This window comes from Anguilla rostrata, chromosome 7 (genome assembly GCF_018555375.3).
Source record: "Anguilla rostrata isolate EN2019 chromosome 7, ASM1855537v3, whole genome shotgun sequence".
NCBI classification, from domain to species: domain Eukaryota; kingdom Metazoa; phylum Chordata; class Actinopteri; order Anguilliformes; family Anguillidae; genus Anguilla; species Anguilla rostrata.
In genome coordinates, this window is record NC_057939.1 from 49,464,590 (window position 1) to 49,536,678 (window position 72,089).

The 72,089-nt window shown below is 44.4% G+C and overlaps 1 protein-coding gene across 7 annotated transcripts; it reads right to left on the reverse strand.

Moving 5' to 3' along the window:
• Positions 1 to 1,345: 1,345 nt before the first annotated feature.
• LOC135259936 (ELAV-like protein 2) lies at positions 1,346 to 51,053 on the reverse strand. Of its 7 annotated transcripts, none has more exons than XM_064344894.1 (8): positions 50,703 to 51,053; positions 23,439 to 23,529; positions 20,869 to 21,112; positions 15,950 to 16,053; positions 12,447 to 12,600; positions 11,617 to 11,842; positions 10,575 to 10,613; positions 1,346 to 4,188 (listed from the first exon to the last, which is right to left on the reverse strand). In XM_064344894.1, exons 2-8 carry the CDS (start codon positions 23,508 to 23,510, stop codon positions 3,858 to 3,860), a joined length of 1,170 nt encoding a protein of 389 aa, XP_064200964.1. In that variant the 5' UTR covers positions 23,511 to 23,529; positions 50,703 to 51,053; the 3' UTR covers positions 1,346 to 3,857. The 7 variants fall into 7 exon arrangements, with proteins under 7 accessions (XP_064200964.1, XP_064200965.1, XP_064200967.1 ...); XM_064344895.1 differs by lacking the exon at positions 50,703 to 51,053 and adding an exon at positions 49,300 to 49,322; XM_064344897.1 differs by lacking the exon at positions 50,703 to 51,053 and adding an exon at positions 49,300 to 49,319 and having other exon boundaries at positions 20,869 to 21,109.
• Between the last annotated feature and the right edge of the window lie 21,036 nt (positions 51,054 to 72,089).

Genomic DNA, 72,089 nt, shown 5'->3' on the forward strand with positions numbered 1-72,089 from the left:
GGGGGATTCCAGCCAGCTGTTCTCATCTACAAACGCTCTCAAACCAGGTCAGCGCCCCGCGGCTTTTTGGATTTACGCCGTGTCATGCGTTGTGAGGTGAAGCTGTGACCAAAACAAAACTGGTGAGGGCAATAATATAAGGGAAAAAAACACTGCTCCCTTCACCAAATTACCACTGAGAACACCTAGGATACGCACTCTACCAGGGCTGGGATCAGCTCCACTTCAGTTCAGCCAATTACATTTATCAACTGATAAATCCCCACAGAACATTAGGGACATTTGTCAAATCAATGAATTTCCTCTTTAATTCCTGAACTGAAATAGTTGACTCCAACCTGTTCGTCTACTCATTATTTAATGGTTTAAAGCTGGAGACTCACCAAGAAGAAAAAAAAAAAAAGAGAAACCGACTTTTAGTCATTCAAGTGTGCAACACTCGACACTTACTGAGGTACTGACCCATTTTTCAGGTTTGGCCGGACCTAACCTAGACGTAGACAAGGCCCATCAGGTTGAAGTTCAGACGGAACAGAAGACCAAGTTATCCGAAGACAAACTGGATATTGAACAGGACATCCAACGGTTTTGGACGTCAGATGCAGCAACACATGTGCAAATGTACTAATGTAATAGCAGAACGTACGCCAGTGCTCTTTAGCTTCTCCTGACTGCAGCGGGAAGCTGAGATCGCTGTGTAGACTCTGCAGCTCGTCTCAGTGCTCAAGTATCGCAGTATGCTACCCGCTGCACAAATATATACTTAAAACTACACCAACACGCTCATCAGCACATTAAGAGCATTACCTGATTGAATATAATGATCCGTTTGTGCAGGAGAAAATGGATATGGGTAACATTTAGAAGGAGAGTGGTTCTTTTTCCAACAGTCACTTTAATTCAATGCTTGCATCGAATGTTAAGTTAAAGGAAGCAAATGCAATGGGCCTTTTATTTTCGATCTTTCTTCTTAAAACAGAGCCATAGATGGTAGTGAACTAAAGCTCCTGAATTCAGATCAAATTTCAAGGAATATGCATGAAAAGCAGTATACATTAATCAAATCTGCATTGTAAAATGTGCATGGTATTGCCGGTCTGACAAACCAAGACAAACAAGACTCAAAATGGTCAGAACTGTTGTAGGTATAACTCCAGCAGGGCCTGTGTAACGTCCCAGAGTTTCTCAGATCTGGAACGTGACAGGCTAAAACATGCATGCAGATAAACTCACGTCTGACTAGTAAAATCGTAAAGGTCACGCCCGACCTGCGCTTTCATATCCGGGTGTTCGTGTTTGTGTGAAAAGATGCGGAAAACCAAAAAGACTCCCGAAAATCTGCCGCTTCCCTTCAAGTGGTTTATTGATGTACTGAACATGAAAAAATACAAAGTATCCAAACACAAAGAAAAGAACATGTACATCCTTTTAAATACTCAACAAAAAGATATATTCTATCCCAACAGCTGTGAACTGAGTCATACTGTACATACATAACTTCAAATAAATATTTCAACCGTACATTTAGAAATTCTGAGAAGATGCACGGCGGGGCGGAGCCTCGTTCTCGTGCCGTGACATCAACGCTTCTAGAACATTCCGGGCCTGCGCCCTTTGCACCAACCCTCCCCCCTCCCTGTTCTTTCGTTCCAAACACACATTTACCTCAGCGTTCAACTGCGCAGCCGTTGGAAACATTGAGGCACGCACCGAAAACTCCCCTGCTACTCCAGAGCAGCCCACGCACCGCGACTTACCTAAATACTCAAATTTTTAACTTCTACAGTTAAAAAAAAAATTTTTTAAAAGAAAAGAAAAAAAGAAAAAGCAGTTGCAAAGATAAATATATAATGCATAGCACACTGCTCGTTATTAGGGGAAGCATGAGTATTTGTTTTGTTTATACAAAGCAGGATGTAGGTACAGTATTCAGTGCATCTAGGCTAGCCCAGCCTCCGTTTGTTCGATAAGATACGCGAGATGGTTTCAGGAGTCGCTCGAAACGCCATTTCTGATAAGCTCGCAATAAACTGCTTCATTTCTCCCCCACCCACCGTGAATTAAGCAATATACACCTTTTACATTTTTAAGACAGGTTATATGCATTACGTTTCCGTATGAAAAATGTAAGCAAATTGTTCAAAAGTGTGGTTTATATCCATTCTTTACCACATAAGTATATATTTCGTATAATATTTATATAAAACAAAACAAAACCAAAAAGTCTAGTTTCCTCAATAGCAGAAGCAAGACTATCTACATACCAAACAATCAACAAATCCAATACACTAATGCCAGTCCATGGGACAACAAATCAAGTATTTCAACTGAATGTAAACAACTTTCAGAATAAAACAGAAAACAATATAAGGCAATATATATAGATATATATAGATCTCCAAAAAAAATTATATTTTACATTAAAAAAGGAAAAAAGAAAAAACAAAACCACTTTGCAATCAAGTCCAAAAAGAGCCAAAATATAAGCTTATACTCAACATAAAAAAACAAGGACTTATTTACATAGCTCCAAGCTCAGGAGGAAATCCCCCTCCCACACTTTTACTCCACCTACCACGTTTTACTCTTTTCCACCCTCCGCTGCTGCTTTGGTAGGCTTCTAGTTCTTTTCTTTATACAAAGCAGGTAAAACCCCCTTTTATTTTCGTTTGTTTTTAATATAAGGACAAAACAATTTTAATATAGCAAGTACATCACAAAACACCATGAGCTTTGTCTGAAGGGAATCCTTAAGGAAGAACTGATTTTATTCCCCCCCATTAACCTTTTTTCTTTTTGTTTTTCTTTTTTTAATCCTCCCCCCCCAAAACTTTATAATTTGCATGCACTTTTTGCAGAATTGACCTTTGTATATACTTTTTTTGTTCTTATTTCAAAAATCATAGCCGGGTGTGAGCCGTGTGTCACATATTAAGCGGGGCGATTGGACGACCCCCCTGATAATTACAGAAACGTTATCCCCACGCTGCCGTTGATTCTAGAATCTTAAAGTAATACAAAGATCTCAAAAGGTTACCTCTTCTACGTCATAAATCGCTCCGGAAATTTCAACCGCTGCAAACCTCCTGGTAAAGTTCAAAAGCTCACAAGGTGTCATATGAAGATATTTCTCAAAGTATCCAAGTCAAAATATTTTGTTCCAGGTCCAGTAAAAAGTTTCTCCAAATTTTTTTTTGTTTTTATAAAAATAGACGCTTTTTAAACCCACATCAAAGAGGTTCTTAGCTCTTTGGCAAGGTACTGCTTTAAGAAAAGTTAGTTTTTCCCAGTAATTGTACAATAAGCAACATTATGCAGCCAACCAATAACCCAACTGATAATACAACACCAAAATATTACAAAATCAACCAAAATGTAAACAAGAGCGTCAATACAAAATAAATACTGTTAATCACTTAAGAAGCAAATGCACTCGAGGCAAATCAAGACACTGAGAAAAATACAAAAGAAATCACCACACAAAGGCTTACGAGACTTACGCTTTCAAAAGCAGATAAGCAACAAAACAACATAAAACCTTATCTTCAACATTTTTAAAAGGTCCTCCAGTAAAGATGGCAATAGAACGCAACATTGCAGGTACAAAAGAAACCTGCAGTATTTCCTCCTATTCAAACGTAAAATATATTAAGAAGTTTCAAAGACTAGCAATAAAAAAAAAAAACGAGAAAGGAAAACAAAATCACATTGTTGGACGCTAAATATTAATTCTCATTTCCCTTCGTAACACTGATTTACAAAGACTTTTTTTTATTAATGTATAAAGTTAACGTCAAGTTTTGATTTTTTTTTCTGCGTTTCAGTAGAACTCTGTAGAAAGGATCTGAGAGGAGACTTTAGGCTTTGTGCGTTTTGTTGGTTTTGAAGGAGACCTGCAAAACTCTGTCCCCGAGGCGGTATCCGTTGAGGCTGGCGATGGCCATGGCCGCCTCGTCATAGTTTGTCATGGTGACGAAGCCGAAGCCCTTGCACTTGTTGGTGTTGAAGTCGCGGATCACCTTGACGTTGGTGACGGCTCCGAAGGGCCCGAACATCTGCCACAGGATGCTCTCGTCGGCGTCCGGCGCCAGGTTGTACACGAAGATGCACCAGCCCGTGCCCGCGTGGCCCGGGATGTTGATGCCCGCCAGGCTGGTCACCCCGTCGATGGCCATCGGAGAAAACCTGCTGGAGAACGCACGGGAGACCCGGGTCAGCGCGCCACGTTCGCTCACACACGCTCACTCACACACACACACATACGCACGCACGCACGCCGCACACGCCGCACACACGCACACACATGCACACGGGACAAACACGTATGCAGCATGCTTAAATTTATTTAAACAGGCCCCGAATCTTGCCTGAGGAGGACCAGTGTGGGTGGCCTGATGCTAAAACACCTCATTCAAATATGTTTAGACACTCACATATTTCTGCAGATTGCTAGCCATTTTAAGGGAAAGGTCCACCTTCGGCATTATCACTAGCAATCTGCAGAAATATGCAAGTTTCTAAACATAATTATTTACTCAAGGTCTAATGCACACAGACACACAAGTACACATGCACGTACACACTAAAAATGTGCAAAAAGAAACCCATTTCATTGAAGAGATGAAATAAAAAAAAATCCTGAAAGAACAATGAATGGACAACAATGAATTCCCTGAAGATTGACTTGGAAGACAAAAAATTGGATTGTTCAAACGCAAAAAATAGAATATTTTTTAATAAAAAGGAGGTTGATATTCATGTCAAAGCAGGTACAGTGAGGTTATGAAAGCTCTCAGCACTGCAGTCTGTCGACCTAGAGCTGACTGCAGCTCCACCCTGCACTGCCGTAGCCAACGCTAGCCAGCCAGAGCTAGCCAGCCAGCTCACGCCAACAAATCACTGCAGCTCAACAGGAAAATAAATGAGCAACTAAAAAATAAATAAATAAATGCAAGCTTGAAATGCTGATCAATAACATTCTCTTACTCTAATAATGTTCTCTTACTGCCAGCAAATACTCAGCGTCAGAGCAGTAAGTCTGCATGCAATGATGCCAAACCTCCAATGGCCATTCATTTCTAATCATGTTTTTTATTTTTATTTTTTTAAGGCCTGCTTACTTACTTTTACCCCCAAACTAAACTAAACTGTGCAGCTGAAAGTAATAAGAGTGAACCTAACAGAGAAATAAAATGGTTATATTTCTCACAGACAGAACTCCGCTGCAGAAGCTTCGCTACGGTAGTAATGTGATCAGCCCCAGTACCCAACAGCTAGTGTCAAATCTCAGTGGTGCAAGACCAGCAGGAGGGGCAAGGAGACCGGACCCAGCCCAAACCGAAAAACAGGGGCTTTGAATAAATTTAATTCTCATATAGTAAAAGTACACCCACATTTATAATAATTTGACTTCATAATTCCAGAAAGGAATCAGAGAAAAATCATCCCAACCTCATCTTGAAAGAGATGTGTGAGCGGGTTACAGACAATGAGAATCGAGCGCTGTGAAGTCTCATTTCCCTGTCCAGTATACACGGGGAGAACACTCTACTCTGCTACATGTACCGATGCTGTTATCAGAGTGTCCCGCTGACTGCAACTGGACATGGGGACGGGTGCTGAGCTTGCGGCTGCCTCCGCAGATTCGCCTCCCGTCCGTCTGCAGCGGCGTCTCGGGACGGCTGTAACGGGACGCGTCTGCCCAGGACGGGACAGGGCTCACTTCCACCCGTCTCACCGCCACTTAAAAACTCTGCCCAATCAGCCCAGCAAGCTGTGACGTTCAGTCCCGGTGTCCAAACTCGCAGGCAAAGCCAGACCCAAAAGCCCCCACCGACCCGGCCATCTCACGTGTGGAGAGAGAAAGGGATCGAGCGGCCTGGAAAAAGCTGAGAATGTCAGTGGTGCCTGTCCTTAAACCCAAGCCTGCAGGTACGCAAGGATAAGAGTGCACTAAAGCACTGAACTGATGCAGCCTCCTCACAGCAAACAAAGGCAGGTGAGCCAAGGACTCACTCTGTACCCATCACACCCCCCTCCCCCCATCCTCACTCTCAATTCTCACCTTAACAGGATATTTTGGGCTGGGAGGCAATAATGAGTCACCTCCAAAGCTCGCACCTGAATTACCTGGCTCCACACCTGAGTTTGAGTCACCTCCTTTAACGCAGCTCTGGTCTTTATCAGTCAGGCATTCATTATGACCCGATACCAGGCTGCAGCACAGCCGCGAATGGCAATTATACGCTGGAAGCAACAACAACTGAATGACAAGGTTAGATTAACCGACGACTGATGCAGCAAAATGGCCGTGGGCAGGGGATACAAATAAAAGGTCAGCAGATCGGCTGAGCCATTTGAAATATGTTGCGTATTGTGTATTGCGAACAGACAGATGCCTTTCATGGTAGAATACAGTAGCGGCTTAAAAACAGCTAAATATATACTGCTGGAGCTCGCGCTGTAGGCTGACCTGGCGACCTGGACCAGAGCACGCGGCAGCGCTTACAGAAATAACAGTGCTGACGGCTTGCAGGTAAGCAGCAGGTAAACAGAGCACTCTGGCACCGCAGACTCGCTCTGCCTGCTGGCTGCCCACCAAGCACAGGCCCGCGTCGTCTTCGTCCTACGCCTTCCTCCGCACGCACGGCCCCCAGTAACGCAGGAGAGGTGTGACAATCCTCCAGAAACCCTGACCATGAACGGCTGCCAGTTTCATGCAAACATGAACTTTTCCCCCCCATCAAAAAATGGCCCTGACCCCCGCCAGGGAGTCTCGAATTTCAGCACTCCAGGTGGATCTGGGAGCTTATTTTAGCTGAAAAGGCCTGGTGTGAAACAGCCAGGCAAGGCATATGAAGTTAGCCTGGCTGCTTGCAGGAGGCTGCAGCCTTGCAAGGTAAGGGTCAGCACAGTATTATCAAAACAGCAAATGTGTTCAGGGACCCTGATCACAATGGAGTAGCACTCCTCTGTGCTTTTAAACCCTGTAGAGTCACACATGTTTGATTAGAATGTTCTTATCTGAACATTCCAATGCTGATGTCACAATCACTGCTGGTGACCTAAAGCCATGGAGTTCTAGAACACTGAATTTTTTTTTGGGGGGGATGACTATTCAAATAAAAAATAAAAAATCTACTCCTCAAAGGATTAATAAGGTCAAGTTCTGGGCCATTAACCACAGTCAGCGCAGCCAGAAAGTAGCAAGTACAGTTCACATGCCAAACATGAACTTATGAAGGACACCAGGCAGTGTAGCTGACAACCATCTTGCTGGCTAAAAAGCAACCAAAGGAGTTTTCAGTCAGGAAGCTAAGCTTGGGCAAAGGAAGTGTAACTAGAAATGGTTAAAACTAGACCGAACTGACAGTTTTGAAACATCAGTGTCAAGCGCATTCAGCACTGAAGTATCAGTGCGGGCACAGGAATGATGGATGACAGAAATGGCAGGTGCGTCTGAAGCCAGAAACCCGAACGGTGGACAGGCTGGACAGCCGCCAGGCCGAAGAGGCGGCCTCTGCTACCTGCACAGGAGACGGGGTGCATACGTGCGCCCCAACACTCGCGACAGATGGCCTTGAAAGTGACACCCTGTTTCCTTCCGGAGAACTGGCGCCACAAAAATATTCATAAATAAATGATTCACGAGAACCAGTTTAAAGAGCTAAACTTTGCAGCCATACATGCACCTTCATGCTAAACTTGTACAAAAGCCCAGGTTTTACATCCCTGCAAAGCCTGCACATCAAACATACAGTAGTTGAATGTCAATGGGCTGAAGGGCCCACTCAGTGTAGTACCTACTTCAGACAAGTGCAGCACATGCATGATTACATACTTGATTTCCACAGATTAACAGGTATAGAAAGTACACTTAGGAAAACGTGAAACACTGCTGAAAAAGTATCTCGTTGAGAACACATTATGACACGTACCGCAATATCTGCAAGCGTTAAATCAATTACCACCTGCACATATTACGATTACGACATACACTGAGATACACGTTTAGCTATGTTTGCCCAGAAAAGTCCACTGCAGTACATTTAATTTCCAAAAGGGCAGGGTAGTGCATTTTAATGGGCAACTTAAATCTTAAAATATGAGGGGGGAGAACAAAGGGCATGTTTAGCTGTGTGCCGAGCGGTTGCATCGTCTGCGCTGTTGCCTGTCCTCATTCTCCAGTGTTACTGAAGAGTCGGCAAGTTTTCCTTCAAGGTGTGAGGTCACAAGCACATGATCAGAATGTTCTTAACTGAACATTCTAATGCTGATGTCACAATGGGCTATTGCGAAGAATTCTCTCCAATGGGTTAATGCTGTCATTCTGCTGCACGAACAGCAGCACCAAACACAGAATTTACACCGAGCCGCACGACAAGGTACAAAATCCCATGGCTTTCGCTTAGAAAAATAAAAAGCCAACTATTTACGAGGAAGGAATGAAATTAGCAGACTGCCTCTTGACACAGACCGCGCTAGCGCTAGCAGGAGACGCACACATCAAAGTGGCGTCCTCTTTCCGCTGCTTGCGTCGCCACCTTTGAAATCCCAAAATACCATCTGCTGCCCCAATTAAGTGCATCTGCTTTACACGGGCACGCTTAAAAATATTATTATATAATCCCGTAACTCTTTCAAGTGTCACACTTCTAACAATACCAAATAGTTATAATGCCAACCAATGGATTTCACAGAAATGTTGTGCCTCAGACTCAGACACGGAGGTATAGTGGTTAGCACTGTCGCCTCAGCAAGAAGGTTGTGGGTTCGAATCTCGGCTTGTGGCCTTTCTGTGTAGAGTTTGCATGTTCTCCCCGTGTTCGCGTGGGTTTACTCCTAGGTACTCCGGTTTTCTCCCACACTGAAAGACATGCATGTTAGGTGGGCTCCTTGAACAAGGCACTGGCCTCAGAACTGGAGTTGGTCCCCGGGCGCTGCACAAGAGAGGCAGCTGCCCACTGCTCCTAGGTAACTAAGGATGGGTCAAATGCAGAGGACAAATTACCCCACGGGGTTCAATAAAGTATCTCTTCTTCTTAACTGAAGAGCAGCAATGGTCTCCTGCACATTCAAGAAGACTGCAAACACAGATCATAGTGCCTGTGTTGGCTGGTGGACACGCTGAATGGGGTGAAAGTGAATGAAAATAGCGCTTCGCTAGGCTAGCGTTTACGAGCCGGCGAGGCAGTCGCAGCTCTCAGCCTGACTCACTGCTGGAACGCTACCTTCTCTACACTTCCGCAGGGTTTGGCATTTAAAGCTGGGGAAAAAAAATATTGTGGGCTGCGATAGGTGTGCTGTCAGAAGCTAATAATAGGTGCGATCCATCCTTGATCTTAACAGCCCAAAAACCGGCAAAAAGTTATCCAAGTAAAAAAGTTATCCGGAGAAAGTTTTGGTAAAATATATAGCCGAACGTACAGGATGGATTCCGGTAATGTAAGTTGGAATGGAGTAAGCGCATATGCAGACCAAGGAATTTACGAGTTTCCTTGTGTTTACCCCTTTCCTTCCCCCCTCCCTAAGAATTTTATGGCTGCATTATTCAAACAGCTAATTATACAAGCGTCCCAAGGTCCAGTAACAGGTAGCTTTCCATATGCAGCACTTTACCACAACTCAATCATTCAAGCTAATGATTGCATTAAATATTGATGAGGTATCCGTACTCACTTAAGAGGCCTTGTCAAAATTGTAAGCCCCATCTTCACTCGTTTATTTGCCGATGGCATACCCTTATTAAAACCAGATACGGGTAGACCATCCGAGTTTCACCTCCAAATGCCAACATACAGTGAGCCCCAGTAGGGCAACATTTAGGTGACACGGGTGAGGAAGTGTTTGAAAGGTCAGTTATTTCAGAGAGACATCAACGGTAATGACCCCGTGTGGTCAAACACTAAGCTTTGTGTTGAGCTAGCACACACCTACAGTGTACAATAGTCGCATCTGATAGTGGGGCCTAATCGGACCAGCACTGACAATAGCAAGCAGGGTCAAAAAAAGAACGTAAATTTAAAACAGGGATTTTCCCATTTAAAGTCATGAATGTAAGCTTTAAAATGACGGCTTGCATGAGGAAAAGGCCTCTCTGGAAGTTCTTTGGGCGTTGAAAGGTGCAGGGTTAAGAGGAACTGTTCCCAAAACTTTTTTTTCCCCCCCAAAAGTTGCATTTTCAAACGACTTCACATACATTATGGAAAATCACTTTATAACTGCTGAAGTCAACATGGAATCCATCTAGCCCCACTGAATTCTTACTGGTGACATTTATGGGTAAAATACATATTTAATACTTTGCGACCTAAAATAGGAAATGATTAGAAATACATTTTTTACCTCAGTTGGGTTGCTCCTAAAAGCTGCAGCTTAAATTATGCACATTTGTACGAGACTGCACTTCACAAAACTCTCAAAATGAAACGGGTTTCGGTCTCGCAAAAACGACAGAAGAATGCGTTGGCGGTAAAAAGGTGGAATGAGACCGCTTCGCATGCACACACAGAACAATCCAGACTGCGCCAAAAACTCCACACACACTCACAGTAACATCCGTAATGTATAGTTACCTCTTTACTCCATAAGCCATGTTTAAGAGATTATCCAACCTGAAAAGGACATAAAACACATGCAGGGCATTAGCTGAAAGTAGTTTCAGACACATGAACACTGGACATGAAGACATCACAAATGACTTAAATGTTCCACTCGGGATTAAAGTGAACTGCTGGACTTCCAAAAGAAAATGCTGTTCTTTCATAGTCTGCTGTAAAATGGCACAGATTCAAAGCATCTGACCAGAAGCTAATAATTTGAGACAAATAAAAACCCTTTCAATTAGCATAATGAAATGCATTGGAATTAGCTTTGATCAAATTTAGCAAAAAAACAGCCTGCAGAAATTTAAAGTTAGTTTAATTATTCAATATTTTGTGTATTGGAGTGTTCTTTCATCACAAGGGACAAAAAGAATCTTTTAAAAAGCCAAAATCGTGCAGATAAAAGGTTTTCGTGCCATGGTGATTGCAATGTGTGCTTGGCAACGTGTGCCCTGTTTCACAAAACAGTTACTCCCTTACATTTTATTTTGCTACAATTTTCCAAACAAGCCTGAGGAACCAAATCCAAACACAAGGCGCAGGTAAAAAGGGGTGTATAAACACACACACACACAATGCATGCGTGCACACACACACACACATCCTGATCTACTGTGGCAGAGAATACAATCGCCTGCCAGGGCCCGTGTGCGAAGCGGGCGCTAACAGCTGCCGCTGTATGGGAGCTGTCCGCACACTTCCTGCCGTGTTCCCGCCTAAACGGCTCCCGCTCAGTCTGCTTACTCCGCACTTTCTGGGCTGACAGCGCGCTGTCAACAAAGTCACCCGAACGGCACCGTCTCCGCCACACCGGCGCTTCAAACTGCAACCTGACGACGGGCTGAGCTTATACCTGTCAGTACGGCTTCACCATAACCTCTCTGCTACGGGAGGGGGGGGGGGGGTGGGGGCGGGAGGAAAGGGGGGTTGGGGGGGAGCTCAGCCTGGTCTCCCGCTCGGCTCGAGGAGACGGGGGGAGGTTTCACGACGGGTTTTTGTTTGTTTTTTTTACCTGAAACGCTGAGCCTGCTGAGCGAGAGGTCCAGGATACCTTCTATTGGGCGACTGGTAGAGCTGCGACAGCAGCGCCTGGCTGGTCTTCTGGCTCGGGTTGTTGGCGAACTTGACGGTGATGGGCTCCGTGGCGCCCGGCGGCTTCTGCCCGTTCAGGCCCTTGATGGCTTCTTCCGCTTCGATTCGCCGGTCGAACCGGATGAACCCCACCCCCCTGGAGACACCTGAGAAGATCAGACATTCCTAATTCATTTAAAGGCGTTAAAAGTCCCCAGTCGAGCCAGTCAAAACGTTGGGGGCATTAAGACGGGAGAGTGAAGCTTCATTAACCCCGTAATGGGTGGGGCTACAGTAAACTGGCAGCAAATTATCTGTTTGAACCAATCGTAATGCTTTGCTTTCCACAACAACTCGCTACGACTGGTTCAAATCACCGAGTGATCGATGTCAAGCGGTAGCTCCACCCCTTTTGAAATCCCTTTCTTCCACCACTGGCATCAAGGGAATCTCTGTCCACACGTACACCATTCTACTGCACCTTTCTTTCCCCAGTCACTACCTGCTGTTTTTCAGTTCTCTGCAATGGACCAAATGTACCAACACAAATGAAATAAATAACTGCACTGCTATTACTCAATTATGAAAGTACTTATTTTTATCAAGCTAGCTGGAAAGTAATGGTCAGGCAATTCATTAGATGAGATTTAAATATAAAATAACCAGGACTTCTGCAATTGTTTTTATTATAATGAACAGCAATATATATATATATGGGGGTGGTTGTGCAACACACTGGCGTCGGGTCGGGGTCTGGCTCCGCCCACTCACCGGTCACCTGGTCCACCAGGATGCGAGAGGTAATGATGCGCCCGTACTGGGAGAAGAGCTGCTCCAGCTCCTTCTGAGTCATGGTCTTGGGCAGGCCGCTGACGTACAGGTTAGCGTCTCGGATGGAAGCCGAGCTCGGGCGGGCGTAGGAGACCTGGGGGGGGGGGGGGGGTAAAGGTCAACCGCCACGCGTGCACTCTGAATAGATAAATGCCCCACGTGACCCCTGCAGGGACGGAGCAGAGAGAAGTTTAGCATTTAAAAGGCCGGTGCTAACAGGCGGAGAGGCGCGGGGCGGGCCGGTTCAAAAAGGCCCGTTTGTTTCGTCTGAGGAGGAACGCCGTCCAAATTAAAAAGCGGCGAGGGCGGACGAGGCCCCTCCCCTGGGCCTGCGGGCCCTGGAAAAGGGGAAAGCCAATTTGGACAGGAGCCGCGGTGCTGATTACCAAACGCTGCTGCCAACAGCGCACAGGGGCGTGTGCACCAGCCGCCTTCTGCTGTCAATCACATGCAAATGAGGAAAACAGGACGGGAGGAAAAAAAGGGGAAGTGTGATAAATGTGTGTGCTGACTGGGGGGGGGGGGGGGTGGAGCCAGGGAAATATAATACCCCCATAACCTTTGCATGTTTACCTTGGACTGTGAGGTCAGGTCATTTTAGCTGTACTAAAAGCTACTGCGGTCAAATAAGGTTCAACCATGTTTTAAAATGTTTTCAGTTAACATAAAACAGCAGTAGACATTGGAAATGGCACTCAGGATAGACATGATAGACTGGGGGAGATCTGAAACGGGCCAATCGCATCCATGGAAATTTCTATTTCCATTCTGGGCAATCAGGCATTGGTTTAAGTGAGATAATCAGGCTTCCTTCTCTCAATCACCACAGGCTTGAAAGTGCATTAGATCGGTTAAAATCTCCCTAAAATTAGAACTGCCGGTTTTAGAGAACAAACAGTTGGCTCTCTCAAAATAAATACATTAATCAGCTCTAGTAAACTTGAAAAAGCTTAATGGCCGACTGACACACAATTCAGGAGTCCGTGGACTCCAATTGTAACCAAGACAACTCCACCCCAAGGGCTGTTTTATTCCGCACAGAGCAGCGGGTCGATCTCCACGCTCCGTGCTCTTAAAGTCCCATCTCTGGCTGCGCTGAAGGTCACGCGGCGCAGTATAAAAAGGGGCTCAGCGTTCTCCCCGCCCCAAATCGCTGCGCCGGCGCATTCTGATCCCCCCCGTTTACGGAAACAGACTGAGGGAAGGCAGCCATCCTCCCCCCACCCCGCGTGGCGCGAAATGCGCGCGGCTGCTCTCCTTACGGTCGCTGTTTTTTCCCCCAGAAGGACCCTGCACACGCACAGGGACAGCGCTCAGGAGGAGAAGGGCATCCATCGCTGGGGTTTCCCCAAAACATGGGTCCCCGAAGGAGCGGTGGATTCAAGCCTGGAGAGGAGCGCAGCCGTGGGGGGGGGAGACGTGCTGGGGAGCGCTACGCGGCCTTGGGAGCGGAGACGCAGACGCCAGCCCTCCTCCTCCTCCTCCTCCTCCTCCTCCTCCTCCTCCTCCTCCCCCCCCCCCCTCCGCCGCCGTGTCTCTGCAGGCCCCTGACAGGGCCCTATATTTCCAGGCAGAGGCGATGCAGAGGCATTTAATTACGGTGTCAGGCCTGCTAAATGGCTCTCCTCCACGGTCTCCTCCGCCACCTCGCCCCGTGGATAGCATCAATAAAATTCACTTGCTTTAATTAAATCTCCAAATAGGTTCCCTTTTGGTGCTCCCAGATCAATAGACCGCCCCCCCCACCCCCCCCACCCCACCCCACCTCCCCCAACCATCCTCTAGTCCACCTTCCACCCCACCCCCAGACCTCACCCTACACCCCCCCTCCCCAGCTGAGTCCTAGACGGAAGACAGCCAAGGTGAAACACTTATTCCCTCAAACCGCCCCCTCCCCCCCCCCTCCCTCACCTTCACACTCCATTTGATGCTAATACTTGCAAAGTGTATTCCACCATCTCAGCGCAGTTATTTACGCCTGTGACAGTGTGGCTGGGGAATATCTCAGCACTGGCATGTAAAATTGCCCCTTTGTTCTAGTTTTTTTAGCACTGCACTGAAAAGCCAGTTTTTTTTTTTTTTTTGATTTAGTATATGAATGGCAAGTCTCTTATCCCCAATTCCAATTTCAGAGAACTTCTTAAAACTCAACAGGCTTAACATAAATTAAAAAGTATAGAGGAGAACAAGTAACAAGTCAACCCATTTCTGGGGTAGGCTTGAAGGATCGGCAGCCAGATTTCTCTCCTTCGCCTTGAGAAAATCAAACATGAAATAAAACACCCAGAGACTAAGGGTGTTAAAGCAAACTCAGTGGTCACATTAATGCAGGACTTTTATTTTATTTTTTATCAGAGGCAAAACACAGAGGGGATAAAACCTCACACTGCCTTCTATAAACAAAGATTTTATAAGAAGAGTGATGACCCAGACTTAAACCACAACAAAATAATTCCTCTGGTTTCTTTGAGCCAATCAACCTTTTGGGGTGATAATATTTACACAGCCATTGATAGCATTGCGAGATTCGAAGAGAAAGCACGAGAACGAGATGTCATGCTCTAGCTAGCTTGCTCACCATGAGTAAATGAAACCAGAAATCGCCTGGGTTTTATTAAATATTAGCCTCAATACGGCAAAATATTATTTGTATCTTATTTCATCCCACTTCTGTTACAAGTGTCACAACGAAATTATGAGTGACACACACTTGTGTTATTACCACGTCTGGCTGTGGATCCCACCCATGGGATCTGGGGGGTTAAAGTGGCCCAACCACATCACAGCCAGACCTCTTAATTTACCAGAGTTATCACTCAACTGCACATTAGCATGTGGGGCAGCTTTCATAGACCGTAAGTGAACACCACATCCATTCAGGCCTGCACTGCCAGATCTGAATAAATTCAGGCCAAGTACCTGTACGAAAATCAGAAGCACTCAAACTAGGTTAACACAACCCCTGTTCAATCGGAAACCTGAAAGTTGAACTGTGCACCAAATCCACTGTTGTTAAGAGTGTGTGTGTGTGTGTGTGTGTGCGTGTTTAATGTGGGACGCATTTGTGGACTTGCGCATTACCACGGGCACCTGCGCACCTCTTCAAACTCATTTTTATATTTGCCTTCAGCGCAGGTGAAAAATGAACCGTTTCAACACACAGTGTGGGTAAATTTCACTCAGCCATTCAGGGAAGCTCTAGCACTGGCACGGGCGACGCCAGGCTCACCACACATCTGCCCGCTCCCAAAAGCAGGGCGAAGCTCTGAATGAAATGTAAACAGCCATCGCTAGCAGTGGCACAAAATTACACCACTAAGCAGGCAAAGAAAACCGTGGACAAAGGGCAATAAAGGGCAGCTTGGGGGGTTGGGGCAGGCAGACCGCTCTCAAACGGGAGGGGGGGGTGGGAGGCCTGCTTTTCGGAGGCCGTGAGCGCTTACCTTAATGGTTTTGGTCTGGAGCCGCAGCCCGTTTAGCGTATTGATGGCTTTTTCTGCGTCTTTCGGATCCACGTAGTTGACGAATCCGTACCCTAGGCTCTGCCCTGCAAACAGACGACACGCCGTTAAGCCCCGCCCCTTCTGGGAATCCGTACCCTAGGCTCGGTCCTGCAAACACACCACAAGCCGTTAAGCCCCGCCCCTTCTGGACTCCCATCCACACAGCACCAGCCCAGCCCCCAGCGCCTCAAGAACCAAAATAATTCTTTAAAAAAAAAAAAAAAAAAAATTCCCTGGCAATAAGAAAAAGAAATTGCCATATTTAGTGAACATAAGGAGCTCAATCCTTCGGTGCCAGTGCTCAGCGTCTCTCCAGCAGAGAGCTCTCGTGGAGCTGTCATCCACACCGGAAAGCACAGTCTCCACGCAGTAAGCACAACTTCTAACTGACAAAATTAATGCATTCGGTTTTTTTTTTTCTTTCTTCTTAATAATAAATGTAGAGGTGTTGGTTCTATAGAGTTCCGTCCGTCTCGATTTCCCGACAGTTACTTTCTACAGCTTTGTAACCTGCTGGAACAGGCTCAGCTATCAATTTCATTCATATTAGGCCGCCGACAGCTCACGCTCCAACAACTTGATTGTGTATACGGGCTATAATTTAAACCGTCATTTCTTGTTTAAAAAAAAATGTAAATGTTCTACAAACAACCAAAATGTGAACATTCATGAAATAGGCACCATAACACTGACCTGTAAATGTTTGCAAAACAGCACTGTTGCTTTGAGAAACCTCAAAGGAATTCAGCATTCTACTTCTACTATTCACCATTCAATCTGCTCTCTCAATAGCCACAAAATTACTGTATTGTGTTGTGTGTGTGTGTGTGTGTGTGGTGTAAAAATGGACCTCATTCTGCTAACCTTCTGAAAAAACAAAGCCCCAACATTGCTTAACCCGAAGACCTCTTTCTTCAACCTGACAAGCTACACCACGCAGCAACCAAAAAACGCAAGCTGTTCATTGTAAGAGCCAAAGAAACACTGCAAAATTCTTTACATCAGAGACCCGTTCTGATAGCCAACAGAGGAATGACTCTCATTAGGACCTACATTTACATTTAGCAGATGTACTTATCCAGAGCTAGCAGCATACGGGAAAACATATGGGTTTACAAAATCGACATAGTCGACATAATCTTCCATAGTTGCCACCGTACGTATAAGAAGCTCGAGAAGGCTATAAAGTATTAAGAGGCAGCAATTCAATCGAATACAGTTAGGCTTTTTCTCTTGCATCTACTGTAAGAGAAACCAGAGTGGGTTCCTGTCAATATAACTGCACCATTATATTCATGCTCAGCACCGGATGCTCGCTATTGGCAAGCAGCGTGCTTTACACAGTGAAGCTTCCAGAAGAGCAGTCTCCATTTTCTGGACTAAAAAAATGGCTGTCTGTTTTTACTGAAAATAACATGAGCATAGCCTTTTCCCTGCCGCTCTCATTGTTTTGGCCGAAGCTCGGCGGAGAGAGAGAGAGAGATGGCAGGCGAAGACGCCTCTCCCCCCCCCCCGCGCGCTGCTCACTTCGAAACGGCAGCAGCGCCGCTCGCGCTAGCCGAGCCGGAGTAGCGCGCCCAGGCCGCACGGCAGATGGCAGAAATTAATTTGAGTGACAGTTCCAATTTTCCGAAAAGGAGGATTCGTTTACGGCGCGGGCCCCGGGAACCAGAGCCGGTTTTTTTTGCGCTATACGTTTAATCACGAGATGCAACGCCAATTTTCAGATTTGGGGGGTGGGGGTGGGGGAGAGACGTTGCAGACGTTTCTGTCTTCAGAAGACGCTTCGTAAAAGCGTGCCTCTCGGTCTCCAGCCTGCACCCGTAAAGATTTCTCCAGAACTAATGCCTTAATCACAGCCCAGCGATACCTCTGGACAGATGCTTCACCTTCCAGGCTTCGGAGATAATGGTCTGTAATGGTGAATTACCCAACGTGCTGTAATTGGATAACTATAATCACGGTTTAAATAGCGCTCCCTTCTGTCGCACTGTAATTGAGTCTCCAAGTCAGTCACGCTGTTGGTGTCCAGTAAGCACACGACAAAAAACACCCCCCCTCCCCTTCAAAAATAAATAAAAAATACAGTCCTTTTTCTCCACACTTGCGTCTCAGAACTGCAGCCCGACTGCTGCCAGTCAATCATGCCGTTCACGCTGGAGTAAATCTGCTTCACTTTGCACAACATAACACGACTACTCCATTTGGCAAAGCATTTTACGGCACTCACGCTTTTAAGAGCAAAGACGGACTCACGGTGTACCAGAACCTGCGAGGGGGGCGGGACCGTAAAAGGTTACGACGCAGCGTGATTTCAGAAAAACGCCACCACTCTGCCCCTGAGGAACTAAAACATCACCAGAGGTTTTTTTTTCCCTCCAAAGGCCCCGTCTACCCTGTTCTTTCAGAGCGAGCGGCGACTCACCGCTCACACGGATTCCGCCGCTCGTACCAAACGCAGCTCATAAACTTCACTTCACCTTGCACTCCGCTGAACATTACAGCCCAGAGGAAAAATATTATCTAGAATAAAAAATAAAATAAAAAAACGCATTTGAAAGGAGACGTTCAGACGACGCGCTCGTTCAAACCTGGAGGGCAACTAGCTTTCACAGCGGGGGGGGCCGCCATTTATACACACCAGCAGTGAGGCAGCAATTAGTCTTCCCATGGATGGCTCTACCTCTCTTCTGTTTGGAAGACTGCTCCCTAAACATCTGCCTGCACTATAATTGGTTCCCAAGTCAGTGCAGGGAAAAAGCAGAGAGCGCGCGATGGTACTGTGGAGGGGGAGAGAGAGAGAGAAAGAGGGAGTGTGTGTCAGAGAGGGAGAGAGCGACAGAGACAGTGAGGAGAGAGAGTGTAAGGAGAGAAAGAGAGCATGAGAGATAAACAGAGACAGAGGGGGAGCGAGAGAAAGAGAGAAACCCGTAATGGCAGTAGCGACCATGACTGGAGAATAAAAGATTGGAGGAGGCAATGAGAGAGGTTTTGGGGTACAGGCCAAAGATAGCCCCGTCTCCGCCCACCTTTAATTTAACAGGAAAGGCGGGCACTCTGCTCCCATTCAGTCGCCCAAACGCTGCCAGCTCCACTCTGCACAAACTGGGATTTCACAACTGTCCAAGTGAAAGACTTTTTCTTTTAAAAAGATGAAATTCACCTTGACCAAAGTTCAAACTCACTCAAGCACCAGCAAAAAAAAGGAACTGTGAAGAGGATGCTTTTCCAAGTATCCAAAAAGTACACTATTTTTTTCCCTATTATATACAAACTCAATATACCATTCCATCTCCCATCCTTAATTCAGTGAGTGACAAATCTGAATTAAGTTGCTAAAATGGATTGTCACAGCCGTGCCAAATATGATGAATGGCCACTGACGGACTGAAACTTAAACCCCAGGCAAGCCCTGAAGTTGTCTAACTATTCCAGTGGATAACCCAATCCCAGCAGAATTCCATTCAAAACAAGATGAAAATTACTCAATTATGTCAGGATTTCAGAGTCACACTTAAATAGCTTCATATTATTTTCTCCACACTCATTGCTACCAAAACCAGTCAAATAACTAAATGCACATTTCACCTACATTTCAAAATGCAGGTTGTCGAGAATTACATTACCATTATTATTATTATTATTATTACTACTACAAACTACGACAAAACTGACCACCACTAAAGGTCGCCTGTGTGGTCGGTAATTAAATCGCCAAGCTGTGAATATTTTCACACTTAGCAGACGCACGCATGCGTCAGCAGCTCATGCACACCAAGCCCCTAAGAGTCCCACCAATTACGAGCAGCCAGAGGCAGTAAAAGGTACCAAATCCCATTTCCCAGCAGTCGCAGTAATCTCCACTGCTCGCCATGTCACGTTTGTGGGAGCCCGTGAGCAGGCAGCCCCCGCGTCGTTCTGAACGCTTTAGCGGCTGAGGAACATCGTGCTAACGGGCTCGAGCGGACCGGGCTCAGTTTACGGAAGACGACAGCCGAAGCTTTGTCCGCAAACGACAGCATAACGAAAACTGGCCACAGAACCAGCCAACACGAAATACATTTTAGGAAAAATACTGCAAAGCAAAAAGGAAGCTTCACCCTTCCGAGCAGAAAGAGCAGCAGATTCCCCCAGGGGGGGAAACTATTTATTTATTTATTTTTTAAATGATGTAATTATGCTTGTGGCACGGAAAAGGATTAGAACGAGCAGTTTAAAAAAAATACAAATTAAACCAGTGATATTTAACAATTAAATGAGTCTAATGAACTAAGTCAAATCTGGCTGGCTGCAGGGGAAGTCATAATGGTGCCCACATAATTAAAGCACTTCGCTCCTTTAGAGCCTCCTTGTGCCTCACTAGCTGTAGTTTAAAAAGACCACTGAATTATTCGGGAGTAAGAGGAAGAGTTCCACAATTTGCCGGACATCAAGGAAATGAAGACACAGAATATTTACAAAACACAAGAAACAAAACTTGCTTTTCTGACATCAGACCACAAATTACATCATGCCTGGGAGAGGAGGGGGGGAGGGGGCTCTGGAAGGAACTGGCTCTGAAAGACTCAACCTTCATTAAGTTGAAACGGTGAGAAAAACCATCAACCACAGAGGGTATTAAGCTCCTGAAATGTGCGGATGCACGAAATGTCACTGAACTGCTGAGACAGCAAAAAAAAAGACCTTACAGTGTATGGAAACAGCCTTCTTAATACACATCCACTCCTCTGTACAAAACTTAAAAATAAAATAAAAAAATGTAAAAGTCAGAAGCATTTTTTTAAAGGTTGATCCCCATTCAACATGCTCAACTTCACAGAACCTGTTCAGAAAGGAATGAATTGGTTTCCATACGTTACCTGTAATTTTGTCTCGTACTAATTTACAGGACTCGATTTCGCCAATGCTGCCGAACAAGCTCTTCAGCTCCTCCTGGGTCATGTTCTGAGGCAGATAGTTGACTATCAAGTTAGTTTTACTGTCCTCTATGCTTCCCGACTCTACCGGGGAGGAGCAGTTGTTTGAGATTGTGGCGGGACCGTTGGTTGTGTTGTTACAAGTGGGCCCATTGGACAGCTGTGTTTCCATGGCAGCAATTACCTGCTAAAAGACAAAAACAGGAAGTCAGGAGGGGAGGTCCACAGGTCGGACCCTGACCGGAAGGTTAAAAAAGGATGCTCTTCAACTGAGTTTCATCTTTAAAAAAACATTCCTTTCTTTCACTAGCATCACTGTTCATTCTCGAGTCTGATCACCTCAGGTGAATGAATTTCAGCAAAGAAAATATTTTTCTGCAGGGTAGCTGGCTGTTCACTGAAAGGGAAGAGAGTGTACATGGGTATAATTCACTGCATGTACCCATTTCAAATATGAAGGCAAATATTCCAAGCTGCTAATGCAGGCATCTTAGTTTTTTTATGCTGCTCAAAATAAACTGACTTCAGTCTCATAAGAAGCGTACTACAGCCTTTGGTTACCTACTGCACCACAACAGGCGAGAGGCCACCAGGTTCAGGGCTCAGTTTTCATATAGAACATTCTGGAAACCTTAACAGTAAGTGCATGTGGACCAAACAAATCAAACAAACCACCACCAACATAGATGGGGGGAGACTACTAATCTATCCCTGCCACAAAGGTGACACAGTAATAAAAGAAGCTTCACTTAAGAGGAAATTTACTGCATACAGGAAAATACAAACACCTGTCATTAACCCATTCTGTGGGAAGGTCAGTTTACAATAAAATTAATGAAATTAAAAAAAGCTACATGTTTATATATAATGTAACAAAGCCTTGACCAGGGAATAAGCCACAGCTGGTACACGCCATTCTGTCCTAAATCAAGCAAAGCCCTTTTCTGACACGTCATCCTTTCATCTCTCACAGAACCCAGGGCAGAGGTGTCCAGATGCCTACTGGAACAATTACTCAATTTGTAAAGAATGCATGGTAAAATTAACACCATGAAATCAAGTGACAGAGAATCCTATTTAGAAAATCTGAGTCAGCGGTCGATGGGAAAGCAGTTCTCAGTGGTCACAGTTACAAGGCCCACATCTGAATCAGGGAAGCCATTTCAACCAGAGTTCTGTGCTGAATAATCAGGAAAACCAGCTGTTCAGATCCTGACCTAACAGTCTCATCCGGCGGTAGACTGCTTGGGTGCGTCACAAGCACACGCCTCAAGGGCTTTTGCACTCCGGCAGCCAAGAACAGGAGAAGGTTTAGCAGCAAAACCAAACACTGGTGCCCTGGTGACGTTTAGGGTCCGAGGGTCTGAAGAAAAGAATAAATTAAAAGGACTGGAGAGGGCAAAGCACATCAGCCACGCATCAACTGCGTTCGATCTGCCCCAACAACTGGCACGTCTGGTACCGGGCGACCTCTCCCCCCACAGATTACAGAGGACCAGCCAACAGGCTCAGAGTGCTGCTCGGACAATGCTGCAGAAGCCAACAGCGAAAAATAAAAATGGGGGAGACCATGAAAGACATTTTTTAAAAAATAAATAAATATGGGACTTATTTGTATGTTTACTTTGCCACCTGGGCTGCAGAGAGAGGATAAAAATAAATACATTTTTTAAAAATCGCATTCTCGTCCAAAACTGAAGTGAGCAGCTGCACTGGTGTGTGCGCTGATAAATGACAACGCTTCCCCATCCTCAGAACCATCTGCTCTGAATACATCCTCAATGCTAATAAGAGAGACTGGGAGAATGGGCTGAGAGCTCCTACCCACGATACGGGGCAGAAAACAGCAATATGCAAGCGCATAAAACGTTAAGAATAAAGAGCTTCTTCCCCCATCAAGAGAGGACCAGCAAGCTTTTGATTCCAAGAGATAAGCCACCAATAAACTGGGTTCTACTGGGGCATTTGGCAGATTGGGTTCCTTATATATGACTAACTGGATCGCAGGAAGTAGAGAGGTTCAGCTGCATAACCCCAAAAAGGAATGAAACGGGCCTAAACTCCATGAAGAGGCATCCTTCTTTAACGTCACCTTACAGAGCGTTTACCAAAACTGATTTCTACTGAGGAAAGAAACAGTAAAAATTGAGGAAAGGAAAAGTAACAAAAAAATAAAGAAAAACACACAAAAACTCCATAAATTCCAGTAATATGAGGGCTTTGATTGATATAATACACCAGGTAACCATACGCCACAGCTTGGAAAAGCTGCCACTAGATTCAATAACAGCAGCACATGAATAAGCTATAACACAGTCATACAACTACAGGTTCAGGCCATACCAATACAGACAATAAAGGCATTCTAGTTTTCCCAATGGGAAATGCATTGACGCTATTGGCAGAATAACTCAATTAGGTCTGGCGATTGCGAGCAGTCGTATTTGGTATGGCCTGGAGCGCTGATCGCTGATTGGTTGATTGCCTACGAATAAAAGAAAAGTCCCACAGACCCCAGTCCAAGGCTCGGCCGCCCACGAACCACTTCTAAGCAGAGAAGCCACATCGCACAGTCTGACTGCCATGTTAGTTTGGAGTTGCCGTCTGCAATGTGGACACAGAAAGTACTGCACGTTAGATTGACATCAAAACAGCAACAGTCAGGGTTGAGCATTTCATCATTTGCAAACGTGTGTATTTTTTAAAAATGCTTTCGCAGTGCACTTGCGGGTCCATGCAGATTGGCTAACACGAGTAGAGGAGGCCAAATTCAACTTCTGACTCAAAACTCGTGAGAATTAGCACACCACATTCGGCAAGGGAGGGGGAGGGGGGAGCAGGAAATGTGTATGTCTGAAAAAAATCACATGCTGAGAACCTCATCAGAAATATTAAATATGAAAGCAGTGATGGTAAACGTACGAGGTACTGCACAACACAGGAGGAGGGCATCGAGATCACACAAGGCCTGTTAGATTACAAGACCTGCACACTGAAGTTCTCACATCCTTTCGGGTAAGGTCGAGCAAAGTAGCAGGTATTTTTTTTTTTAAACACAGTTTTGGACAACGACCGAAACAATCTTCAGCAAAAGCCCCAACTCATTTGCTGAAGATACCCTTTGCAGTGGGGGAGGATTTATGACCCACGCTCTTTATAATGAAACTTTCCAAGTTACAGAAGCGCGACAATCACATGGCTAGGCGAGCATCAATACAGAGCAAGCAAGCTTTAAGGTCACCTCTATGCATTATATGAACTATCACAAAATAAAATAAATAAAACTTATGTTTGTGAACTTAAGATCACCATCAGTAAAAAAAAAATAATAAAAAAAAAGGCCATTATAATCAGCCTATTTGGCATTTTTCTGTTTAAAATACACAAGCGCACACACTCACACACACTTCTGTATTGAATACAGCCGACGCAGTATAATCAATCCATATTGATTATATTGACTATCTTCATATCATTTATTAAAAAACTACAAGGGCATTCACTTTGACCGTTAGACTTTAAAATTGCTCCAAAGTTTTACAGAGAGAGACAGATTTTTACGGCAGTTTTTTGTCAGAAGAGGCGTAAATGCACACAACACGACCCGTCAAATCCCTAATCTTACATTAAGCTTGAGTGACAAATCCTTCACTTGAAATTCAAATGAGTAGATTAATGTCTCGCATGACCTGGAGTCCTGAATGACAACCTCTGTAGGATTAAACATTGTGATCAGACTGATAAGAATGGCTGGAAGAACTACACGTTCAAAATCATGCACTGGGTCCAAATTAAGAAAGCATACTGTGGGGAGAAGAGACGGATCAGTTCCTGTATTCACAAAGCATGTCAGTGTAGGACTGCTGATCTACAGTCAGTTTTGCCCTTGGAATCACAATGGGAGTGGTTAGGATATGAAAAGATGAAAACTGATCCTAGATCAGCTGTCCTAGAGCAGCGCTTGATAAAAATGGAGCCTGGTATGAGCGCATCCCCCCCCCCCCCCAGCGTTTCTATGCAACCCCAATTTGATCACGTGACCCACTCAACAGAAGTGCAGTAACAGCAACAGCCGTGTCGGGTTCAGGGGGTGCGTCTCAGACCCAAACCGGCTCCGAGGCGGGCGGAAGCGTGACACAATGGGTCCGACGCGTCACCACGAGAGAGAGAAAACAAAAAAACTGCGCTAAATTTAACGAGCGCGTCCGGCGCTTCCTGCTGTGTCGGCTGAAATGGATTCGAGCGCACCTTAGCCACTATATTTAGAGCGCATCTCCTAAAATAGAGGCGTGAAGCAGCAGGGAGCTCGGTAATCCACCGCAGGCCCCGAGATTAGAGAGAGAGAGAAGGGCGCTTTTCTGGCTGGGGGGGTGGTGGGGGGAGGGGGGGGTAGAGGATGTTCAGATGCCGCTTTTCAGTCTGCATCGCTTTAACAAATGAAATGCGCGCCCCCCCCCCACCACCACAACCAAGGGAGCTCAATGACCCGATTCCTCATAATCAGCTGGAAGACTCCTCCAGGAGAAATCGAAGATGAGATTATCATTTTGAATTAAATATCACCATTACCCACCACACATGAAGGCCAGAGAATGTGCATTTTCATCACCCCAAGCCTAATTTGAACCCTAGAAACTGATTCTCGCCAAAGGACTAATTTTTTTGAAATCGTTATTTTTTTCTATTAAAACGGATGAAAAGCAATTCAATAAAATTCAATAAAAGGAGCACAAAGTAATTGCAAAGTAATATACAAAAGTATTTCACTGAAAATAAATATCCACGAGGCAAGTGCTGCGTCTCACTAGCGGAAAACCTTTGGATCATCCAAAATCAAAGACTAACGCTCATCTCTTCCCCAAGCTCCTGAACACTACAGTAATATTACCGCAACCTTAACACTTCATTTTTTCCTTTACAAAGCAGCAAGTGTTGCACCCCACTAGGGAAAAAATCTGAACCATCCCTAAATCAAAGACTAACCCTTGTCCTAACTTTTTCTCTGTTTCTGCAAATGACCCAAATCCTGCTATAACCCTACCACAGTTACCGTTTTCTAAAACCTAACCCTAGTCAAACCCTAATTTGAACCCTAATACCTCATTCTAGCCTGAGTAATCTTAACTCGTTTTAAAATATAAATTGACGAAAGACGAGGCTAGTGTTGCATCCCACCAGTGAAAACATTTATATCATCCAAAATTAGACTCTACCCTTTCCCAAGCTCCTAAAAATGACCCCAACTCTAACACAAGCCGAACCCTAAAATGGGCAAATGAAGTTCCATTGAATCTGACAGTTAACAAAAAACACAAGATAAAACATACAATCAAACGCCGATAGTTTTTTGTTATTTTTGCATTTAATGTTTTAATGAGTATTCATTTAAAAGCACTTGAATCCAATGTCTGAGTGTTTTCGATATAGCCTAATGAATGAATAGATTTCCTTTGAATGAAATTGCTTAACAGCACAAACAGTCTAGACTATGATCTTTAGGCTAAGTCAGCCTTGCATCAACACACTGTTTAGTCTAGGCTATTCAAAAGGTAGGCTAAAAGTCAAGTCATGAAAGAAGTTCACAAAAATGTCAAGCTGATGTCAGAATGATATCAAGCCTCTCTCTTGCAGTACACATTTATCCTTTGCAGGCCAACAGATGCATATGCAGGTGCAGCTTACATGATAAAGTGCAGGAATCAGAAATTTTATTCCGTGGACATCAAGCATGTGTGTGTGTGTGTGTGTGTGTTTGGGATTGGAACCACGATCAAGAGACGGCTAACTTCATTAGTGCCTTTATTTTCCACAAAGTTTTGCAATCTTAGGCCACCCAGAGGTTCTACCATGATGGAAAGTGGAAAAAATGTGCGGTAGTGCTTAGCACTGCAACTCAAACTGTGGTACATGAATGCAACTATGGACAAAATGTTACAAGGGGACTATTAGAGATTTGCGAAGACAACATTCTCATGAGATTCAGAAATCGATTATAACCCCCCCCCCCCCCCCAAGAGTGTAAGCATAATTACTCACGCATCAATACAAGTCATTTTGAAAACCTTAAACTACAAAACTTCAAACCGGAAATTGGTTTACTCGTGCAAATCTCATCCCACCCCAGTGCAACTTCACCAGATTCCAACACTAATGAATAAATGGCAAAGTCAAAGTCAATCAATGCATTAAAACAAGTGGCTCATCGGACACTGTTAGAGTGGCTACCACTGTTTGAGACGCTCAGTGTGGTTTTCTCTGAAAACTTCCTGCCGAAAAACAACCCCCACATTGATTTATTTCACCCAAGTTCCCGTTCCCTCGGTACATTTCTCGTTAGTGGATTTTCCCCCCCATGCTGTGGTTTCGTTGAGCAGACACCTTTCCCACTGCAGACCCAATCAGAGGCGAAGGGTGCCTATATTTCAGTATTTCAGCAGCGGTATGACTCAGCCCTTACTTACCGCCAGGATGAGGGCGGCCATCCAGAGCGCGCTCACTAGGACACTACGGGACCGAATGTGACAGCTGAGCAAATCTGCGCCATTCAGGCTCCAGCCCCGCTCCCGCAGAGACGGGACTCAAACGCATTCACAGGAGGAGGTACTGCAGCCCGCACTCCGAGTGCTGTAAGTGTGAAGACCCAGGTGAAAGCTCCCATTGTTTGATCCGGTAGCGCTACGCTACTGTTCCAATGCAGGTGCCAGAATGAGCAACTGGTACAGCATTTAATAATAAACTGATTCCACATAACTGCTTGCCAATTCGACCAACTTGGCTCCCTGCATTTACCTTTGGTTTCACAGGGTCGTAGAATAAAGTTAAATCTTAATACTTCCCACATACAAAACAATGCCCAAAGAATGACTTGGCTACCAAAGTCTGTCCATTTCATAGATAAGAACTCACTGGAAGCGAGACAGAGTTGGGGCATATGCATGCTGGGAACTGTAGTCCAATTGTGAAAATATGTCACTTATTTCAGTTAGAAAACATGCAGCACTGAGACCAGACCGAAACAGAAGCCAGCAAAATGTTCACACCTGGTTTCACACCAAAGCAATATGTCAGAGGGCAAGAGAGGGAATTTGAATGGCAAGTGTGAAAACGCTCTCAGCAGGGGATTAAGACCACAGTATCACAAATTAAATCCACCATTTCTTATAATTTTACAGAAGCTACATTAATATAAATTTTACTACATAAAGGGAAGAGAAGCAACTCATTGAGACGAACAAAAGCAATACATATTTAGCGAAGATCGTTATGGACTTCAGAAACGTGGTGCGATCTGTCAAACAGAGAACTGACCACAGGAAAGCTATCTGGCTTTTGTCTTGCATAAGAATTGCTGCTAGACCCCTTTATATTTGGAAGACGGAGGCAGAATGAAGTTTCTCTTCTCCTGAACACATCTCAGGCCCTTTATGTGATGCGTAAACGGCAGCGAGCGCTGCAGGGCCCATCTGTCCAACCAGCTGTGCCCGCCCGCCGTTCCGCCAGCGACGTGTCTGCGCCCAACATCAAAGGGCCCCGCGGCGCTCTGTCAGGTGACCAAACGCGTTCTGCTGCACGGCCTGCCGAGCGCCGCCGTGTTTCCAGAGCAGCGATGGGACTCCACGTCCACTGAGCACGTGATGGGTGGAGCTACAGTGAGCTGTCTGCCAAGCCCTTAATGGGTGGCGCTACCGTGAGTTGTCAATCACTGACTTGAACAGTTGACAAAATATTTTCCAAGCAGTAGAGCACAATGGGTTTTTAAAAAATATTTTTTTTTTGTACCGTCCCCATTGTACATTTGTCCAGTGCCTGCAGCCCTTATGATACTCCATTACCCCAAATTCTCCCCCGTTTCCCACGTCTCCCAGGCCCAGAATGACTGGATCACGTGACACAAGCGCCCACGGAATCCCTGTCCCGCTGCAGGGCTTACCCATTATGATGTCACAGGGATTCCCATCTCCTGACTCACCCCGAGTCTGACTCATACGGAACCATGAGAATTGCAGTTTTCACACTTTCCCCGAAGGAAACGAAATGACAGGTCAGCGTTCACGCAGACCTCTGACCTACAGGGGGAGCAGTCGCACCAGGCTGCGCGATACGCTGGGACCCGCAGGGACCCGCAGCGAGCACTCAGCGGGCTCCTGCGGTTTCCTTTCAACTAGCGGCTAATTTAGGCCATGGAAACCAGGTGTGAGGATCACCCTTCAGCCAATCAATGACGAGCGTTAAAAGCCTCCGCAGCCCACCAGGTCTGGAGACGGCGATATCTGAAGGAACAGCATGACACACTCAACAGCCTCGCTTTGATTGGGGCTTTTGTGCAAGAGGCGCCAATCATCCTCGGGCAAAAAGCAGGATGTGTAGGGACTTAATTGCCATGGGAACGTGTTCAGGCTGCAGAACTGACGGCGAGAACGTGAGAATTGGAAAGGAAGAACTGCGCGGGTTAAATTCTTCAAGGTCGTTTCTGCAGAACGTCTTCAGTTCCGCGTACGAGTCGAGCCACGAAAGCCGCGGTTCACACCCTTTATGAGCAGCTCAAATGAGGCCAGCGTTCAGACAGACCTTTCACCTACAGGGGCAGCAGCCACAAGCTACGCCATGCGCTCGTGTCAAAACAGCAAGAGCATTAGCCATGGTACACGAAAGAGGAAAACTAATTAGATACCAAGAGTAAGGAGAATCCTTTATACCAAGCATAAAGGACTCTAGAACCTGCTGTGCATACTTGTGACCTTTTTTTTTTTTTTTTTTGAGAAAAGTCAGGTGCACAAGTATACCTCTACTGATGAGGTGCGAGCCACAGCACCTCCAACACCCACACAAAAAAAACCCATCAGGAGTGTCTGTTTAGTGCAGCGGTCCTCAATTCTGGTCCCGGAGAGGCACAGGCAAGAAAAAGCAGCCAGGCCTTTAAATGACAGGCTAGACTACAGACACGTATCAAAATAAGGAGGATTCTAAAGCCGAGTAACACCTTCACCAAAACAAACCCTGCTTACGTTTACTTGGCTCAAGATGGGATTTAATTGCAGCAAACACCCTAGGCAAGGCCTGACTTACTCACGTTAAAACTGGGTGTCTTGCATGAATTACAAACATCACCTCCAAATCCAAGAAGAAATGAATTATTTAAGAGCGCTTTTTCTTCATTTTTATTCCAGCCGCGAAATTCAAAAGACGAATAAAACGAAAGTGAGAGTCAGCTTTTCAGAAGGCCAGCAATAGAGCGGTAAAGCGTCAAACTCTCGGTACTGAAGAGGGGTGGTACACCCGGCTAGTCCCCATCATGGCAGAGGACTGCCATCGCAATCCTCTAAAGCTGGAGGGGAAACCCAGCAGAGATCAAGCTGAAACGCCAGGCCCACCCATCCCTGCTACCTGATCAAACGCGTCTGCGCTGGACCAGCGTTTAAAACAGCGCTTTCTGAACTGCGTTTGAGAGCCCTTGCCTGCCAGTATACAGTTCAAGCAGACCAATCTCAACGGTCCCACTGAAAAGGGTACCCCCTCCCTCCCCTCCCCTACCCAATTAGTCAAACCCCCTGCTGATCTGTGAAGAGGAACACTGGGGGCAGTGTGAGACTCTGCACACTAGCGGTCAGCAGCCCCGGGTCCTGTAGAACCAGTCTGTGCAGGGTCCAGCTAAAACTCAGCACACTGAGCAATTTAAACAGCTGACTGCACCTCTTCCTGGTTTCTAGGGTCTGAACTGCTTATCAATTATAAGGTGGGAACCCAAACCAGTAGAAACCTGCAGTGCCCCAGGAATAGGAAAGGGTTTTCAACAGGGAGGGGCAAGGAACTACAGGGGTCCTTGAAGGTACTTGCAGGGGGTCCCTGGCCAGATCTGATATGGAATGACTATAATTTTTTTAATATAACCCTCATAACTTATGATGGGGGTGCCTGGATCAGACAGATGAAAACCCCTGGGAGAGGGGAACCCCCTCATGCTGACTGAACTGAGGACGGCATGAAATAAAGGGTAGTCGGGCCTACATGCTGAAAAACGAGAGGCACTGGATCAAATTCAAGCTTAAAAGTGAATGGCTTAGTCACCAAGGCCCATGGGGCTGGAGAAAACCTCTGCCCCCTGGTGGAGAAACAAGCTTTCTGCACAGCAGCTCAGCACCTATCAGCTCACGCCCGTGCTGCACATGCCCAGTAGCTTCCAAGTCCCCTGCAGACACATCATACAAAAAAATATAAATAAAAAAGAAATTTAAAAAAACCCCTAACAGGTTTCTAGCAATCTGAACAAAATCCTAGTCATTTATAATTCATAAAGGCAAGCCCCAACTTTCAATTGACTGGAAGCGAAGTGTTGAACAAGATTTCATTTGACCTTGGGAGGGGGGAAAAAAAGGCCCAATCCATTGCTTGCATTGCTAAATGTTAGCTGGGCCCCCAGTGGATGCTGTACAGGAGTACTTCAGGAGGGCAGTGAGGCCTATGGCAGTCTGAGCGACATCGCTAACACAGCCCAGGCCTTATGGGTATTGGTGCAGCCCTCTCCTGTGTGTCTGAGCCCACTTCACCCAGCTGAGAGGCAACAATAGCAGCTTCTGTGGGATTCACAGGAACATTGGAGTACCCCCCCCTCCCCTTCCCCACTCCCAATTGGGGGGGGCACGAATGGCCTTCGGCCCAGATATCAGTAGAGCCTATAACAGTGCATGGGCCAAACTCAGGGGGCGTATAAAAGACTTTATACAAGGTGTGTGTGTGTGTGTGTGTGTGTGGGGGGGGGGGTGGGGTGGTACTAACAGTTGTGGTGATTGGCAGTTGAACCATCTGAAATGTGTGGTGGAATAATCTATAATTGTACAAACGGCCTGAAGATCTGAGCAGAGGCGCTTTGCCACACGGCAGGATGAGCTAACGCAGGGCTGGGATTCCGAAGCTCTTCCGTTATTACTCTATAGTGAGCTGGCGGGCAGCTGCCAGAATGCGTCTGGCGGTGGGGCTGGGCTGTTTGTTTCACAGGGCACAACAAACGCTGCAAAGCATTACACCATTTCAATCTCAGCAGGTTCTAGAGATATGGGCACCAGTGCTTTTGATTTTTCACATCACAAAAAGCCCAAACCTGCACACAAATTACTTTTAAATTCAAGACTGCATTTTATTTGACAGCAGCATTGTGTACGGAAATGTGTCCCGATGTATCATACAAATCAATGCACCTGATGCAGCAGGTAAAACCTTTAGCTTTAATATTTACGGCTTTTCTCGCTGCCACACACAGGGTGAGTCCCCTCCTTCCCTCACCAGGGGTTACAGTGTGCTCAGAACGTGCTCAGAGTGTTAGGGCTGTTGGAAACGTTCAGACCGTTTCTGTTCCTGCTAGCAGTGGAGTCCATTAATGCCTTCCCGTGTACAGCACAGCAAACTCAACGCGATGCTGCCACTGTGGCCGCACAGTCAGCTCACCTGGTCATTTGCTCCTTAATTTCTGCACACCAAATTGCCTCCATCAGCTGCTTTTCCTCATCTTTTTAGAAAAAAACCTAAATGAAACTGCTTTCATAACACCTATGTGCACTGCGGCTGTGCAGGCCGCAAGAAATTAGTATCACAGGTCCAGGGTCACGCGAGACAATCACACAGTAATGAGACACTGAATCTACCCCGTGCGCTCTTAGAGGTATTTATATTTCAGTCTAATTGCACAAAGTGAGCTTTCATTTTAACAAGAATGCCTTGCTGCCAATTTTTGAAGGCCATGTCACATTCTGAGACACATTCTGCAATCTGCACTACCCAATACTAAACTACTGCAGGTACACCTACAGCAGCATTTTGATGAGGAAGGCATTTACAACTTCCTGCTGCCATTTCTTATTAAAGCTAATTCAAGAGCACGTTTCAGTGTGTGCATGTTTCTTTCAGGTTTTTGTCATGAGACTGAGGGTGTGCATCGTGTCTAGAAGTCATTTACTGAACACAATCAGAATTATGTGCGAGGGAGGAAAAAAAAGTAGGAAACCAATTCCACCACATCATACTTCAGAAAACGAATTTATTGCATTGCTTGCCTAATGACAGGTCACAGTTCATGTGCCAACACAAGTCAGGCCATTTTATTTTTGCATAATGCATGAGAAAGTCAGTGTGGGCAGTCTTCATTTTGAGTTCCACCCAAGCCCCAGCATGGGGCATTTGGCCCACTCCCACACCCCCTCTCTCCCTGCTCCAGCCATTTCCCGGCCCTGCCTGGAACTCAAACGCACCCCCGTTTCTGGGGCACTGCTTCGTCTGTGACGTTTTTAAAAACCCGTGATTTTCTGTCCCTCTGTTTTAAAACTCCCAACGGGATTCACAGGCCTGCTTCACTGTGGAAGCAGCCTGTCAGTTCAAGGTATGCTCAAGTTCCTGCTTTTAGCCTTAAACCCAACGGGAACATAATCCGATCGGACATAACTGCTTATCAAGCTCTGCATATGCAGGCTACACAACATGGTTAAGAGTTTATTTGCATCACATCAATGCACTTAGCAGATAACTCAATCCAGACCAACTTTCTTTTTTGCTCTACATGCAATCCATTTATAAAACAGGATGTTTAGCAAAGCAACACAGGTTAAGTTCCCTTACTCATGGGGCACAGTAGCAGCAGCCCCCTTGGAATAAAACCTGCAACCCCTGTGTTGTACACCCAGTTCCCTAACCATTATGTAACACTGCCACCTCAGCCAATAAGCACACTGCAGCAGTCCAGATTGTGACGGGTGTAAAGGCGCAGGTTTCCTCTGTGACATCACTGCCACCTCAGCCTATGAGAACATGGCAGTAGTCCACAGCCTGCGACAGCTGTAATCATGCTGGTTCTCTCTGACATTTAGGGAAAGGCTAATGAGGTAGTCAGCCACAAACATGCAATGTGAACAGCACTGCACATGTGGGGGAAAAGTGTCATAGTATGATCCATCAAAACTCAAATTAAGTTTCTTTTTATTCTGAGTTTATGCATATTCAGGTGTGTTTGAAATGTTTCTGAAATTAACAAAATTCACAGTATCGCAATATACGTGACACTTGCATCACGGTACACACATATAATATTTACAAATTCTTGCCAACACAGCACTAATGCAAAATGCACACAGCGCCATACAACAGATTCCCTGCACGATTCATTTCAATTCCTGCGTATAAAAAAAAAAAGGTCATCTAGCCCATCTGTCAGCATGACAGGTGGTTTTCCGTCATCAATCATGGCCACGCTTTCTCCTAAGGATGGAAAACTCATGTGACCACCTTGACACCTACGATGCTTACACTTGTATTAAGGGACACCTGCCACAAGCACATCTAGGTTATTCCCAGAGCTCTACAGTGCTCCCATTTTAGGAGCATTTGCTCCTGAAAATCGAAATAATTTAGGGACACATCTATGAATTGGGGGTGCATTAGGGTAATCCAAAATTTTTTAACTTAGGAGCACATGTTCTCCTTACAGATGTCAAAGTCTATGCCACAGGCGCAATTAGCCAATTGCCTCTATAACGCCGATGCTAGTTAACTCATAGATCTGACCATTGTACAACACTTAAAATAGGGACATAAATAAAATAAATCATCCGTGATGCAAGGACTTGCAAATAAATGTAGACAAAATGTCTGATCACATGAATGGTTTGACCAACTAAATAAGTAGCCAAGAAATACAGAAAAGGACAGAACCCTCATCCACCCCTGGTCTATGCCAAGCTAGTCCTAATCAAAATACTTCTGTGTAAAGACATTTCTGCACATCAAAAGCTAGTGTCCCGTGACATCACTGACAGGAGTAAGGTCTCGCTGCCCATAATGCTGGGGCGACTCCTCAGAACGTTCAAAAGATGACTGCAGGTACAAAAAAATACCTTTTATGAGTTTCCAGACCAAGGCTGCCCAAGGGCCTGATGGGAAAAACTCATCTATACCGATGAGGGGGCTTTGAAGAGAGCCCTTCACCATTAAATTCCTCACTTATTTTATGGGTGGTCCAACAAAGTCACCATACAATAAACCAGGGGTAAGTGATCTTCAGGTCACCCTTGTAACGAGGCAATTATGGACGATGGCAGTTTCAACTGCCAAAGTATCAAATGCAAATTGCACAGTAATTCTAGACAATGCCAGAACTAGACGCACATAGCAGAAAATAACAATTTCCCAAATATCAGATTTGCTTTTAAAATAGGACACAGCTCTTACTCCAACTCAAAATCTCACCTTTCTTAAGAGAAAATGAAAACACCGGGCACTGCCCTATTTCCAACACTGCTTCAAGGCGCTAATATTTTATTAGATAAACAGTTGGAAAACACTTGGCAAGCTGCTAACTCTGGAGCCTGCTAAATTATTTTCATGCCTGCAGCCAGCTCCTTCTGTTGCTCCCAGCTCTGTACAGCTTCTTGCCTGGAGCAAATGCCAAGCCTTTCTTTAAAAAAAAAAAAAAAAAGTAAAATAATTAATAAACCATAATTAAAACATGATTAAAGATGATATTTACACTGCGTAACGCGCTATGTAGCGACGCCCCGTTTCGCCCGGCTAAGCACACTCCGGTGTAAAAGGCTTTGAAGTGCACCAGCGCTCCGGACTCAATCCCACAACGCGCTCCGGAAGATCTCCGCCTCTGTCCTGAGGAAACCGGGATGGTGCGGCTCATGAATTTTCCATCGGCGCTGCCCTAAAAAACCCACGACCTCGACTCACTGCCTGACGCTACAAACCGTTCCCCCTCCGCACGCTGGATTCCAAAGTCACAGCTGCAAAACCACACCAGTGTTTCCAGAGGTAGGTCTTTTGGATTTCTGGCAACAAGAAATTTATTAATTTTTAAAAAAGCACCAATATTCAGAACAAAACCTGAAGTTCACAAGATTAAAAATTTAGATTAGTAAGATGTTTCTTTTGGAAATGATCAGAGACCACTTTTGAAAGCGTCTACTGACAAAGTGTTTTAAAAGCATAATCAACTCAAGTCCGCAGCCGATTATGGCTTACATTCTTAATGACTTTCTACACTAATTTAAGGCCAAACGGCACCCTCCTCTCGGTAGGCATGGGACACTTGCAGCCAGGGCCCTAATTTGCTCACATTCATAAGCCACACACACCACAAGACTGAAGGGGACCGCACCGTCTGCGGTAACCATGGAGATAATTTAAATTTTCAGAAATTGCAAAGCTGCTTTTTTTAAGCCATCAAGCTTTGTACATACAAGGAGCACATAACACATCCCACAGTATTTAAAACACACTGAAAACCAGAACGCCAACTGCTCAGGCATTTTAATACATTAGAAAAAGCACTGAGTGCCTGCAATGCTTTTACAGAGCATCAGTCTTTGGCTGAGTTCGGACAAACCAGCTTTATTAATCAGCACTGAAAATGTCCATCTTCATTTGGAATCCGATACAGTTGGGAAGCAAAGTTAAAAGTCCATTTCCAAATTATGTCTGCCCCCCCCTCCCCACCCCCAAAATACAGACAACACAAGCTACTCGTATTTCCCTCTTCAGACAGCATTCTTAAAACAAAGGTTTCCCCTAAAACTATTCTTGTAGCATTAAGTCGGCAAATCGGTAGGAAAACATGACAAATCTTATTTTATTCTGTATTTCATGCTGTTCTTCAAAACCTGCTTCTCGAAAAACTCTGTTCTGAACGGACAGATTTCCAGCTCAAGGGCTGCCCGCACAGCACTGAGCACGTCTCCACAGCAGGACCTCAGGCTCCATTACGGCTCTCAGTTTCCTAAAGGCCACGTTCTGAAGGGCACACAGCCCTACTCTACAGCACAGGAAAAAGCCACAATGAGTGACCTCTGCAGCTGTGGAACGTCCCTGAGGCGATCGCTCAGCAGCGCCCCCTGCAGGGACCTGAGGGCAACGCAGGCATTTTCATCCCTCTGTCACACAAACACGGGGTTTGCTCACGCGATGGCACGTTTGAAAAACGAGGCCTTTCTTTTTAAACGGCCCGGCTTGTTACAGCGATCCCAACAATCCGCCTAGTCAATGTCAGTGCAAGTATGACAGTAAATTCAAAAAAAGTCACTTGATGTTAAGTCTGTTGTAAAATTTCTCAATTCAACATCATTTGCTCCAGATAAAGAAGATGAGTATAATAATAGTTTTTTTAAAACACTTTGCTAAATAACCTTGAGCAAAATGGGTTTTATGCCAAAAGTAACCCATTTAATTACAAAAGCTTTAGGTGAATTAGAGCCAAGTTTGTTAGGTCCTCTCTGGCTTTAAAATCTGAGCCCGTCTACTACAGAAACGTAGCGATGAAAGAAATGCCACAGGTGGTGAATCAATTGATGAACGCGCCAAATGTTTACATATAATTAAATGCACCCGGAGTGACACAGCATTTCATTACAGAACTCTCCTTACACACACACACGGACCGCTGAAGAGGTAAAATCAAATCTAATCAGAACGCCATCTTAAAGCAGGCATTCTGTACGTAAAAAGAGCGGTTTGAAGCTGAATCACAGCCTACGAAAAGCTCGCTTTCTGAGTCTCACGCTCTTACCCGCAGCTCTGTGCAGAGACAGAGCCTTCCAGCACAATGTGACCGGGTTCCAGAGCTGGCTGAAAACCTTTAGGCCGAAAGCCCTCCATCTTGACTCAAGACCGCACGCGAGTATGCGCCAGCATGCCGCCATTCTGGTCTTAAGGGCAAAACGGCAGTTCCACGGCTCGGCGACACCCCACTAGAGATCTGGGGCTGGGGAGCAAGCCGCCACATCACGTGGTGAGGAGTTCCCTCCAGTGCAGTGACAACCATCCCTGCTCCTGGAGATCCACCCTCCTGTAGGTTCTCATTTCAACCCTAATTTGGCACATCTGACTCTGCTAATTAGCAGCTCAACAGGATCTCTGGCTGTTGAATGAGGTGTGCTTTGTTGGCGTTAAGAGTGAAAGCCTACAGAACGGTTGATCTGCAGCAACAGGGCTGGGCAGCCCTGCTCTAGCTGCTGAATGAGGTGTGCTTTGTTAGGGTAGGAGAAAACAAACATATAGGATGTTAGATCTCCAGGAACAGGGCTGGTTACCACTGCTCTAGTGCGAACCACAAAAAAATGCTTTAGCAGCATTTTCATCCAGTGACATTGCAGGCTGGGACCAAAATACTCACCGGTAAATTTCCACAAAATTTCAAACAGTCAGCCAAATTTGGAACCGAATGCTTCACTGATCCACGGTAAGGAAAACGTGTCGTCATCAGCTGCAAGGCTGACTTACAATAATCAGGCACAATGCATCCAGGACAGCAAATGTACAGCACAAAGATAGATATAAATGTATAAAAGTACAGCACAAACAAGACCATATAAAAGGTCATTAGATTGCTCCTTTCAAAAGGGAAAAAAATGTTGTAAGGGGAGGTAGAAGACAACAAATACAACCCGCAACGCAAACATAAAAAAGCACTACGAAACATTCACATTTACAACACAGCGCATTTGTTACAATAAAGTCCCCCGCAGAAAAAAAACACAAAATAAAAGCCAACACGCCCACGGCCCACTCCATTGTCATTAGAGTGACATCACAAGCCCGCTCTGCCGACAGCCTCTGAAGGCTTTCTGCAGCTCGCTCCGGCATTGTGAATCTTTCAGGAGCACGGCTCTGATACCGCATCAGAAGGGCTGTGAACCGCACGGTTCGTTCGTTTGCTCGTTTGCTCGTTCCTCGTCTTCACGAAGCACGTGTCAAGTGAGGTGAGGCTCGCTCAGACGCGGAGGGTCACGCTTTTTTGCCCCCCCGAAAAAATAGAAAGTAAAACGCGTCCGGCGCCCTCGCCGCGCAGGGAGCCCAGCGACCCGCCAAGCCGACGCCCTCGAGGACGAACGCGCCGCCGCCGCGAACACGAGGAGATCCGCCGCGTTCCCATCCCGTCTGGAACAGCCTAAAACACGACCCCCGGAGTCCCTCCCCTCTTCCCTTTCTGTGCTGACGAGACGTTTCCAAGAACACACGACGTGAATTCTACCGCTTCTCTAGCCAGAGCAATCTACACTTCTGTTTTTCTGAACATATTCAAGATTCCGTTGGTTTTTGTCACGGTACATTATATCACATTTATTTGGCAGACGCTTCTATCCAAAGCAACGGACAATAAGTGCATACCAAAGGTCAGTGGAACAACTACAGAACACAGGCTTCGATAAGGCACAAAGTAAGCCGGTGGAAACAGCTCCCATCTGAGCCCCCAGAGTTGTTATATCCTTCCTGTCGCTGTTCTCACTTCCACAGGGCATTTCCTGGTGCTAATCAACCCCTGGAGTAAATTTAAAGCCCTCCCCAGCGGTGTGGGAAGGCCCGTTTATTCCTGCGAGGTCACCTTCACCTGCACGGAGCACCCGACAGGCGGCCGCCATTACCGCCACATCAGCGCGCGAGCGCGCGGTCAGCGCGACAACCAATAAAAATCTGCCACACGGCCTGACATCCGCTCACGCTGCTCTCCACAATAAGACTCCCAATAAGAACTCATAAAACCTTACGCTCTTGTAACTGCATTGAGCTGCTAAAAATCTGCCTAAAATCAGTTCAAACCTGACCTAGTAACTGTTCCTAGGTAGGTAACCGACAGTGACGCGTCGTCCACATCATAACTCCATTCAAAGAGATGCGCACAGCCGTCGATAGGGCCCTGCACGTTTTGGACATTGTGTGGGTTTGTATTATCGGTACGTGGAGGTACGCGTGCGATACTGCACTTTGCACAGGAAAAGGGCCATGTTTACAAAAGCTCCTCAAAGTCACACAGGACACAGCCCGATCCTTCAGAAAAGGGCTTAGCTGTTAAAGATGCATTTCAGATTATTCAGACAGGTCTGGAAGTACACAACAATATGAACAAAACTTCTAAGGAAAATTTCCCTTTTCAGCATTTTAAAAGCACAGCCAAGATGGAACAAATGCTTACCGTTTATGACAAAGGGAGGACAGAGTGCCCCCACTACGCACTGACAGAAAAGGGGAAACGCACACCATATCCACGCTGACTGGCCAGTGCGGTCACATCCTCAGCCGGCACGGGCACTACGGTCACCCCCGCCTTTCCACGCTGTGCACGTTCGCGCCGCCGAAACGCAGATTCGACTCGACAACTGTCCCGCGCTGGCCTTTCTGCGCCGCTGAACACCACTGTTTAAAATCCTACTTCTGCCCCTCCGTCCCGTCCAGTCATCCGAATCTCAGCTCCTCAGCCCGTTCCCCCTGGTCCCACACGACAGACGCGAGGGACCACAGCCGTGAACGATGCACGGCGGTTTGCACAAACGATGCAGCCCGTGACAGCTAGGAGGAGGAGGAGGAGGCCTCCCCCCCTTCCCCCCCGCTTTATTAAAGTAGGACGGGTCGATCAAACAAGCCACAATTCACAAGTCGCATTTAAAACTCATAAGAGCAGGCCCGAAACTTTCTCCAAGAGCATCAGCCCAATTACACAACTGACCTTTTAAAAACTGGACTTTTTATTCCCCCCCTCCTCCTCACAGAATGAGGCATTCGAGTAGCTGTCAAGGGTTTGTCCTGCCAAAGAGCTCGCTCCCATGCTACACCGATGTGACTGTCTGGCTTTAGTGTCCCAGATCCTGTGGTTGAATGAACTTTTGTGTGGGTGTCTTAAGGACCATTACTACAGTATTTTTATTCATTGTTTTTCAGCATTTGAAAGCAGAGCTCTTTCAGGTAACGGACATAGAGAAACGGCAGTGTGTTTTGTCTGCTATCAAATCCTTACAGTGGCAGCACCGAACCAGGCTGGTGTTCCCCTAAAATGACACCTCCCAGTAAAAGGAGGGAGAGATTTCCCAAATGCCGTAATGGGTGGAGCCAAAAACTCGAACCACTTGAAGACACACAAAACCAAAACGACAGAGGAGCACACAGGGAGAGCATGGCTGCTCTGTCCATACTGTGTCTCAACATTGCCAAAAGAGAGGGAGACTCCACAAAATTGTAGAAGAGCGTTTCCTGGTCTACCGCAACAGTTTGTCTGCAGTCTGCCTGCATGAGCAGCACACAGTGCACTCCCAAAAATATAACAGAAAAATGAACAGCGGAGTGAAGATGAGCACCTAGTGGCAGAGACCATGGCTTCCACACACTTCCGAATGTCCCCAAAACATGGACAACTTTGTACTAATTTGATCAGGTATTTCAAACTAGGGAAAAAAGTGATATAAATTTGTTTTTAAAAAATCTATTACCAAGCCATTTAATGCATGGTGACATGCCAGAAAAAGCTGCGCTGTCTAACTGTCTAATCAAAATAAAGGTTGGTGATGCACAAGGTGATTGACAATTTACAGTTGTACAGTTTACCTGCAACTTGTAGGTCCGTGCAGAGCAGTGTAAGCAAGTGCACCCTGAATGCTTGCACAACCCAATATAAACATGAACGCAGACACCGGGCTCCACCTTTAATGAGCCCAAGGGACCGGATCACATGCACGGCTGGGATGGCACATCAGTCGCCAAAACCTGACTGTGGCCAGAAGGGGGCGATGTCAACCACTGTCCCTCAGGTAGTCATCGTAATCACCGTTTGGATCAGCCTTTAACATTAAAGAATGTTGCACCATAACTTTGATTTGAGAGAAGTGCACTGCATGCTTACCAAATGCAGAAAGAAGCCAATTGGGGGGTGGGGGGTGGAAATACTCTGGAAAGGATTTTTAAAAAGCTGCCCTCTGGCAAAATGAAACTCGCCCTTTAAAAAGAAAGCAGCAGCAGCAGCGAGCGATCGTGACACGCAACGCGAAATCTGCCTTCCCATGTTGCCACTGCCACCCGGGAGCGGCAAGCGAAACGATATTAATGATCTGTGTGGACGTGGGCCCGTGTTGGGACAGCCTGATTAAGCGGGCGGGTGGGGGGTGGGGGGAGGAGAGACTGGGGGGGGGGGGGGGTGATGGGAGAAGTGTCCAAACAGGCCTTCTCAGCCTGTGACTACAGCCCAGCATCCCTGTGGGGACTGTGCGGTGAAGCACGGCACCCGGGGGGGAAGGGGGGGGGCAGGGATCACACAGCGCAGCGCAGCAGCCTTCCCACGCCGACCAGCCCCAGACCCCGCCCAGCGGCAGGGACGGGACCGTTCCCCGCTCCTCCAGATTAAATCAGGGAAAGACGTTATTTTACAGAGCCTGAACATCTCTGGAGCCATTACCATCTCTCTCGACACAAGCGGTCAGGGGGCGGACTCTCTGGATGTACGCGCTGACGATGCGCTCGAGCCGACCGTGACATTCAGGGTCTGAAAACCGATAGGTCTCCATTTCACCAGCAAGGCTAAATGTTACTTTATCAGGTTCGGCACCTTTTATTTCTTCAGCAGCTTATTTTAACACACACACACACACACACACACACACACACACACACTTCAAAGAAAATGTGCACTGAAATGTGCCTGATCCAATCCTATCGCAGCACCGCATCAATGTATGCAAAAAAAATTAATATGCAGAAATACTAAATGAAAAAGATTAGATTTGCCTCCGCACACTTAAGGTCATTTCCAAAGCTGGCACGTCGGCGAGATGAAAAACGAGGGAGATTGTTGGAATACACAATCACGGGATCCTTAATCAATTACTCAGATCGGCATTCAAATGCTTGTTAATTAAAAAAAAAAAAAAAAAAAAAAAGAACTGAGCTGGCACCGTCATCAATATTCATGAGGCAGAAGCCTGCATAAAATAATTCACTGTTAACAATTTTGCTACGTGGAAGTGCGAGGGAACACAGCTCTTGGCAGCCAGCGGAACACACACAGACCGGTGGGTTTCACGGCGCTTTGAGAGAACCACTTTGACTGGTTTTTAATATTCAACCTTGGGAGCCACAGAATCTGAAAATCAAATGAGTGCACACTGCTAATGCATTAACCGTCTACGCAACCGGCTTACTTAATAAAAGTGGTTCAGGGTATGTGCCTTTACTGTAACCTTGCATTAGCGAGCTAGCCATCAGCCAGAATCAAAAATATCACCCCCACGGTGATGCCAACATTTTATTCCATTTATTGTACTATAGGTCTGAGAATCACTTTATTTTCACTTGAACAACAACACTTGTGAACTTCCAGCAGACGGAAAATGTAAGTTTCAGACGGAACTCAACACGGATGTTGGGAAATGAAAACGTATTACGATTTTTTTTTTTTTTAATGCGTTCTTGCACTTCACGCTGTGCGGGATCTTACCTTCTTGACAGACTGGCGTCTCACCCAAATCAGTGGCCAGATTTCACTTTTAAGACCCAAACGACCGTTTTGACAATAACACTGTGAAACACAACAACACAAGTGAAAAGTCACAGTCACAGCTGACGTGAGGCGTTTCTAAATTTGGGCGGTTTAAGCAGCCGCAGGGGTGTGTGTGTGTGTGTGTGTGTGTGTGTGGTGGGGTGGGGGGGGTGTGAAGAGCATTAACATGCATGTGCCAGGGCTGTGCAGGCAGGTCCGGGCCCGCAGAAGCAGTGCCCGCGGGGGGGCACACACACACACACGCACACACGCACACACACACACACGCACGTTTCTGAGAGGGGGGGGAACGGTGCCACCGCCGAGGCTCTCGCTCAGACAGATGGCCGAGCGCGGCGGGAACGGCGGGGTCCGCGGGCCTGCCAGGGGAGATCATCCGCGGAGCTCTCGCTGCGAGCCGCGGGGAACCAGCGCGACCGCGGAGCCTCACCGCCCAAACCAGCCGCCGCCGTCCGCCGCCGGCATATTGCTGCGGCACAACACTAAAACCCCCGCGCCGTCCCCCAGGGCCCAGAATCCTCCATGGAATTACAATCTAACGTACACGCAGAGGGGGAAAAATATACAATAACCTGGACTTGGCCATGAATTCTGTTTAGGATCGATTCGGTTTTGATGCTATAAAAGTCCATTAAGAAAACGTACGATTCCATTTCTGTATTTTATATTGCGGGACCCTGTACTGTTTTCCGTTCTGTTTGCACAAAGCCCACACAGCCCCCACAAAGTCGCTCAACCAAAAGTCAGTTAAGAATGCACAGACCGAGCCCTATATCCCACACATTAGTGAGGCTACGAACGCGACAGGAACAGCTTCGTCACATCGCAGTACGGTAGGGAGGGACGGGTTCATTCAGCCAGGGTTTCTCAAGTTACCGCAACATGAGCGCCCCCTGGCTAATCACCAAATAACTACACGTTAAAAGCTGTCAAGAGATTCTCCTGACTGGCGCCAGCCCTCCCATGGTAAATGGTCATTAGCACACACGTTCCCACGTACTGGTGCAAGTGGCACAGCATTCACAAGAGCACACAACTACTGGCAGTTGTAGAAAGGGCTTGCCAAGTACAATAACCCAATTAAAGATTACGGAGAATGCAACGGCACAGCTAGGCTCACTGACGCATTAGGAAATGGTTCATGGTCTATATTTGCCTAGTGCTGACTCGCCTGCATCTTAAAATTGCCCGTTTTAAATGTGCCAATTGCAGCAGTTGGCCAAATTCAGATCCAAAAACTGGATTGAGGAAGGGATTACCTCACAGGGAGGAAAAGGGGAGGGGGGGAATTTAGTTCACTGAATTCAGTACCCTTTTCTGAGATCGCACAACCATAAATGGAAGCGAGCACTGCAAACTATTTGTTTTCAATGAAATTGGTCATCTTTTGTTAATTTAATAGAATCTAATTTATACATGGCCATTCAATTTTGCTTTGAACAAGGTTCTCCAATTTAAATGCATGCTAGGTGTGGGAGAGCAGCCAAGTGGATAAGGATATAAACTGAAAAGGTGAAATTAAAAATTGCTTTGAAAAAACAAAACAAAAACTAAGTGACCTTTTTCAACTAAAATGCACATAATTCTAGCTTAATACCAGCTAATACTAGGAATCCAAGTTAATCATTCAGAAGTATCGTATCACGTGTACTAAATTTGTGTGCAAACACCTACAAGCAATGGCCGACAAACAGACCTTTATTTCAGGCAAACTTTTGAGAAATTCCAAATGAAACGCATGCATTATATTCACATGGTTTCACATCTGCAACATTCAGCTTCATCACTATGCTGTGCACATTCATTTCAAAAGCCAAATATACTTTAGGTTTTTGTACGCACATCTAAAGAAATAGTTAATCTTTGTCATTTTGCACTAATGTATGCAGAAGTAGTAATGCTATTTGGGAGTGTTTAGACCAGAGAAGCCCAACCCTGTTCTTGGAGATATACCATCCTGTAGGTTCTTGCTCCAGCCCTACAAAGCACACCTCAGTCAGCAGCTAGAGCTCTTTTTGAGCTGCCTATTAGTAGAATCAAGTGTCAAATTAGGGTCTAAAATGAAAACCTACAGGATGGTAGTTCTCCAGGAATAGGGCTGTGCAGCCCTGGTTTAGGACTGTCCTTATTTTACTTTGTTGAGTATTTAGAAACTCCAGGATTTGGCACTAAATCATTCTGCAACATGAATAAAAATCAACCAATAACAAAAAGATCCTTCTTTTTTAAAGAAAATCCCTCGAGAAGACAGCTTCACGAGGCAAAACAAACAGCAGGGGGCAACCATTTTGCAATTACTGCTTAGAAACAAGAAAGTACCAGTTCACCAGTTACTGCAGGGGCCGTTTTGGACATTCAGTGTAGTGATGAAAGACCTTATTACCACATTCAAGACTAATGTCCTGCATCACTGGGTAGTAGAGGTCAAATTTACCCCCCACACACACACACACACACACACCTTTTCCTACTTGAAACCCAATTTCCCCACTTATGAGAGCAGTGGAGTGGGCGAGACGGGCCTTGGCAGAGTTATTTTCCAGAGAAGCACAAGACAGGTTTCCAATGTGAGCCCCGAGCACAGTCTGTGGGCGAGGGACCCACAGTGAGAGCTGGTCCTGGACCACAACGCGCTGACCACACAGCACACTCACAACATCAGCATCCAGGGGAAGGGGAGCGGGTGAAGCAGGTGCAGATGTGGGGGGGGGGGGGGGGGGCAGTACAGCAGCTCCTCTGCATGTTATGTTGCGTCAGTGTTCTTTATTTCGAAAGCGTGCGTCTGGATTTTACATATATAAACACAATAATATATAAACTCTTATTCGGTGTTTGATCTTTGACTTTGAAAAATGTGTGTTCATTTTTTAACAAAGCCGGGTCAGCCCCGTAAAACATTCAGAAATAAACTGCACCCCTAAATCAAAAAAATGTTCAAATAAGTCAAGTTGAAATATTCTACATGTCTTTATCCCCCCATATCCTGACACAATAAAAGCATGAAATAAGCTGACTAACAGGCTTAAACGTACATCCAGGCCCACAGCTACGGTTGTGTAAGCAAACAAAGAGTAGCCAAGGTGACTTGTATGTGAAGCTGAAGACTTAACAAAAGCATGACATTTGATGTGAGGGATAAGTAGACCAATTCAAGTTTGACTTGAATACCAGATTAAACAAATCTTTTTGAGCAGGTGGGAGTGGTACATTTTGCTGGCTTAGAGCAAATAAAATTTTTATTCTTTAAATAAAAGCCAGGGATGTGTTAGAACTCCGCATGATCGTGAATGCAGATTCAACCAACCACTGAGAACTCCCAAGGATTTCTAGTTCCCTTTAAATCGACACAAAACTGGGATGGGGAGCAAAACCAACTCAGCCAAGGCAGTTAACAACTTGTACACCATTACAGAAGAAACAGAAGATATTCTTAACAAGAGGGCAAAGCACTATTGCGCATGCTAGTCCCATTTACGGTTCCACTCAATACTTGACTATAGAGACAAGTCAGTATCTTCCTGTCAAATAAGCTTGCTAATTTGATATCATTGAAGAACAACACTCACTTGCTAAACTGCCATGACAACTCCCGTCTATTCATGAACGATACACTGTAGGCCTGCCTACCAACTGTAACCAAAATGAGCTGGGTAAGACATTACCGGAATACCTAACCATTCTTATCAAAAGGCTCGGGTCTAGGTCATCCCTGTTTCTTGTAGATATCAGGGTAGCGGTAGAAAATACAATTTCTCATTTTCAACATGGCGATTAGGGTGTCCTGCTGTAATTCACACATTACATCCACCACAGCAAGGACCAGTTCCAGTCAAAATGTATCACCATCTATACACTGCAGCATCAAATTCTGTTTCAGATTATGTTAATGAACATCACACGTACCCACCCTCAGTGTACCGTGTTAAGATCCTAATAAGATGAACTGCTATGATTTCAGCAAAGAATTCCACTACAAATGTTATTCTAATTCCTCATTACTATGAGCCTCAGTCAAGTACTCACAACAACAAAATATGCTATCTAAAGTCACTGTCAAACCGAAGGCAGCTTTGCATGCAAAATGTCACTGGTAGATTTTATTTCAACATTCAAAGTACAGTATAGGTTGAAGGGGCTAACCCTTAACAGGCTCTGCTTATGGCAAAACTAAATCAAAACCGGGTAGAAATCAATTGCAGTCCCCTAAAACTGCTTCTTATTCAGAATTTGTTCATTTCAGTCACCTGTTCCAGTTCCAAATAATGTGGAAAGCAGGGCGGGACCAAAAAACACACACAAGCTATTTCCGTTAGAAAACGGTTTCCCCATTTAAAGACAGTCTAAGACCATCATTAGTTTGTGAAGGTGCACCTGTTTAGCGGCCATTTTAAACGTCCAGAAACCACCGATCCTTTCCCCAAACGCTAACAGGTTAGTTTTTTGTGATGATTACCGGTGGCAACTGGTGCATACCTCATAACGATTTATATAATAAAAAGTTAATCTGCAAAGTCGAAAATGCAAGTACCAAATGTAAATTTCACCATTAGACTATATAAGCAAGCCCAACCGCAGTCGGTTTTGGTGACGTTAAACCAGGTCAGCCCTCCAAATTGGGCTGTCTAGCTAGCACATAACAGGCAAAGGAATTTTGATTTGAAGCGGCGGAAACTATTTAAATCGACATTTATCAGAGTGCACTCTCTTCTTGAACCTGATCAGTCATTCTCCTTTGGCAAATCCTAGGCTACCACCTAGCTGGTTTAAAGTTACTAACAATTTAGCAAGCTAACCGGGTAGGTGACTTCACATCGATCTGCAACTGCAAGTCTCTACAATAATCTCGGACACCACGTCGGGGCGTAGCACTGCAAAATATACAACGGCGTTTTTATTGCATATATTACAACCGTGACGACGTAAGCTCTTTTTGTAGGAGTAACGCAAGCTTTGGGAATATATTGGACACTTGTATTTTACTAGCATACCACAACGACCAATGGTTATGGTCACACTGATGAAAAAATAAACTACTTAAGGTTGTGCGCCCCCAAAAGCGCTACCAAGTTAGCCAACAAGTTAAGGTGGTAAAAGCCATTTTAGCAGGCGAAATCCAGCTGCCTAAACAGGCGCTACGACTGCGACCAGTTCAACACAAATGAGCGTGAAGCTAAACAGATGCATATTCGCAGTAAGTTGTCAGCAATGAAAGGTTTATTTTACTTCTTTACTTAGTAACTTTTCAAATATGTTCTCTGTAGAAGACCGCCCCCATATTTCAAACAAACTGACGACCAAATGTGAATTTAACCAATTAGACTAGCTGAATTGAGACCAGCTGCCGCTAGCTAATGTTAGCAAACGCCAGAATTTCAGAAGGAAAATTTAGAAATTCCAAGCTAGCTAGCTACCAGTAATACAAAAATTATATTATGGGTTTCCCTTTTACATACTTTTAAGGACATTTGCGGTTAATGAGGCCAAAAGACGAGTTTTTTCCTTAAATAGCCAATATTATTAGCTATGGCTAGCTAGTTACACAGGCAACTGGAGAAGTCCCTAAACTTATTCCCAATGCGCAGGACAGTTAGCTAGCTTTACATCATATTTAATCAATACCGAACCAGTGATGAAGCATACAAATTATAATTTCCTTTACCTTGGTTGATAAATACAGCTCACAACGGTCTTTAAATAACTGTAGACCCATAAAACAAACGCCTTCAGTCGTCGTCCAGGTCTAACAGGATACTGAATGGCTGAGGGGGGTGAGGGGCGATGGCGGGAAATCTAGCAATGCAAACTGGCAACCTAATCAGCCAATCACAGAGGTCGCTCGCCGCACCTCTTAATTGAAAATATGTTGTACCCTATGAACTAATAATGAGCTGCCTACTATTTGGGGTGGGCGATGTATTCTAGAATGCATAAGTATTTTAATTTGTTTCAGGTGCACTGAGATTTAGTATCTTTTTGCAAACATTTCAAGTAGACTATCTGTTAAAGCCCAGTGGCCTAATGAAGTAGCATTCTAATCTCATTTAAAGAAGATAAAAAAAGAAAACAGTAGCTTAGCCTACCTAAGGCGGAATGAGACAGTAACTGAGGATGTTGCTAACGTCAACGCTCTTCAGCACCCTCAACTTTGGTATCGGAATATGGTAGCCTATATGAGAGTGCCAATTGAATCCAGGTGTAGTCCATTCTATCAAGGGAACTGGCATGCTGCTTGCTCTTCAATGATCTCAAATTAACCGTTTTCGTGATCCGGGATTTGCAGAGATCATCAGTTTTACTTGTTCTGTTGTATGAAGACACACAAATAAGCACTAGCACACAACACCATGATACAGAAAATGTACGTCGCCAGATGCGTAATAGGTTATTATAACGTCCAAATGAATACGCAGAAGAGGAACTATTTCAATTCAGATAAGGTCGTTGTGTCCCGTTGAAAAATGATAGCTTAGTAAACGTGTAAGATACATTTTAGTGGGTAGTCTACATATTTCCTTTAGCCTACATTTACATTCTGCAGTCTATTGTGAACCGTAGGCTATCTCAGTAGCCTACCAGTGAAGGAACGGGAGCTTCGATTCATGTAGGTTAGACTCGATTTCCGCCTGTGTGTATGAACAGTTTCCATCGCCAACGGTGCAGGTGTAGCCCATTTGACGGCATTCTAATTGCCATAGCCTACGAGAGGACGTGTTGAGATATGATAACTCGTTTCAGGTAGCGATGAATACTGGCCGTAATTGACACTACACCACATGAGTTATCCATTTAGCCGAGCAAAATACTTTTCCCCATATTTCTGGGGCATGGGAAATATCATTAAGTTTTGAATCTAGTGCTTTGCCGAAAGTTAGGCTACATTTCAAGAAGACATTTTACAATAGGCTACCATGTAATATGCTGCATAGAATAATCGTAAAAATACTATGGAAACCATTACCAACATTCTCATTATGAATGAGAAATCCATTTAATCTATTTAACACCACTAATTCGTATCTGGCGTAAATGAAACAGAATCATCTTTAACTGCGTTCTTGTAGCCGTGTGCTTGGTGATGTAGCTGCACGCTCGCATACTGACACGCACACACGGAGCTAGACAGCTAGCAACGGTCTTACACGCGACTGTAGTCATTGAACAAACTGAAGATGTACAGGTTTTTTAGAAGAAATAGTGGCCGCACAACGGGTAAAACAAAGAAACAGCATTGTCAACGACTGTCAGCCCCACATTCGTATGATTTAGAAGAATACAACAAAATACAAAATCAACACGAACACAAAATATAATTGTCACTGCTGGAAAACAATCCATTTAATAACGGTAGGCTATCAGCCTTGTGTCAGGGGAAAATATCAGCAATAATACTGCAACCAATAGGCTATCAATAGCTGCCCTAGTCCACTAAACTGTCAGTATCACAAAATATGTTTTATATTTAAAAAAACTTAAAATGTCTTACCGTTTCTATAAATGAAAGTTACGGATGTCCTTAGTATTAGCCAAATAGTATTTCTTTAAAAAGATGCGAAACAATAAAGCACTAAGCACGAATTTACAGGATGAATTCCGCCTCTGCTTAAACTTGCGAACACAAAATAAATAAACAAGACTGATGAAATGAAATATTTATTCAAATGAAACAAAGTACACAAATGGAATCCCTTTCAGCTAATGATTTACGTAAATAAAATGAAAAATAACTGAAGAAATAAAAGAAGGAATCAAATAATTAAAAAAGAGCCGGCTTCTGCCTCTCTCTTTACAGGTTCGCCACAAAAATGAGCGACATCACTAAGTGAGAACTGAGCAACGGAGGAGGTTGTCTTTAAATGGAAGGTAGTTCTGCCGGTGGATATATAGAGCCGTATCACAGCAGCGCCATACCTCTCCGCCCTTACTGAGCTACAGCCATTGAACCCTTACACATGGATACACACGCACGCGGAAGTATATGTTCAGGAATAGCTCCAACTATACGAGATGCTTCATCCAATTGGCTACATAATGCCGTCTTGAGTCGTTCCTTACAGCCAGCTCGAAAGGCTACTGCTCAGTTTCACTGTCAATCATTGTGATCTTCAGCGTCCCAGAGAAAGCAAGTTGAATTATCAAACAAAGCCTATAAACGTGAGAGAGTAAGGTGTGTGAGGGAAGGAATACTGAAATATTTACTATTATCCTGTCTTTCTCTACCCTGTAAAACAGGACAGCGGATAACGTTTTCTTTTATGCGTATTTTCAGCAACCTACTTCATGTAAAGGAAAAGCAATAGAACGACGCAACCCCAGCGTCATTTTAATAATATACGAAAATTCTCTTAAACCTTTATTTTATCACTGTTTGTCGTCCTAATTTTCTTAAGTCACGTGGAGTAAATGGCCCGTTCGTTAAAAGGCAAAACGTGGAATTGTATTTCAGCGTTTTTATACACATTTCAGCGGTTTTATCATATTTCGCATATTTGTGGGCTACAATACATATCAAGTATTGATTGGGCTATTTCCCTATTGATGCACACTTCGTTTCTTTAATTGTTCATTTGCCTGATAGCAATGAACAATTAACCAAACGGAAGGCTAGGCTAAGTTTCACGTTGAATTATAGCCTAAAGCCTTATGAACACATGGACATACTGCATTGCATGCTCCCACTTTTCCACCGAGATGAAGAACCCAGGAATGTAAGTACGTTAGTTAAATTTGGACAATATCGAGGTGTGATACGCTATTGATGGATGAGATCTCAACGTATGATTACTTAAACGATAACCGTACACAGGTGCCTTGTAAATCTAAATCTCAGTTTCGTATTAAAAAGGTCTAAGAGCCGTGGGAGAAGCGGAGGTTTCAATATTTCAGAAGGCTAAGTAGCCTACACACAGCAGTCAATTAATTTGGTAAGACGTTATTGACGTTATTGTTACGGCCGTCTATGAACGCTCTGCTTATTTTTGCATTGCAATATCAGCCTTGATACTTTGGTTGGATATTAATATTAATCGTTTCTGGCACATGGAATTTGACATATTTAACTGGAAATATGTGCACATATAATATGGGCGAGGTAGGCTACATTTGTTTCGGTCTTTTGCTAACCCAACCGTCTTTAAGGAATTCATAAGGTTTCCGGAGGCAATTTGAATTCCGTGCGTGTAGAGTTCCATTTATTTATTATGTATCAAAGTACCCCCGCCCACACACATTTTCGTCTAAACCCGACCCCAAGCAAAGAGATTTCAATTCATTCAAAGCAGATCTAAGCTGTGTTACACGGCAGCCATAAAAGTTCGAGATGAGCGTTCAGCACCAAGGACAGCAATCGGAATGGCTGGACAACTTGGCCAGGGTTTTCCTTCATTCTCAGTCCGAATTTATATCTTGTATTTTTATTTCTACATATTGAGTGCAGATTTTGTTAAAGAATAACTTAATGTACTTGTCTATGAATAATTATTTTTTTGGCATCTTTCCAAACTCGATGTAAGGCGAATCTTAATACTGCATTTATTTTTTCTTTTGATTTGCTTGGTTGATTGTATGTGATTTTGTTGGTAATTTCTTGTCTCTACGATCAATAATCATCGAAGTCTGGAAGACTTGAAGAAAAATACACTTTGGCCAGTTTGCCCTGAATTACAGAATATGTACTCGTTGGACCATTTAAGATTATTTTGTAATGAGTGATATTTATTGGAGTCAGTGAATGTTACACATGACGCCAGTAGACCCATTTCGATGTCGAACTAATCAAAATGTTACGTTGTCGTTTAGTATGCATCGCGCTGAACTTGTTTCACTGGAATTTAACTCCAGTAAAAACAAAAAACCGGAGGCAGAGGAAGGGAGGAATTTCGCAAAACCTGTTGTATGACGTTTACATGCCATCTTTCATTAAACGTAAAAGCGTTAGAAAGTTTTTTCTTCAAACAGGATCTCGTGCAAATAAGCATCAACGTTTTGTTTACGCATTAAGTAGCCTGTAGCCTATTTGTGATCAAATGCATTTGAAACATCGCAGAGACTATGGCACGCACAGTAGGCTAAACAATGCCTTAGTTTGTATCAAAACGGCTTGAGGTCCGTGGAGAGCGAGCAGTAGAAACAGCGGTCTTATCAGCAGACTGCAGAGATGGTGATGGCTCAAGAGGTCCTCTGCTGATAATGACTTGAATAGGTTTGCAATGCACCAAACTTCACGCTTGATAAGAAACAAGCCATTGGCGACGAACAGAGCGGCGTATATTATCGGTGCTGTAAATTAAGAAATTCAAATTCAGGGTTGTGAAGAGCCTACGGCTGGTAAAAGAAAATATCAACAATCTGATTATTAATATATATGACTATTAATATAATTATATTCTAAAAACGATGTATGTAACACTGCACAATTTCATGTCAGAAAAACAATTAGACTAAATAATTCTGAGGAAAAGAGGAAACGTGAATATAGCCTATATCAGTGACTATCAACTACTGTAGCATATTCTTCCATAGTTTTCATTTAGTTTAGAACCCCCCATATTACCCCTGTGCAACACACTTAAAACGATAAAACGTTGGCAATTCATCTAACATATGGGCTGTTTTACACACCTCAGAAATCACTAGCCCACCCTGTAAAAAATTCCACAAATCACTGTATTGTTTTATGTTATTCTTAGCTCGACGGTGTTTCACGCGACAGTAGGCCTATTTGTTATGTCACGTGCCATAGCAGGAGGAGGATTGCAATTGTAATAGGTTCTACTTTATTTGCCGTGTTTTGAATGGCTATTGGTAGGCTGTGACGCTGGCACAGTCCTGACAGTGTTTTTATGTTGCTTCAGTTCTGAAAATGCATTGAAATCAGCAATGCAGGAATAAATATTTATCAAGCGTGCTTCAGATTTTGTAAACACGTCCTCGGTGTTCGCACACTGTATTCCTTCAAAGAAATGTGTGTCATTTTTCAGGTTGCCACATATGCTGAAGAAATGTGTCATACATCTCTATATTATGATTCTATCAAAGGTAGGCTGCGCTATAATATCAATAGAACATTTCAGTGTTCAGCTACTGTTCAGCTACAGTATGACCAAGTGCTAACAGGTGACTAAACACTGATAAAAAGGCCATACACATTTCCCTTGAGCCTTTGCTGCTTTTGTGTCAGCAGTTCAATGGCAAAAGCATCTCACACACTCACAAAACCAGGTTGTTAATCTTCTTATTTCTGCTAATTTGATGCAAACTTTATTGATAATAAGTTGACTTACTGGTGTATGTGAAAATCAACAATGAAACCAAAATATTGCAGCTGAAGTTGTAATATCCTATTTAGTATCATGTGTTGGTTTATGCAAGTGGAAACCATGATGTTTGTGCATCTTTTCCTATTTTAGTTTTTGAGTAGAAGTCAACCATTTCTGGCATGCTGTGTTGTCATTTCAAACAATTCCTTAAAAATATAATCACTGGCAAAATTGTAGGTTTCAGCCAGACCTTCCTGTGACCTTGTTCTGCTCTCTGCACATAATGAAACCCTTTCTAACAAGAATGCATTCTGCTGAGTGGATTTACCTTCTCTATAAATAGTAATTAGATGTGAAGAGCAGCTCTAATCAAAGCAGGTCTCATTCTGATACACAAAGAAAAGTGAAATCACAAACTACTTTGTTTTTGAAGAGCAACAATTATAATCAGCCCTCTACATTTGTGGGGAAAATATACATGCTCGTTACGTATTTACATATGATTAGGATAAAAGAAACTTATTTAAACTAAAATGGAGTGCACATTAGCGAGTGTTTATAAAACCAGAGTACACCGTTACGCATATTATTGAGTTTATGTTGACATATAGAGTGCATTTCAATTATATAACTGTTCACTTGAGACCTAAATGAATAAATAAGGTTTATTTATATGATTATGTAATTCATAGATGAACGTTTTTAGAAGGAAAGCTGTTTCTTGTTGACTCAGAACTCCTTCTAGTTCCTGAGAAACAAAAATGCACATGTCTGTCCTCAGGAAATAACACACACATCCCTTGTAAGATCCTTGTCTCAGATACATTATCTCTATGGTACCAAGTGACAAGTACAGCGAGTACACATGAAAAGGTTTTGCTTGCCAAGGTGGTGACCCTGCAACCTTTTGAAGTCTTTGTGAACATTCAAGCCACTAGACCACAGATCTTCAAGCTTTAACCTACAATACCATTTTCTCCATGATTTTATTCAGCATTGGTTGAAATGTCAACAAGTTATTTTGAGGTGTAGCACACGCTGTAGTTGAGATCCTTCAATGCGAACAGGCTCTAAATTCCATTCAGGTGATTAGAATGGAATGTTTAAGCAGTAATATGAAGCATAATATCAACGTAATCTTATTGGACAAAGTTTCAAGGCCAAGTGATAAAAAGAACAATTGTTGTAAAATAAAAATACATTTTCAGTCAGTGCTCTTGTGGTGATCCATGGTAACACTAAATGAAGCTTAAATGGTGATGGGCTGTTTGGACAGTAGTTTGATAGAAAGAGAAAATTCATATTTTCACAAGTTTAACTTTTAATGTGACTAAGAAAACATAAATAGGATTTGCCCAAGCTCAGAAAACTTTAAATGAGATTATTCTAAATTTTATTAGGTGCAACAAACAAAGAAGAGATATGCTGCCAATTTCTGTGGGCATTCCTTATCAGCACATAATATATGATTGTGATTGCTCATACATTTTTACTCCCATGCTTATAGGTATAAATGAAAATGTACAATTTTCGGCATTATTGGGTAGAGGCCTTCACATGTGGCCATACATACATACATACACAGATGCATGCACCCACACACACACACGCACATACACGCAGGCATACATACATACATACATACAGTTAAATGCAAAGGTATTTGGACAGTGCCACAATTTTTTGATGTTTTGGTTTTGTACTCCAGTACATTGGATTTGAAATAAAAATGAATAAATATGAGGTTAAAGTGCGGACTGTCAGCTTTAATTAGCGAGTATTTAAATTCACATCAGGTGGTCTTTGTAGGAATTAGAACCCCCCCCCCCCCCCCATTTTAGGGGAAATCACTGTCCCAATACGTTTTTCATTTATGCAAATACATACAGAAATACTTATGCGCTTTGCCATCTCTTGTACCTCTGCAAGGCCGGTGTCCTTTCCTGAATACAGCTGACGCGGGGATGTTGAGAACCTTGGGGGATTCCCACATTGATCAGAAATCAGTATTGCTGAGGGGGAGTTTGGAATGTCACTCTGACTTGAGTAATGACCCCTGTTTCAGGCACGGCAGACAGCGCGTTGAAGTCTCCTCTGGATATAACAAAGTGTTTGAATAATGAACACAGGGATGGACATCAGTGCCCTAAATACGGTGATCATGAATTCATTAATAAAATAAAATAAATAAAATAAAAACCCTCTTGTTGTCGTGTAGAAAAAGCTGCTTGATCACTTTGAGCTTAATGCACATAACACCTGTAACAGATAACAGAATGATGGTAAGCTTGAAATAATATCTGCTATCAACAGGGACAACCCTTTGATATTACCATGGCCAGGTAAGTTGTCCTTGTGTATGCAATGTTTTTGCTAAATTGTCTGGAAAGGCTTAACAAATATGTAAATATATTAAAGCGTGTATTTCTGATGACATATAATGTATAAGTGCATCCCTGAATGTTTTTGTCTTCGTTCAATTAGTGAGAATATGAGAATTTATTGTACTGTGTTCTTTTTTTATTGTGTTGGTAAAGGCATATCAAACACAATCTCGATCTTATCTAATCCGGTGAATGGCAGTTTCTGTTTCGAAACACGAAAAAAAATAAAACCAAAAAAAAAAAAAAACTATTCTTTCATCTTGACCTTCTGAGAAATATAACTTGTGAAAAGAAAGCTGTAGGATCTCGTGGAAACAGGCCATGAAATCGCAATTAAACGTGTCATGTTTGTGAAATTTATGACCCCCCCCCCCCCCCTTCAGACATTGAGTACCATTTGTCTGAGTCACCTTGGCTGTCCTTTGAAATCGCCTGTCTTAAATGGCCTGATTAGGGGAGGTCTGGACAGCGGCATTGCATCTGCTGGATGCAGGGAGCAGGTGCAAGGGCACCGAGTATCGATTTAGTTGCGCGCAGATAAAATAAGAAATCTGGGATTTACACATCGTCTCTGGCAAGTCTTCAGAGCTCCTGATTAGAAAGAGAATTTCCTGACAACAAACAAAGGGTGTCATTAAACCAGGCTGGCTTACTTACCATTTCGCCTTTTTTTTTCTCCTCTCTCTGAAGTGTGATCACATGTGATTTGGCTTTTCCTTTTTTTCACTGAGAGGGAGTGGCAGGAGACAAATAGCCATGTCAGTTCTGACCAATAGGAAAAGCACCTTCCTGTGATTATGCCCTTCGCTATCTGAATACCGTGCTCGCCAAAAAATAACTTCTTCGCGCACAAGTGAAAGGTAAAGTGGTTTGAAGTTTAAAGAAATGATTTGATGCATTTCATGCCCTCTAATTTCTGCACAAACGGGACTAAATATTGACATTTTCTCTAATGGTGTGTATGTGTGTGTGTGAGATTGAACAGACAGATTCTTGGATGCCCAAGAAAAGGAAAGACCCCATCTACAGAGAGCTTAGCAGGCTAAAACAAACGCTTACATACCAGACGCCCTCATCCTGAACAACTTTCATGGCTTGCATGTTTTAAATTCTATATTCTATTCATTTGTAGATCTTTACATTTTAATAGAACAGTTCTTCATCTCTAAGAATCTTATTCAAGCACACAATAGCACTGACGCTAACCAGGGAAGGAAACCTGAAACCTGTGAGTTATAAATGCAGTTCTATGGCTGTAATACCACACCTGCCATCCAGATGTCTGAGTTTAGAGTGATTTCCCTGGAGTTCATGCTGCATAGCACGAATTAGCCTCATTGAGGTTTCATCTTGGTTTTTCTCCCCCCCATTTACAAAATTTTAAATCAACCTTCCCTTTGAAGCTTTCCACTTGGCACATCCCTTTTAATCAGAAATGTATTTCTTTTGCAGATGCAAGAGTCTATTATGAAACATCGGTGGATTTATAATGTTGCGTCTCTGAAAAGTGAGCAAACCAATTGCCCCCTTTATCCTCGTAAATGAATTGATATTACGCAATTACATTGGGAAATGCAGTTTAGTTCTGCATATTATTAATTAATGCCGGATTAGAACAAGACGAGCCAGGAGCGCACCGTTTGCGTCTCTGGGACTTTGCTGTTGTTGTTCAAATTGGAGAATGCGAGGGGTTATAACACGCCCGAAAAAAATCAGACGAATCGACGCCGGTTCGTCGTTTAATCCCCACACGCCGTTTATCGCGGCTCGTCATTTATTCCCGCTTGACTCGAACGTCAAGGCCAGCGTGGCATTACCAGATCCGTCCCGCTTTAGACCTGAGCAACCGTGAGAATTAACAGAGAAAAAAAACCCGAGGATTGGAGCTCGTAGCCACACAGAGTCAGGCTGGTCTGAGCACTCGCAGAGCCCCGAAGAGAATATTCGAGCTACAGTGACGAAAAAGAGGGAAGTCGCGATGCACTTCTTCGGCATGAAGAGCGAGGGATAAAGACAGCAGAGGTGAAATAAAACAGGAAGGGCGCCGTCCCATCCCCCGGTGGGGGAAACCGCTCAAATACACACGCGGCTAATTTGTTTCCTGGCCGCGCCGGGCGACTCCGGCTCCCAGTATTGCGGAGCTGGGTGCAGGCCTCTGCAAATTAAAATGGCGGATCGCGGCGCGGGAAAATAATCGTTCTGAGAGCAAAGACACGAGCAGGTTAAATGGTCAAGGAGGAGGGCAAGTGCAAACGTTGGGCTCGCAGCACACGGAAGCAGCTGATTGGACGCCCGTGGTGGAGGATTGCCGTTACAGCTGTGGCATGTCTCAGTGCATCGCCCCTGCGGTGGAGGATAGCCACTGCACTGGCATGCACGTCAGGTACCGGAGAAATGAGAGAGGAGCCAGGGAGAGGGGAAGTACTGCTGTCAGTATCACCTGAGAAAAATAAAATAAAATCTATGCCTATATCCTTAAGTTAAACATGGATTAAAAAAAATTCTTTGTAGATATATATGTATGTACATGTGTGTGTGGTTGTGTGTGCATGTGTCTGTGTGTGTGTGTTTTTTTGTGTGTGTTTGTTGTTGTGTGCGAGGTTGTTTGTGTGTGCATGTGCGTGTATGTGTGTCTGTCTGTGTGTGTATGTGTGTGTGAGTATGCGAGTGTGTGTGTGTGTGTGAGTATGCGAGTGTGGGTGTGTATGTCTGCTGTGGTGTGTGATGTCTGTCTTTTGTGTTTTGAGTGGGTGTGTGTCTGTATGTGTGTGTGTGCATGTCTGTCTGGCGGTGTGTGTGTGTGTGTGTGTGTGAGTGGGTGTGTGTCTGTATGTGAGTGTGTGCGTGTCTGTCTGGCTGTGTGTGTGTGTGTGTGTGTGAGTGGGTGTGTGTCTGTCTGGCTGTGTGGGTGTGTATGTCTGTCTGTGCGTGTGTGAGTGGGTGCGTGTCTGTATGTGAGTGTGTGCGTGTCTGTCTGGCTGTGTGTGTGTGTGTGTTTCTTTATGCATTTATATGCCAGTCACACTCGGTCATGCTTGGCTGGTCACAGCCAGCACATTGTCAAAGTCAGAGCGGCGGCCCTAAGGCATCAGCATCAGGAAGCAGGTGTCAGGGAGCCGCTCATTCTCTGTTTTGTCAGGCATTATCTTGCCTGTGTGAACAACAGCCCAATGGAGAAACTAAGAGCACATTTTTTCCAGCACTGATTGCCTGCAACGGATTCTCAGGGGAAGAATGCATTTCAGTGCCTCTTTGGGGGATCCACAAGATTGCTCTTTTTGGTTGGGTCTATACCAGGGCTTCTCAGGCTTGTTCCTGGGTATGCCAATTCGCATTCCAAACACGATTTCAAGCAGTGAGCGTTACAAGCTGTTAAGTGTTTTTTAAACAGACACTTTTTTAACGTCTACTGAGGGATTATTTACTCCCTTATGGCCTCTTTAAGGCAGATGTAGCGGCATGTCACGATGAATAAATAAACCGTCCTGTTAATTCTTCAGTTGAACTGATTTTCATTTCTGCAATGAATGAATATCGCTAATGACTCCGTTAGAAATCGAAAGAGGTCACTTTTTAAAAATTGATTAAATCATAGACTGACATCGAATTACATATTGAAGAATGGCTGAACTGACGTCCGCAGGGACCTACAGTAACTGGTAAGGGTGTGGAAATCCAGTCGCTGAAACTCACATACGCTTGCGCGCACAGTTAGTCTTCAGCACCCAGTTTGAGAACCTGGGTTTATAATAATTGCCTCGATGTACAGTGTGAGGTACCATACGGCGTGGATGACTCATCCACCGAGATACTCTCAAACCGGGGCAGTTATCTCTGGCAGAATATTACTGGCAAGCTCACTGCGCTATGGTTCGGGCCAAGCGAACATGGTCGCGTACCAGAGTATTTTGCCACAGGACCACGAGCCCAGTGGGCCCATCAGAGAAAATAACACGTGCAATCATATTCTTGTCATTATGAACACATTTGCTGCAACACTTGAATTTCATTTTCTCTACTGCAGCAGATTCTCCAGTGAGTTCTTAAATCCCTCTTAAACGGAGGGGTTCTGAAAACACATGAAATATTTGAGTTATCTCAGAAGCAGAAAAACCCTTTCGGTACATCAGTTAAATCTTATCCATGTGCCAGTTCATATTTCTGATGCTGTTTTTTAAGACGGAATAAAAGGGAATTTTCACCATGGCTAAGGCGAAAATCAATTATTTCTCTACAGACTGCGGGAGCATCTCAATAAAAAAAACATTTATCATAAAACAGGGAAGTGAGCGTTTTCTTACAGGTCTTGTGAACTGTGGTTTTCCATTTCAAAAGGCTTCAATTTCACATTCACTTAGTAAATGTCTAATTTAAAAAGGAGCCCATAATCGAACTGAAGCTGGCGGATGCACATACAAGGTTCCTACTCCCATGACAAAACCGTATCCGAGCGACTTTTGTTCAAAGACACTTTCATGAAATTCCTTTAGAATATCACTAATTTGCCATGGTTAAGAATATCACAAAATTCATCATTTCATTTAAAGGCACACTTCGTGGTGGAAATCTTTTGCCTACTGGATATCATGCTGGTTTAGTTAGAATCTGGTGTTGCTCTGCTCTTTTTTGCTCTGCCATCAAAAGTATAATTTTTTACTGAAAATAGGTATACAATTCATCCAATGCGCAATGTCCATATTCATGTACATCACTGTACATCAAAGCGAGCTGTCAATTGAGTGAATATACTGTATATAGAGGGATTGTTTGTGTACTCTTTTCTCAACAGAAAAACCTATGTATAGTATCATATATATATATATATAAATGAAAGATGGTGTACCATAGTTGGCTGTCTATTTTGTTTTTCATAAATAAATACAGCTTGAAAATATCATGTTAATCTTATTCCACTAGATTATTTATCTGATTTTCTTTGTGTCATTGCTCTTTTCTAAAGGTCTCTGTTACGTGTTAAAATCTGAAGCACACATTAGAAACCCTTTGTTTAGCATGCAATATGAAATGAGGTTTGACTGGTGTATTCATTAAAACACACCTGAGACTGTTGGTATTTCATTTAGTCCATGTTAGGTTTACCACCCTGACACAGTATGTGCACTGTTAACGGTTTCACCAAATTTGAACGCAGAAGCGCTACATGCTGTTCAGACAATTTTTAAGAGCAACAAATAAAAATCAATAATAATTTACGGCTGTCAATTTCATACCATTAATCTTCTGAAATCATCAGTGAAGCTCAGTTACAATTAATCATCGTAGAAAAAATATGGAGGGAAATTGGCAATTAACATAATATTCTCCAAAGATTTATTGCATTGGTTAAGAGATAATATTTTGTCTTAAGATTTGAGAGAACAATCTCCTGAAAGAGGATCAGTAGAATGCATTAAATAAAGCTAAACTGAATTAATAATACAGATTGCATGCTTGTGGTGCCTTGCATTACTTTGCTTAAATCATAGCCTGTTGTTTTATCCTCAGACTGACCCAAGGTTTGCAATACAGCAATGTAATGCAATCTTGCCAGTGGAAGTGAAGTCTCATACACTATATGACCCAAAGTATCCTGACATCCCTTTGTCTGGGGCTGTTTTCCATGGTTTGGGCTAGGTCCCTTAGTTTCAGTGAAGGCAAATCTTAACGCCACAGCACACAATCACATCCTAGGTGATCCTGCTCGACCCCAACCGTTTTGGGAGGGCCCTTTCCAGTTTCAGCATGACGATGCCCCCGGGCACACAGCAAGGTTCATATAGAAAATGTTTTGTCAAGAATGATGTGGAGGACCTCAACCCCATCCAACACCTTTGGGATCAACTGAAAAGCGAACTGCAAGCCAAGCCTGATCGCCCAATCACTGCTCGACCTCACTAAGGCTCTCCCAGCTGAATGGAAGCAAGTTCCTGCAGCAACGCTCCAACATCCAGTACAAAGCCTTCCCAGAAGAGTGTAAGAGTGGAGGTTGTTATAGCAGCAAAGGGTGGACTGACTTCATGTTGGATGTCAGGTGTATATACAGTGAAGTTCTAGTGTCATTGCATGCAACAGGACCTTAAAAATACCGGCCAGTTCAGCTGAAAAGTCATTGAATTCAGCTGCGTTCCCATGGTCTCGGGCTCCAAGTGCTTAGGGTGACCCACTTGACAGTTTAGTGTGCTGAGCAGCGAGCACTGCTCTGTAATATCTTCACCGGTCTCTGTCAACCTGGCTCCAGGGTCCAAATCATCCAGAAAGGCAAGGAAAGTGCAAGGACAGCTCTTTGTAACCGACAAAAGCCTTTTCATGTCCTTTTTTAGGACCACGAATAGACACATTAATTGCGGTAAATACGACAATTTAACGGGATGTACCGGTTTGCGTCAATGCGGACAAAAATATTTGATCCTTCCTGTATGCGACGGTTTTTATAATGGCATGCACAGGCCTTCTCTCAGAAATTGAAGTTTGACAGATTCCCCCAGATGTTTCAGTTTCTTTCATTTTATACAGGGGAACCAAAGTTATGTAAAAAGATTAATTGCGTCTAGCTTAAAGCCTTAAAGCTGACAAACTTTGAATTCCTCCTAATTTATTCTATTTACTTTGGGCTTTCGCATATGCCTTCGCCCACAGCTGTCTTCCTATCTCTCCGCTCTTTTTATAGTTCCTTGACGCACCGTTGTTTTGTCAGCGATTAAGCTTTTTTATTTTTTTTTCTTCTGCCAGTTAATCTCGTCGCTGATGTGTTCCCTGGGACGTGTGAGCAAGCTGTGACAGGAGGGGCCCACCGGCCCCCGTCTTTAAAAAGCCTCAAAACTCACAAACTAGGTGCAACTGTGTGGTGCGGTCCGTAGGGCAGGTGACGCTCAAACGCCCTGCACAAATCCCCCCCCCCCCCCCCGTGGCTGACGGGTGCGGGAGACTCCCAGTACTGAGATCCCATCTCTATCTGCAACTCCCCCCACCGCCCCTCCCCAACTGAATAAAGTGAGCTCTCCTTTAAAAACAAAACAAACGAATCAAAGGAACTCCAATCTGCAGTGGCCATCGCTACACTGGCCGCTTGGCTTTTTCAGGTGACGACACACGAGCGATCACCGTTGCTGGACAGGAAGCGCTGCGTCATCGCGTGTTGCCAGGGAAACGAGGCCAACGCCCATGCCGGGTGTTCAGTATGAGGGAGCGATGTCGCTGTAGTTCACTGTTTGCTAGCCCTGAGCGTTCTCTTTGTCTCTCAGGGGCACAGGAACACGGCGTTGATGTCACACTCTCTCCAGCCACGGTCTCACCTCTGAGAGACACAGTTCACTTCTCCATGGCTGTTTCCTATTAGTTTGTTTTTTTCAGCTAGCTACTTTCCCACCTATGTCATCTTCCACACACGCCACAGACCTTTTTTAGAGACACACAGATTGTGTGGGCAAGAGGAGAGAACTAAGTGTTGAGTCATTGCTCCCGAGTTAACTTCATCCTTTTTTCCGTGTTGGCGCATGGGTGGGGGGCTGGTGTTTTTCGGGCATCTCAAGCGATGGTCATTAATTTTCATTAAGTCGCTTGGCTCCTTAAACGGTCTAACTCGATCGCATCCATAATGCAGCCACAACAGCGTTTGCTGTTGAATTCAAAAGAGGGATGTGAAGCTGAATTAAACATGAGCCGCATTTAGGCGGTAGGCGGACTCTTGATTCGAGACGAGAGACCGACAACAAGTTTGACTGCGTTTCAGATTGTGAGTTTTGCAAAAATTTCACTGTGTGGAAGGAAAGGGAGCTCTGGGATGAAACCGATGGCACAGTTCCAGTCACAGAATGAGCAGCTTTGTCAAACTCTGCAGCGGCGAGATTCGATTCCCCACTTCTCATTAGAAGTCAGGACTGACACACAAATGCCGAGAAGGAGAGAGGGAGAGAGAAAGAGAGAGAGAGAGAGATGTGTGTGTGAGAGAAAGAGAAGGAGAGAGAGAGGGGAGACTGAAGGCTCCCCAGTCCTGCAGATCTCTGGCTGACAAGGCCAGTGTAATGGAGTTCAGTTCCACTGAGTGATAAAACTAAAACAAAGCTCTGGGAAAAAAATGTAATTGGAAACTCTGCTATGACAGGCCAGTGTGGATGCGGCTGAGTGGAGCGGAGACTGGTGTGTGTGTGTGTGTGTGTATATATATAAATATATCGCCGTGGAAACGCTACAACTGAATTTCTCACCACAGCTCGGTGCACTGACTGTACGCGCAGTAGAGCAAATGGCTTTGGCTGACACGGTGGCCAACTGTCTCGCAAAGCCACGGACCGAGGGAGAAAAAAACATTTACCCGCTGATAATGCCCTCAGTGGGGGTAAGGGAGGGGAAAAAAAATCACAATTTAAATGAATGACTTTGAATGAGAATGGAAAGGCGCATACAGGAAGATGGTGAATTGGTTAGACACAAGTGACTGGCCACTCTAATGACATGCAAATCTCTGCTTGACAGTATGCGCTCCCTTTTGGAAAGAGTGCAGCGTTTCTATAAAAAAACTGAAATGATTGACACGTTTAAATATGGAATATTGGCATATGATCATAGATATGTTGGCTATGTCAAACTGAAATGATTTAGTGTTCAGTCAGCATGCAGTTGGCCCTGCCTGTGACAGGGACAGTGGTGAATATTATTCTAACTGGGCTTCACCTAGGGAAGACAATCCCTGAAAATGCAGGTTGAGCCCTACAAGCCTAGACGTTTCTTAATCATCTCTGGTCAATGCCATTAGCTGACTATGACCAGGATTTCTCCAATCAGCACTACATCTCCCATAATACTGTGCAGAATGTGGTGTGGGAAACAGTCCCGCTCTTTGAAAAAGGCTGATCAATATTTCAAATAGGTGTATTAGAAACAATATGTGGCTGCTTGTATTAAAATGTGATTAGTTTTACACTCATGGATTTGGGAAAAATTATATTTAAATGTATTTTGTTACAAATGACCGAATATTTCTCAAATAAAAGTATAAACTAAAACAAAAAATGTGAAGATATTACAGAGGAATGGTGGTGGCACAGATGTATGTAGAAGCCATACAAAAAGTAGCAAACATCCCATATCGCTTATGAAATATATACAATTCATAAACTCTATTCCAGGCTTTAACATCGGCTTTTCTCATAACTGTCACACAATATTATCCCAGGGGAGAGCTGGGCTGTAAAAAAAAAAACCAGAGCTACACCACATCCTTTTGAAAAATGCATGCCTGCATTGTACAGTATTTATACACTTCTGTAGCACGCATTTGCTTCCCTCCACGTATTCAACCCAAGACCGAGTTCACGTGTGTTACACACCTCTATCTGTAAGCACACACGCAACCCTCATTAAATATGCAGTAAAGCTGCAATACATATTTTCGGAAGCTGTTTTAGCTCTTTCCACTGTGCTTTAAAAAAGAGGCACACTGCACAACAATATACATGGCTGCATCTATCTGTGTGTCTATTGCAATGTGGTCTACCTACCTATCTATCAATGTTCCAGTCTGCCTGTCTGTAGATATTTCTATCTGTCTGGCTGAATTTTTGTCTCTGTCTGTCCGCCTGCCTACCTGCCTGCCTGCCTGTCTGCCTGTCTGCCTGCCTGCCTGCCTGCCTGCCTGTCTGTCTGTCTGTCTGTCTGTCTGTCTGTCTCTCTGCCTGCCTGCCTTTCTGTCTGCCTGCCTGTCTGCCTGTATGCCTGCCTGCCTGCCTGTCTCTCTGCCTGCCTGCCTGTCTGTCTGCCTGCCTGCCTGTCTCTCTGTCTGCCTGCCTGCCTGTCTGTCTGCCTGCCTGCCTGTCTGTCTGCCTGCCTGCCTGTCTGCCTGTCTGCCTGTCTGCCTGTCTGCCTGTCTGCCTGCCTGCCTGCCTGCCTGCCTGTCTGTCTGTCTGTCTGTCTGCCTGCCTGCCTGCCTATCTGCCTGCCTGTCTCTCTGCCTGCCTGCCTGCCTTTCTGTCTGCCTGCCTGCCTGCCTGCCTGCCTGCCTGTCTCTCTGCCTGCCTGCCTGCCTGTCTGCCTGCCTGTCTCTCTGCCTGCCTGCCTGCCTTTCTGTCTGCCTGCCTGCCTGATAATACATATACTTGCAGTATCAGACCAGAAGCCAAACTCAGACCCAAAACTGTGAAATTCCAGTGAAAAGCACTCCCAGCTCTACATTAGCCATCCTAAATCCACCACACTTCTAAAAACGGTTCCCCCCCAGACCACGGGCCTGTGACCAGCGGCAGTTGCAGTCTCAGTTGGGTTTTTTTTTTCTTTTTCTTATTTTTTTTTTCTGTGCCGGTCGTCTCGACGCCAGCGCTGACACGAAAGACGGCGCCTCCTGACAGCCGCCTTCCGGGTTCCGCCGGGAGACAAAGAGCCGAAATCTGTATTCGGCGCGGAACTCGGAGGCGCTGGCGAGAAGGGGGCCCTGCCGCGAACCCGCGAAGCAGCCGGAGTCTGTCAGGCTGCAGGTACCGCTGCAGGCCCCCCCATCGGTAGCTGTGAGGTTTTACGCGCCGCCGAACACGCGAGGACCAGCGTGTCACCGCCGGCACGCAAACAGACACCGGGGGGGAAAAAAAAGGAAAAACTTTTGACAGCCGCGAGAAAGAGACAAAATGGCCTCCTGTCAAAGCTTACAGTAGGTCAGGAGGGAGAGTCTGCATATATAAAACGTCCCCGCCCGCGCATCCACACACGGTCTGACTTGTGGAAGGGAGATGAACCTGTTTTGGTGGGGGGGGGGGGGGACATCTATTTTATCTGTGTTATCGATATTAAAGGACTTAAATCAGATCCTCTGCATTGTTAATTATCACAGGATTTCACACAATTAATTTGCATAGACAGGAAATCAAGTCAGAAAAAGCCTTGAGTGCATTAACACACGACAGCGTTGCTAATATTAGAGTAGGCTATCTGTGAGATGTCGGGAATCTTTATCTCCACATGGCAGATGGCGCAGAGAATTGTCACACCATCACAAAGTTGCTCCATAGTCTCTGAAAGTGACTCACATGGTGAGCGAAGGAGAGGCAACACTTTTTTTTTAAACCGTCAGTCTGGAGCCGAAGTCATCTGAGAAACCTTATGGTGGCAGAGTGGAGAAACAATACAAACACAGACGGCATTGTGGGAGTCTGAACGGTTTGAATTTGAACTTCTGAGAAATAAAGCCCCAAATATCTGTCAAGCTCCAAGGCTGAGCGAAATAAGCAGGAATGTAGCAGGTGACAACATTAACAAGAGACAACGGGTACCTTTGGAATACTAGAGCACAGCTCTCACAAACTACAGCTTTTCAGCAAAATGATCGAATGCAAATAGACGATAAAACCATAAAGTGAGCACAAATAGCATATAACACCAAAATCTTTTAGATCTTAATTTGAGTTTTGAGAGACGTGTTATGGATATACTTGGATGTACATTTCAGACAGTAAAATGTTCCAATTTATGCAAACTTGGATGTACATTTTAGACAGTAAAATGTTCCAATTTATGCAAACCTTCTATTTTTCTCCTTATTAGTGGTAGGAAGTACCGATATAAGCGATATAACTCCAAACTGCATAGTACCCATAAAATGTCAGCGGGACTCCTTGGTTTATAGATTCGGATGGGGGCCAAAACATCACTATGACGTCAATATCTCAGCAACAACATTTCTCTTCCTGGATCACAGAATAGCCTACAGTTTTTACAAGTTTTTTTTGGTGTCTATTTCTAAAACTACTTATGAGTGGCCATGATTCCACATCTAAGTGCAGCACAGTTACTGTGTCTGCTCCCCACCCCTCCCCCTAACAGACTATGGGCCAGGATGGATTTCCATTTGGAATGTTGTGTCCTGGGACATTCTGAGAAAGGGTAGCAGGTGTGTGTGCAGGGTGAGAAGACACATTAAAAACACAAAGGTAATAAAAATTTCACCACGTTCCTCACATGTACCACTCAATTATTTACGATTTTAACAGGAGGACCGACATAATTTCTTCTGTTTTTTGTTTTTTTCTAAGAGAAAATGGACAGTTAAACATCGGGATGTCCTGGGAACAAATAAAGCACAAGACAAATATGCCCCTAGCCCAGTCTACCCCCGACCCCTTTGCCCACCACCTCCAAAAAAAAAAAAAAAAAAAAAAAACACAAAAAAGGGGAAAGAAGAACCTGGCTTTGTTGAAAGCAATAACATTTAAATGTCAAAAAATAATTCTTGCTTTAATATCTTCTAATATTAGAGTAGGACGTATCCACAGCAGGAAAGGGCAGCAATCGCCACAAGGGACAGAAAAATGACTTATCACATCCTCTGACAGTTCATAATTCCACTTCTAATACATTTCCTTTAAAAAGTCTCAAATTTTAAGGTCAGTTTTCATCGCTGTACATTTAACGTGTAAAATAAGGCTTTAAAAACATTTTTTTTAAATTATTATGACGCTGATGACATCCAATGACAGTAAAACATGCAAAACATAATCAAGTAGAATTTTATGTAAATATGCAGTAATTTGCACAATTTTAAATAGTCGGTAATTTAAATCATTAAGGTCCTCAGACTTCTGAGGGACTGGATCAAGAAAATTTTTTTATCAATAACTATTCGAGATTTCGTTTATTTCTTTATTTATTTTTTGGTAAATGCACACTATGACAAATTGAATGTGCAACATGATAATTTAGGTTCCGTATTTGCTGCACATAGTCATTGGTCATGAATGCTGGCAGATTGGCTTAATGCAGAACCTCAGAGAGTACAGAGGACACGTTTTTCGTGAAGAGCACGGCGGATGTGTATGACGTCAGAGCACCCCAGGTAAGTGCTTTACCCCCGCCAGGGAACGCCTGCTCTGCCAGCACAGCACGCAGCTGTGCGTCAGACGTAGTCAGCCTGATTTAAGATAGGGCTCGGCTCATATTTCTGCACAGAAAACGTACCGAGTAACAGTAAAATATCAGCCAATGAGCTTTCATCACCAATGAGCCAATCAGCCAATGAGTCCCCGAGCTTCAGTGTGCAGCTGCAGAAAAAACATCTGGCCACACGCTTATGCTTATGTTCCACCTGGGGCAGGGGAGACCACCCCACCAGTGGACCAGCTGGTCCACGGAAGCAAGGAAGAGACACATGCAGTAGATATGAATTCCAAAAGCAATTGAATACCTAATGTTGAACTTTAAATGCCACTGAATTCATATCGTTGAAATGAATTCATTTCGGGCACAACGGTGCAGTGGGTAGCGAGCAAGCTCCTGGGTTTGAATCCCAGCCTTTCTGTGTGGGTCTCCCCACGCTCAAGTGGGTTTCCTGTGGGTACTCCAGTTTTATCCCACGGTCCAATGACATGCAGGCTAGGTGAATTGGAGAGTCTAAATTGAGTGCGTGAGTGCGCGCTGTGATAGACTGGTGACCTGGGGTGGATTCCCGCCTCTTGTCCAATGTATTTTAGGAGAGGCTCCAGCACCCCCCCAACCCTGAAAGAAACTTTAAATATCTTATCGGTTCATAAATCAATATGCATTATCATAACCAGTCACTCATAACAAACACTGTACAAACAGAAATGATATTGCAACATAAAATGTTTTCAATGTACAAAAATACCAAGTTACTCACACATAAAACAGCACTGTCTACAAGTCATTAATTAAAACGTATAGGCCTGTCATTAAAAGTGAGTCCACATTACAAAATTAGTACAACTTTACAAAAACCAATATTGGCTACCTTAGCTCACACGAATTAAACAAGCTCTACTCCAAAGCAATGCTACACATTTTCTTCTAATTATTTAATGTAAATTGGCCCTGGGTTTTTCATTTTACCATGTCAAGAGAATGTACAGTATGTTACTGTAAACTCATACATTTTTAACTGTCTCAGTCAAACCAATCAAAGTGTTTTTAGTGGTTCTATTCATCGCTAAACAGCTTAACTAATAACAGTACAATTTTCATCAAGTTATAACAAAAATGACACAAGGTTCACGGCAGTCAACGATACGGCAATATCGCCACAAGAACCGCGCAAAGTTGGACAAAGGTGATTTGGGGGAAATAACAGTTGAGTTAGCCAAGGTACAGAACACCCCTTAATTACAGTATAATTTCACCAGGCCACCTAATCCTTTAGACTCTCCACATCCATTAAGACAGACATTATTACCTCCCTGGAAAAGGCAGACAGAGAAAATTGGTGGCAGGGATCTCTGTATCTCAGCCGGTGGTGTCATAATGGCTGGCATTAGATTGCACTCAGGCAGTGCACTGGGTAATTGATAAATTCTCTTATTTCTTTTTTACATTTCAGTGTGGTGTTGTGTGCTGCTGGGAAGCAGAAAAGATGAAAAAAAAAAAAAACCCTGCTTATATAATTTTCAAGTTTGATAATGAAATCTGTCTCCGAGTGTCAAACATGTCTGAGTGCCACACAATTATCTTGTACCACAATGCCTTGGAAGGTGACCTGACATCAGGAGAAACTGTGAGTGAATAAAATAAAATGGACAGGACAAATAAGTGCCAGTCTGATTGCTGCATTTCATGCTCTGGAAGACATGAGACATTTACCCTAGGTTTGGAATTGAAATGCCAATGCGAGCTGGACTCTGTTTGAAATTTTGGGAGACGTAGCATACAGTAATTTCAGATGCAGGTCTCAGAGGACCAGAGGAAAAAAAAAAAGAAGATGGATGCAATATGCGTATGCCGAAAATGGTAGGAATCCGCTACACGTTATGACATAAGATGGCCGCCGCCAAGAACAAACTGTTCCGTCATGCCAAGGAGGCGAATGCCTTGGGATGCTGTCGTTAAGGGCTCCGGCCTCTGCGACGATCAATAAACCTCAAGCAACCAGATGGAAAATGATCACATGACCTCCTCGGTGTAGCAAGAGCTTTATGACGCTCACGAGTAGTGATGCACAGAGTGGAACACTGAGTGCACGAAGGTTCTAAGAACGTCCCTCACACTCATGTCTTCTTTCATGGAGGCTAAATGGTAAATGGTAAATGGACTGCATTTATATAGCGCTTTTATCCAAAGCGCTTTACAATTGATGCCTCTCATTCGCCAGAGCAGTTTAGGGGTTAGGTGTCTTGCTCAAGGACACTTCGACACACCCAGGGCGGGGTTTGAACCGGCAACCCTCCAACTGCCAGACAATCGGTCCTACCTCCTGAGCTATGTCGCCCCCGTAGGGCTACTCTACCTATTCAAAACTGAAACATG

Excerpts from the sequence above, each read along its gene's own strand:
- LOC135259936 (XM_064344894.1), bottom strand. The coding sequence starts at position 23,510 with ATGGCAGTCAGACTGTGCGATGTGGCTTCTCTGCTTAGAAGTGGTTCG. Across the intron at positions 11,843-12,446 it reads CCTGGTGGACCAGGTGACCG|GTGTCTCCAGGGGGGTGGGG; the intron begins GTGAGTGGGCGG and ends TGATCTTCTCAG. Across the intron at positions 4,189-10,574 it reads ATGGCTTATGGAGTAAAGAG|CAGGTTTTCTCCGATGGCCA; the intron begins GTAACTATACAT and ends TGCGTTCTCCAG.